General features: G+C 41.2%; 3 protein-coding genes across 6 annotated transcripts; 1 reads left to right on the top strand and 2 right to left on the bottom strand.

Annotated features, from left to right (window-relative positions):
• Positions 1–13555: 13555 nt before the first annotated feature.
• Positions 13556–31068, top strand: bnip2 (BCL2 interacting protein 2). 2 transcript variants are annotated; one of them, XM_015964450.3, is made up of 11 exons: positions 13556–14160; positions 19421–19516; positions 19619–19683; positions 19997–20173; positions 22287–22469; positions 22549–22651; positions 22722–22853; positions 22960–23046; positions 23120–23218; positions 28629–28664; positions 30415–31068. In XM_015964450.3, the coding sequence occupies exons 1-11, from the start codon at positions 13811–13813 to the stop codon at positions 30470–30472; spliced, it is 1386 nt and encodes a 461-aa protein (XP_015819936.1). In that variant the 5' UTR covers positions 13556–13810; the 3' UTR covers positions 30473–31068. The 2 variants fall into 2 exon arrangements, with proteins under 2 accessions (XP_015819936.1, XP_015819937.1); XM_015964451.3 differs by lacking the exon at positions 28629–28664.
• A 6193-nt stretch (positions 31069–37261) lies between these two features.
• gcnt3 (glucosaminyl (N-acetyl) transferase 3, mucin type) lies at positions 37262–38919 on the bottom strand. Its single transcript, XM_070550750.1, is given in 5 exon segments — positions 37262–37376; positions 37378–37750; positions 37753–38062; positions 38322–38830; positions 38886–38919. Coding segments are annotated over 5 exon segments (1341 nt in total).
• Positions 38920–39082: 163 nt separating this feature from the next.
• Positions 39083–64328, bottom strand: LOC107388760 (proprotein convertase subtilisin/kexin type 5). 3 transcript variants are annotated; one of them, XM_054733074.2, is made up of 17 exons: positions 64172–64328; positions 61598–61793; positions 60394–60597; positions 60258–60326; positions 60078–60120; positions 53382–53527; positions 52427–52621; positions 45185–45271; positions 44896–45094; positions 44590–44813; positions 43471–43713; positions 42411–42656; positions 40694–40889; positions 40414–40619; positions 40148–40248; positions 39751–39922; positions 39083–39663 (listed from the first exon to the last, which is right to left on the bottom strand). In XM_054733074.2, the coding sequence occupies exons 1-17, from the start codon at positions 64196–64198 to the stop codon at positions 39287–39289; spliced, it is 2931 nt and encodes a 976-aa protein (XP_054589049.1). In that variant the 5' UTR covers positions 64199–64328; the 3' UTR covers positions 39083–39286. The 3 variants fall into 3 exon arrangements, with proteins under 3 accessions (XP_054589049.1, XP_054589050.1, XP_054589051.1); XM_054733075.2 differs by having other exon boundaries at positions 60078–60117; XM_054733076.2 differs by lacking the exon at positions 45185–45271.
• Between the last annotated feature and the right edge of the window lie 7380 nt (positions 64329–71708).

Here is a 71708-nt window from a genome sequence, read left to right as displayed (position 1 = left end):
AGCCTAGGTCAAAAATTTCCAAGAATACACCACGGTATTTTCAAAAGGATGGCAGATAAGAAGCCGGCAGCTACTTCGGGGGCAAATTTCAAGTTTAAAAGTAAATCAACTAATTTAAAATGTTTTTTTAGTTCCAAATAATTTAACTATGGTTGGTTAGTTGCTTATTAGTTGCAGCTTTGGTGGCTAGCGGGTAACTCGCATATATATTTAATTTAACAAATATATACACAATTTAAAAAGTAAAAGTCTTGTTATATATTTATATTGAAACTTACACATATAAACTATAATGTTATCACCCATGTCACATGATCACAGTGGAAGCAGTGGTCACGTGATGCAAGTATGTTCCATTTAACCGTTTGACCAAGGAAGGACAGTCCTCGTAAGCAAGGTGCCTGGCCTCGCAAGACATCACCTCGCAAGGCCAGGCGACTTGACATTGAGAAACACCCCTCAGTTTGCTAAGCTAACCATTAGCATTAGCAATTCAACCACACAGCAGAAGCTCCTCCAGGCTTGTGTTATTTGTGGAGATAAATCATCCACATAGCAGAGTTAGTGGTAGAGTGGCGTTGCTGTTATCCAATCCAAGGCAAGCTGTACAAATATCAGGAAATAAGACTCCAAATCCTGCCGTGTTGTGCTGCTCTCTGCTGCAGCAGACTTGTCCGTGCTAATCCAGGCGCTTCAGGGGTTTTGTGCCCCGTTTGGCTTGCAAGGCATTCATTCCTACCAGAGACCAATGCAAATGAATTGATTAAACGAGTGTTCTACACCTTTAAAGATCACATTTTAAATGTTTAAAGTCTCAGAGTGGATAATGGATTTCTAAATGATTAAAATGTTTCCTGTGAATTATTCCAGCTTGTACATGTGGATGTCTGGCATTGTGCAAACAGACAAAACATTGATAGCAATAAATTGTTAAGTTTTCGTATACTTTATTTAGATCTAACCTGGATTTTTACTGTAAAGTATGAAGTTTAGGTAATTTTTTTCTTCAAAAATCCCTTTAACCCTCTGGAGGCAGGCGTTACAGAATTGCAACGTTAAAACCTACCTTTCTGGTTACTCCACATATGTATTTCACGAGCATTTTTTAACTCAGAAGTACCCCTGAAGGACTTTGTTGTTCTTCCTTTTATCAAAACTTATTTTGAGCCTGAGAGGGTTAATCGGTCTAACTATAACCTAACAAAGAACTGACGTCTCCACATTGCCCTTGCATGCACCCTTCTAATGTCACATTTAAAATATAAAGTAATGCATTGTTTTGCACTTAGCAGTGCAGCTGGCCTTTTTCCTAATAAGCAGATTCTGAGATGAGAAAGGTCAAGAGTGTATGCTGATCATCATCTGATCCCATTCATTATACCTGTGAATGGTCCCTTGGTCACAGAGCTGGAAACTCTTGTTATGCTGGCAGTAAAAAGGAAATGTAAAGCTGTACAGTTACAAAAAATGCTGAATTGCTTTAATTAATCAGGAAAAAGAAATGGGAATAAGGAGACATATTCTCCTGTGTGCCTTCAGAAATGCTGTTTTAACATCGAACCACTGCTCCTCAGCTAAAGGCCCGGATTTGAATGTTTAACGTGAAGACAAGAAAAAAACAGAATAGACATTTCAAAACAATCAAAGATTTAATTTAGCAACAATCACAACAAAAACACAAACCATGATGGGTCCATCAATCTGAAATGGGTCAGGATCATCACTTCTTCCAGAGACCATACACTAAAACGTGTTTGCTTGGAAAATATCCACACTCCACATCAGTGAGGTCACGCAATTCATTTCTACTGAAAACATTTCAACGAGCCCCTCAAGATGAGATATCAGGTTTTTACAGCTCTCTACATCATTAGCTCGCACATGTACAGCGTCTCGGAGGACCTTTAATTTGAGTAGGAAAAGTCTGTTCCTTCGCTGTGAGGTTAAAGAGTGGGTGACAAGTGAAGAAAATCACAGCGGAATGCATTAATTAGCCAAACCTAAAAGCATATTTATCAAAGGCTAAGCCGTGTGGGAATTATCCAAGGAAGGATCGAATCAAGACAAGACAGGTTAATAGAATAAAAGGCCTTGAACAGAATATGTGCTTATACATAAAATATCAACCTCATCTCACACGTAAATGGATTATTAGGCCGTACGGATTACACCAGCGTGACCTTTATGTGGTTTGACAGTGATAATGTTGTGTTCACTCGGATTACAAATGTCAAAGCCTCTGACTTCATCCGTCTTCCACGTGAACCGGCCCAATATTTGCTCAGATACTGATTGCACGGGACATGAATATGCTGATATCAGGGAAATAAATAAATATTTAATGAACTCCCACAATCAGGAAAACGGCCGTCCGCAGAGGGGGAAACAAACAGCCCATTGATTCTGGCTGAATCATCCTAAATGGTGTCAATCACATGTAGAAAAAGGAGGGCTTTGTTCCCCGGCAGTGATGACTTATGGTCCCTCAGCGGCGATTGAGACAGGCTGGGGGGGCTGATTGAGAGAGCTTATCTTTGAGGTGGAGTCATGGAATTGTTAACAGCATCGGATGGCTTGCGTCCGCCCGAGTTGAGCGGGGAAATAAAGCTGCTGGGCTCCAGCTGCCGTGCCATCATTCTCAGAGGTAATGATCTCTGTCTGGCTCAGGGGTAAGTAATAGTCTGCCCACAGGCTATGACACAGCATCACAGCCTGAGCTAAACCTGGACACGCGAGAGCCGGTCAGATTGTTGCTAATGTTTAATGAAATTACACTTTAATGAAGATCAACAGAATATTTAGACATTTCCGATGATCCAGTAGTGACTTTTAGACATTTATTGCATTTTATTTTTCCAGAAACACACAAAAAAAATGTGTTTATCGCCTCGTATTTAATTATTCTGGTGTTTTTATACCTCAAATAGGACACAGGCATACATTTAGAGGACACAGTCAAAAGACCCAGCTCCACTCCAGTATCTTCACCGCCATAATTAATCAATTCACTATGCACATCCGAGTCTCAGAGGCACCTTTGTGATAATTGTTCTCATTGACTTGAATAATTATTTGTTTGCTGATTTAATTATTTCCACATTTAGAAAACAAATGAATGTGCGCCAGTATACCATGCAGTTATTTAGGCATCAGTGGGTCAAAATGCAAAAGCTGCACATGGATGTAAGCATCAAACAAAAACACAAATGTTATGATAAGCACTTTTGTTGCAGGATGTCTCTGGAGAAATCAGCCGTAATCTGATTCAGATTTGATGTGATTTTGTTTTCCATTCAGGCCCTAACCGCGTGCCAATAAAACATGAATCGTTTCCACCTTGTGGTGTGAGTACAATCTGAAAGAAAGGCTAATATTTCTCCGATAGAAAGCTCTGGGTTACAGACACCGTGTCCTAGTTTTATGACTGACACGATGAAAACACTCGGAGACCTCCTCGGTTCAAATGTAAGACCTCGCAGTTACCGCGCCTACCAAATTATCAGAGCCAATTTAATGGCACTCACTACTATTTATCATGCTGTTTTAAATGTTTTGCTCATTTGTTTCCATTAAATATTTCATCTTCCCTTAAATATTCATTTAACTTCCTCTTTAAATTTTTACCAGTCTCTTTGCAGTTGCTGTCTTCGTGCCTCCCTTTTAGGCTTTGCAATCATAAATAATAATTCGTCTACACAAAAAAAAAAAGGAAAGCGAGAGAGGAAGAGAGAGAAGGACTGCATAAAACATGCACAAAAATTCTTTTTGTCTTTTCTCATTAGTGATATATTTTGGATAGCCTAAATACTTCCCGCTTTATGGAAATTGGTTTGAGAACATTTCAAATGATTGCGCTTCTTAAATACGATGCAGCCTTTTTTCTTTGCACCCAACTTCCACACCTCTTTTTCTTATCTGAGATCACTTCCAAAAGGACAAGTTGTGCTCGATACACCTTGAATCAGACAATTCAAGCGTTCACTGTCTAAATCATCTGCTGAGGTCTGTTGGTAATTTTTTTTATTAGTAAATTAAGAAGGACCAAACCCCCCCAAAAGAACATTCTAATTGTTTTCATCTGCAATACTAAAATAATGCAAACAGGAAAGGTGAAAAACATCAAATTTAAATCAACAAATGTTCCTTTCCTCCCCTTTTGTCTGCAAGATCCGCCTTGTTGCACGTTAATAGTTTAGCCAGACTCAGTCAAATTACATTTGCTAAATTGAGTAAATGTGTCTAGATTTGTTAGATGATTTCAGCATGGATCATTAGCATACAGCGCCAGGAAGGGAAAGGGAGACATAAACTCTCAATTTTCCTGGATAATCCCTTTTGTGGTCAGGCCTAATGATCCAGCAGAGTAAATAGCAATGTGTTAATTAGAAATTAAACTGTACGATCCGCAGCAAACAGTGGGAGCCTTAACCAAACAGCATCAATATAGATCTAAATTAAATAAACTTTTAGCTTCAGAAATTTTTTGGAGGGTTGGGGGGACGACTTGAATTTTATATTAGGTGGATGAGGTTTATTGTTTCACACAAACACACCTTAAGGATGATATCATATCAACATAGGAATTATGATAATTTATTTTAAAAGTGTGTATTGCAATTCTTAGTAAATAGAGACAGCATGTTGTCACAAAAATGTATTAAAACTGTGTGTTGCTCCATATATGCCAGATTACTCCTAATCCACATTATATACACTTGATTTTCTGTGCGTGTGGAACCCAGAGTTCTCGGCTCAGGTTGGTTAAAACGAGCATCTGCCGCCACCTAGTGGCAAATTTTGTAAATTACTTCAATGTTCACTGAGTAAAAAGTGGATTACAATTTGGTTGGTGGAAAAAAGATCAGTAATATATAATTTATATATAAGTACAACACTAAAAAAAAGTATAAAAAAAAGGAGTATGCTGTTATGTTAAATAGTTACTGTAATGATGTGAAAACTGGTTAAATTAAGAAAAAAATATACATTTCTTTGGCGTGCCACACAACGTTTTTTATGTTTTGCACAATACGATGTCTGTAAAACATTAAAATATGTGCTTACTCTATAGTGGAATATTGTAATTAATAAAATATATGATCTGACTTGTAAAATTGAGCAACTTTTCAACAGCTACTTCACAAATATTCAGATGATGTTATACAGTCTTTCTCCATTGGTTTGGCTCATTTCTTGAAACAGAAATTACATTCTCAAACATCTAAGACCATTTGGCAAAACACTCTTACAGTTTAGCACAACACTATAGCTCACCTGCAAAAGCTCATATCTCTTCCAAAACTGTTCACTCAGGCTTCAATCTAAATCCCTTTCTCATTTAAACAGTCAGTGTCTCCAAAATGGCAAAGATCCTTCTCAATAGCTTTGGCTCATTTCTCGACACAGATCGGACATTCTCATCATTCTTGGTGCTTTTGTCAAAATAAACCTGGATTGTTGATCACAACAACATGGTTTACCTGCAAAAGCTCATATCTCTCTGATACCAGGGGCAGGTCCCAACAGACCACTGTGACACCGTAATAAAATTTACCAAAATTTAATTAACAAAAGATAATTTAAAGAAACAGCAAAATAGGTACAAAAAGGGAGTTGGGCCGCCCTTACAAGACTCTACCCAGATCTTTTGGTCTATAGGCCATGCAAGGCTGGGCGGACCACCCCAACTCAAACAAAACTGCATTAAAGGACAACAGGAACAGTTCAGTCCCTGATGCGCTGATCCCCATGCCCCAACAGAAACACACTGCTCACCCTTGTTGTGGCCACACTGCAACATTCACAACACTAGCATTACCAACAGATAAAAAAATGGTCTACATTTCACACCAAGAACACATACCTACATTACCACACTGCTTTTCCTGCACAGAGCCTTACTGAACCCCAGCACTGCTGGCAACTACTGACAAACATTTCACCCCACTGCCATGCCCATAGATATTTATCAGCTCCCATCATCAGTGGAGTATGTCAAACACCTGGTGGCAGTTGTCATGCCAACCCCACCAGGTGCCACTGGCTACACTACTCCCCACCAAAGTGCATCAGCGACCCGCCGATGAACAGAGAAACATAGCACCCTCCCACCTCTTAGAAGTCCTAGATCAGTGCAGACAGACTGCAGATCTAGGCAGTCTGTAGGTGTTGGAATCCTGCCCTGCAGTCGGTCTTGTGGAGCGACGAAGTGTGCCACCTGTCTGAGGTGAAGAGACCTCCCCCACTCCTGACTCAGCCCCTGGATCCTGGATCTTATTACGCCCCTTCACCGAGTGGTTCCTGGTATAAACCAAGTTTCCTGCTTCAAACCCAGTGGCACCACATTGATCATGGCCCCTTAAATTCCATTGTTCCCTTTTTAAATCCAGACGATTCTGTACAGTGTCATATGCCACCACCAGTGAATGTTGATGCTCCCGAACCCAATCCTCTAGCGGCAGATCCTGCACGTCACCCTCATTTCCCACCAGGAAGTCAAATGGCAACAGTGGTTCTCGCCCAAACATCAGAAAATAAGGGGTCATGCCAGTTGACTGGTGGACTGTGGTGTTATAAGCATAGGTCAGCTGAGAAAGGTGCCGAGGCCAACAACGTTTCTGCTCCGGGGGGAGGGCCATAGAGTGTATGATTAAATCGCTCACATTGACCATGCCCTTGAGGATGATAAGGTGTAGTGCGACTCTTCTCTATCATAAATCTTGCAAAACTGCTGGATCAAAGCACTTTCAAAATTTCTCCCCTGATCAGAGTGAATACAACTAGGTGGTCCAAACAGCTGGAACCAGTGCTTCACTAGGGCTTCTGCCACTGTGCTAGCTCGCTGATCCTTGGTTGCAACAGTCTGTGTATATTTAGAAAACACATCAGTCATTACCAAAATGTTTTCCTTACCATCAATTTGCTGGTTCTAAAACTGTAAAATCTATGGCTACGATTTCATGAGGACGGGATGCTCTGGTTTTAACCTTTGGCTGGAGAGCTTTAGAAACATCACACCTGTCACAAGTTTTACACCACTTCTCAATGTCAGCATACATGTTTGGCCAGTTATACCGTGCCCGGACCAGCTGCAATGTACGTTCCACCCCCTGATGACCATGATCATCATGAAGGGAACAAAGAGACTTATGTGGACATTGGGGTAACACAAACTGATACATCTCCTTCCCGCCCTCAGAGGTCTGGACACGGCGGTATAACACTGACTCCCTTTCTTTATTACGCCCACTGACGAATCAGCTCCCTAGTGCCCTTACTCAGACCCTCTCTCTCCACCGCATCAGGCATCCTCTCTTCTCTCTAGTGCCCCAAAAAAGATCCAACAATCGAATCTCAGATTTGTAACTGTTCAAGGTTAGCTGGTGAACGGCCAGGCAAAGAACTTACCTCTGACTGGATCCTAGGCTCAACATACTCCAGACCCAAAGTCTCCAGGGGCTGTCAAGACAATGCATCAGCATTTGCGTTCAGTGAGCCAGGACGGTACTTTATTGTTAGATCAAAAACTGCTAATTCTGAGACCCATCTCTGCTCTGTTGCACCCAACTTAGCTGTGGCAAGTGGGTGAACAAATTGTTATCTGTAAACACGGTACACTGATGACCCAGCAGATATTTGCTAAATTTTTCCATTACAGCCCATTTGAGGGTCAATAACTCCCAACTTCATTGAGCTGTAAATCTTCATATTATGCTCTGCAGGTCTTAAACATCTACTGGCAAAAGCAATGGGCCATAACTTACCCTCACAATCTTGGGCAAGCACTGCTCCCAGGCCAGCATGACTTGCATCCACCTCCAGCACAAATGGTTTTTGAAAATTTGCATAAGCAAACACAGGGGTTGAAACAAGTGCACTCTTAAGCTGATAAAAGCTCTCAGCGTATTCTCTATCCCAACGTTGTGTTAAAGGCTTATGTGGAGTTTTACCCTTTCTACCTGAAAGAAGAGCCTTTGCCACCAGTCGATGCAAAGGAGCAGCCATGTGTGCAAAACCAGCAATAAATTGCAGATAATAACTGGCAAATCCCCAAAATAAGCAGAGTTCTGCCAAATCACTTGGTTCCTTCCAATCCCTTACCGCAGCCACTTGATCCAGGTCAGTCGAGACTCCCTCAGCTGACAATACATGGCCCAAGTACTTTACCCGCTTCTGAAAGAACTGACATTTAGAAAGTTTTGCCTTTAGCCCTTGTTGACCCAGCTGTGACAAAACTTCCTCCAACCATTCCAGATGTTGCTGCACAGATGTGGAAAATACTATCACATTGTCGAGAAGATACAATAGTACCGACTGATGGCAACAGTCCCCAAACAAGTGCTCCATTAGGTGCTGGAAAGTGCTTGGTGCATTGCACAACCCAAAGGGCATGCGGTTAAACTCGGACAAACCAAATGGAGTGCAGAATGCTGTTTTTGCCTTATCCTTTTCTATCATTTCCACTTGGTTGTAACCACTGGCCAAAACTAAGGTTGAAAACCACTTGGCCCCTTTAAGAGCATCCAAAATTTCCTCTATTCTAGGTAGAGGAAAAGCATTTTTCCTTGTCTTTGCATTTAAAAGCCTGTAGTCCACACCCATTCTTATACTACCATCTTTCTTTTGAACCAGAACAATGGGAGAGGAATATGGACTACAACTTTCTCTGATGACCCCACTCTGCAGCAACTGTTTAATATGACTGAGTGCCAGTTCATACTGGGAGCGTGGTATACGCCTATATGGTAGCCATACAGGTGTTTCATCAATCAACAAGATCTCATGCATAACCAACTTAGTGCAGCCCACATCCAACTCATCCTTGGCAAACACCTGATGATACTTGCACAAAAGGGACTTTGCTTGTACATTCTCCTCATTGCTGAGATTCTCAAACTCTGGCACTTCAAGTTCAGTATTACCACAGATGGTCTGTGTAGATACAAAAGCTACACAACTTTGACTATCTACAGACACATTTAACTTAGAGTCTTCTTCCAATACTTTTGCAATCTGCACTGTGGCCATCACCCGGCGAGTTGTTAGCCACACATCCGTTCTGCCCACATTAGTAACTGGAACATAAGCCCCACCCCCTCCTCCTTGCACCAGCGAAGGGGGCACCAAAAAACCTTCTGGAAGACAATTGTCCTCCGGCCCCAGGGGTTCAACCAATAACTCCACTGATTCCTGTACATGCATTGTGGGACAAGTGGCAGGGACATATGTTCCAGCCCTAACACAAACACGCTTTTTACCTTGCACTTTCACACGATGAGGTGCTGGAGAATTTGCCATGACTACCATCATTTGACAGTATCTTAGAGTCTTCTTCCACATGCGGGGTGCACACCACTGCAGCCTCCCACCAGTCCGAACCGTATTGTTTACAAAGTTCATCATACAGGAGGTGAAATACATTCATTCCCAACACCCCAGGCACCTGTATTTTTTTCTGCCTCATTTGACTGTCTGCTGAATCCTCCATGACCAACACCCTGCGACGGAGTAAGCACACACCAAAAATTGTAATGTCCAACTCAGTGTAGCCCAAGAAGGGTATCTTAAGACCGTTAAACCCCAGCCAACCACAATCTTTAAGCTTTTCATCAGAAAAATGGGAAAAACATTTTTTGAAAAAACTTGCAGTAATGGTGGTAACCATTGATCCAGTATCCAATAAACACAGGACCATAACTCCACCCATGTCAACTTTTCCTTCCCAACATTCTCCAATTAAGTGTCCATTATCCACGTAGTCATTACAGTTTGAGTCTAGCAACCCTCCCACCAGTGTATGGCTCTGTACACTGGCAGGTTCTAGTTTTCCGTCAGCCCGAGGGGTTGAGTCACTGCACCCACTTTCTCGCCCTCTTCCTCTGGCTAATTTTTCCTGGAGCGAGACCCCAAGGGGCAGTATCGAGCAATATGCCTGCTCTTTTCACATCTAAAGCCAATGGGTCTCCCATCCTCTGTTCCCCTAGGCTGGGTAACAGGAATATTAGGAGCTGAAAAGCTATGAGGAGTTAATGCCTTAATGACCAACTCTAACTGGATCTGCTGGGCTTTCAGCAGAGACTTCAGCTCTGCACATTCAGATGAATTGAAATCAACCCTCTCACAAGAGGCCATTACTTCACTATCAGTTGAAACAGACTGGCTGTATCTACCTCCCAATGGCTGGCTCTCAGATTGAGCTGTCCACTTAGTGGCTTCAGACCTCACATTGCAAATGGTCCATTGAGGATGAGCAGTAACTAAGTCCCTCAACCTCATCGTCAATGTTTGGTCCCTCACACACCACAAAACTGGTCCCGAAGATCCCTTAGGGCTTTAGCCTCAGCCTGCCTATCCGTTTGAATAATCTGGCCCATCAAATCAATTAAAGCATGGGAATAATCAGAGACTCTCCATCTTGCTGTTTACGATTGAAAAACCGATGCTGCAAAGAAACATGCGTATTAACACAACCAAACACTTCTGTAAGAGCGTCAAAAATTTTCTCTACATTTTCTCTCTGGTCGGTTGGCAGAAACCTTATCTCAGTACGTGCTGCACCTTCTAAATGTTCAAAAACAATCTGAGCACGTTCTTTTTCTGTGTTCCCTCTGGTTTGCACAAAATCTCTCATCAGGCCAATCCATTCATCTAAAGTCATGGAGTTGGTATGATCCAACCGCTCCGAGAAAAGCTGGCAGCTTTCTGTCCTGCTGCATGTAGACCACAGAGCCGCTTCCCATGGGTGGGAGAGCCGGGAGGCTCTGTTCGGTTTCACCTCCAGTAGCTCCAGCTGAAGTGGAGGGGCGGTCCACTGCTCTCAGAGTCATGCCAACCCCACCAGGCGCCACTGGCTAGATCTCCTAAAACCGTTCACTCATGTGTCAAAACTACATTTCTTTCTAATCTGAATAGTCAGTGCCCCCAAAATGCATCGTCCCTTTGACATTGTGTGAGTACTGCCATACAAAATTTTTAGATGTTTTGTCACTATGGCAGAGGACCAACAATATACAACCGAAAAGAGTAGCCTTCAAGGTTTGACATCACAGATTGCACTCACACTACCAAGGAAATTATTAAAAAAAAACGTATTCACACGCAAAGAAAGTTTCATACATATGTAAAAAGAAAATGTACATTACAGTAATACAGTAAATTGTATGAACACAAAATCAAAAAAACAAGGACGTATTCAGTGGTAGCTGTACTCATTCTCCCGCTCTTGTCCACTGTCTTCACCCTCCTGATTATTTACGCGCTGTTGTCCGTCTGGCCACAGATTGTTGTCCACATCACAGCGGGTACTTTCTCTTCTAAGTCCTCCTCTTATTATTATTCTTCCTCCTCTTCCTTGAGGAAGAACTTCCCCTTGTCTGTTTGCTTGGCCTTGTCCATCCATGTTCAGAGATCAGACTGGCGCTGGTCAAGCTGTATATATATGTTTGGCAGCTCACAATCATGGAAAACACCTGTGTGACACTTCCCGTTTGTTAGTCTAGTTTCACCTGACTGTCAATGACTGTCATCAATGTATCAAATATTCAAAGAAATTCATATATGGTATTCATGTTCTTGACTAATTCTGACAAATGAACAGACAGTTGTGCATGCAAGTACTTCTACAATGAAATCATGCTGACATATTTAGGAGAGAATGATCATTAGACTGAGAATCAACTAATCAGTTTAGATCTACAAGATCTATTCATTTGGAAAATGTGCTAAATGTGGACTAACTGTATAACTGTAGGCTACATGTACTTAAACATTTGCAAAGATGCACTGAGACAATTGAGACATGTACTAAGGCATTTGCCATTTGATAAAATGAATGAGAAATGCCATTCTGTTGTGAACATTTGCCAAGAGGTTTGGAAGATTGTCCATGTTATTTTGAGACTGTAATTTTTGTCAAGAAATGAGCCAAACCAATGGAGAAAAACTGTAATATCAGACCGCATTCTGCTTGAATTACAAAAAATATTGTAAGTGCTAAAGGGGTTTTACAGTAGTCCAGACCTATTAACCAGCAAAACATTTGAACTGAGCTCATTGGACATTTTAAATCATTACAGAAGAAGTCATCTGTTGGTGAGAGCTTCAATGAATTTGTTCAGACAGCAGCAATGCTGAAAAAGGCACATGACAGAATGCAGGTGCACACTAGCCTAGTGAACTAGACCAAATTCTTGCTTTGCAAAGTTTGCAAATAATACATTTATTTAGTCTGGCTTGCCAGGCTAGGTGCGCACCTGAAAGATATTTAGATCACGAGAATTAAAGAAAAATGCATTTATGTGGAGAAAACTGTTGTCAATATATACATTGGGATTAATCAAAAATTAACTACAGATAATAAATGTAGCATAACATAATAATTTCATGTTTGTGATGCTCTTATAAGCTATTTGAGCAGACGAATATACTACCAGGATACTTGTTGCTGCCGCCTAAAAATGACATATTGTAACAGAAAAAAGTCCCTGTAGTTTCCATCTTCCCCCTCCCCCAAGAGCCCTGCTGGTGGTAATTTGAATCAATGATCCAGCAAGGCGTAAATTGACAGGCTATGTGTTTTGTTTGTTTGATCAATTTTAAACATATATTCATATCTTTATTATTCCTCATTTGAGTGTTTCATATATTTTTTCATTGTTCATTAGTAAAATATAGGGCGCAAAATGAAAAGAGAGGCAAAGAAAGTAAAAACAAATAAAGCTTAAAAGTTTTCGGATGTTCTCCTCTTCAGTGACTATATAAATGTAATCGGATACAAGATCTGGACCTGATAAAGCTTGATATTTTTGAATGAAGCCATTTGTATTTATTTCTAACTGTGTCAGGCTTGGTTCTGTGTCGTTTTCTCTGACATCTTTGATTTTGTCGGCAGTCAGTCTTGCACAAACTTTTTCACTTACTCGCAAAGCAGAAGTGCAAGGAGTTTATTTAGAAGCGAGCAAGCGAAGAAAAAAAAACAGCAATTTAAACTGCACACATAACAATTGTGTTTCTAATACCATAAAAGAAATGTAGGCTAAAATGAACAGAAATACACAACCAAAACTGAAACGTTATACAAGCACAAAAGTTTTGTAAAAAAAATATATAAGTAGAAAGAAAACATACTGTGGGACTTAAAAATAAATATTTGAGTAAAAAGGAAAAAGAAATAAAAAATACTGTAGGGAAAAGTGAGGGCGCCCTTGTTGGTGGCAGGGGGCTATTTGTGCCCAAGACCCGGATGTTTTATGAACGCCCATGGTCAAAACAAAACTTGTACATACGTCCAAAAATTTGAACTCATACTGAAAATGTAATTTTAATCCCACTAAAAACGGTTCTATGTCATGTTTTAGTTGACAGGTGGAGCGAAATATCCTTACAGTTTACATCAGGTGGATAAAACAGCTGTCCTTTGACGTGGGTAGGTGCTAAGTTAGCAACCGAGAGGCTAACGAAACGTCAGGAGGAGAGCGTTGTGACTTGGAGGAAGGAAACTTGATCAGTGGGATCACTGCGTCCCGGTGCTTATGCAAAGCCAGCAAACGTGTGGATTCCTTACCTCGTTTAGAAATGGCGACTAAATCTGACTATCCTGTTTGACGTGTTTGCTTCAATCGGTTTATCAGAAATGTTAGTGAGCTAGGTTTTAGCAGCACGTCCTGCGGCTAGTTGTGGTTGGGAGCTAGCCCATTAGCAACAAACTTCTGAAGTTGTGTTCCTATTTATGTTTGCCAGACCAGATTGATTTTCTTTCCGAACGAACCCACTCTGACCCGTTTTAGCACCGGGGTGACTGCTGAATGAGCTCATGGCATCGGATGTAATCGAGAATGAAGCGAACTTTAAGGGTGTAAGTGATACAAGTTTGAACAATAGGAGCATAGACACTGTCACACCCAGCAGGACTCATGGGGAGTCTGGAATCAGATCCAGTCCCTCATCTTCCGGAGTGCCGGGGGAAGGTGATGAAGAGGATTTAAACGCATTTCAGATTAGCGCAGCTTCTGCTGTTGAAAATGGCGAAGAGGCATTTCAGGGAAGTCTGACTAAAACAAGAGGCTCGCCCCGGGGACAGACGACTCCAGACAAAGTCCCGAAGCCGCCAGGAGGAAAAGACTCTACCCCTGTTGGCCTTTCTCCGCCTGGACTCACTGGAAGGTTGGTATTATGGCAACAACTAAACAATGTGACAGGCGTGTGGTTTCATATTACCCCTGCAATTATTCTGCTTTCAAACACATTTGATGGCTACAGGTGTCCGTTCTCTTGGCAGCACCAAGGTTTCTGCTCCCATATTGTTCACATTTCTATTTTTTGCATGAAGTGTAATTAAATAAGGAAAACTGCTTTTTGCCAACAAAACAACAATGAATAACTTGTTGAAAGTCAGAAGGTATATCGACCTCTTAATGAAAACAGCTGTTTTGTCATAATTTTATGTGAGGAGTTTGTATGCAAGTAAATACAAAATACAGCTTAAGTGGTAATAAGAGTAATTGGAATAATCAGCTTTTTTTTCTTAACACTGTTACAAATTATTTAGTGTAATTTAGATTGATTAAAGAAGAGATTATATTTTTATTTTGCATTGCACACATGTAAAAAAAAAATCTACAGCAATCTGATATTTTCTTTGTGAAATGCTAAAGCAGTCAGAGGTGGCAGCAGACTTTAAACAGGACTCTTTGTGTCTCTATCACACGTGCGTTTTCAGGATCCCATGGTAAATAGTGTCAGCTGAATGATTTTTAAGGTAAACACGTTCAATCGAGAATGCCTTGTGTTCATTACTGCATCAAAACTATCTGATAAGGTATTTGGTGTGTTCTTACCATGTTTAGTTTCTAATTTCATTTTTGGTTCATTTTAAAACACAGGAAAGGTTTTTCTTTACCTTGCTAACGTTTCGTTTGCCGACTGCAAAACGAGCTGATGGTGGCGTCACTTCCTACTCCATTTATCCGCGGGCAGCAGAGGACGTCGCCCTCAACGTCCTCTGCTGCCCGCTCTCCCCTCTCCGATGATGCAGTCCCATGCACGATCCAATGTGTAGACCCCATCGTCTCTGTTCATGGTCCCACATCTACGTCTCCTTATCTCTATAGCTTCCTTTATCCATCTTTTGTATTTCTGTTGTTCGGTGTTTACGATCCTTGTGCTGTCCCAGTCCATTATATGGTTTTCTCTTGTGCAGTGATCTGTTACGGCTGACTTCATTATTGTGCTTTCTGCTTCATGTTTTGCTGCTCTTGTGTGTTTTCAACTTGTTTCTTTCTCGCACTCCTTTCTATGTTCTATTGTCCGTGTGTTGAGTTGGCGTCCGGTTTCTCCTATGTATGTTTTATTGCAGAGTTTGCATGGGATTTCGTAAACGACTCCACATTTGCTGGTATCTTGTCTTTTGGGTGTACTAGTCTGTTTCTAACTGTTGTGTATGGTTTTGTTGGTGTGTTTATGTTGTGTTTTTTCATTGCCGCTCTTATTTTTTCTGTTATGCCTCTGATGTATGGTAGGGGTATCACTGGTTTTGGTTCTTGTCTTTCTGGGTTTCTGGTTCTTTGCTTAGCTTGTTCTTTTCTTTCTGTTGTTGTTTGTTGTTTTCCTTTGTTTATTGCCCATGTCGGGTATCCGCAGGTCTTTAAAGCGTGTTGTGTTTGTCCTCTTGTTTGCGGTTCTTCTGTTACCATGTTTGCTCGCCTCGGTGATATAATGTTCTGATTACTGACATTTTGTGTATGGTAGGGTGTTCTGATGTCCATAATAAGTATTGGTCTGTGCGTGTTGGTTTTCTATATGTGTTTATGTTTAGGGTCCCGTCGGTCTGCCTGGTTATTTTCATGTCCATAAATGCTATACTACCTTCTGTTTCTAACTCATAAGTGAACTTAATGTTCATAGTCATAGAAAGTTAAACTTAAATGTAGCTGCTGTCAGTAACAATCTAACAGATTTTAAACATTAACACACAACAGAAATAGTTCAAAAATGAAATTAAAATTTTCATAACTATGTGTGTGATTTATTATTATTATTATTATTATTATTATTATTTATTGTGGCAGAAGCTGGTGTGGTCTACCACAGAGAAAACTGCTCTAGCATGATGACTTTAATTATTCTACAGGTTGTTGTTCAGCCTTCTGACGCTCACACAGGCGAGTGTTGGTGAGCGGCTGCGTCTGACTGCTGACGCTCCATGAGTGTTTTTATTTCCGCAGTGAGACAAACTCACCTCACACCGTCCAGAGTTTGTTCTTTAAAGCTTCTATTAAACCCACTATGTTGACGTACTTTAGCAAGTTTCCTCTACGTCGCATTTTTCGCCGCAGGAATTAAAGTTTACATTACGGAATAAAAGTTCAGCAGACACGTTTATTTTTTCTATTTGGTCGCTGCGCGCCGGGTGGATGCAGGGGGGACTCTGTGCTGCACACAGACCCCTGATGTGATCAGCTCTGAAAAGCGTTGATCACAATTTACAGATCACGTTTATGTTTCAAGCAGATCGGCCACGGATTGCTTTTCCGGTCAGCACACTAGGAATCGAAACTAGGAATCAAAATAAAAAAACTTTGAACGATTCCGGGAAAAACTAACAGTTGGTCCCGGTTCCAGTCGATGCTCGGTTCTTGATGCTCGATGCCCAACCCTAGTAAAAAGCTCCAAAAAGTGGATTTTCAATTCTATAGCCCCTTTAAAAGACAGTTCTATGTTCAGGAACAGGGATAAGGTTATTTAATTTGGTTCTCTGTTAAATGTGTTGATGAAACTACAAACAAGTTGGCTGATATTCTTTGTAATCTCACACAGATGGCACCTTTATAAAGTTCACCTTTGTAAAGTACCATTTAATGGAACAGAGCTGCATGGATTAAGACATTTTTGTTTATTTTGACTTCATTATCTGACTTCCATTCCAACATTCAACAATCCAAGTGTTGCAACTTGCACTTGGATTGTTTCTTTTCCTGGGAACGGCATTCCTTTCCCATCTGGTTTCCGGTGTTGTATAGAGATCAGCAGAAAGCTTAACAACCATTTCTCTGAAATGTTAAATGTGTAGGATACCAATATGTGCATGACTGCATCAAAGGGGGCTTTGTGCAGCAGGGGTACTGTGGTTGGCATTAGTTAGTCTTGTTTTTGTGATTTAAGCTTCTAAGCTGTTTAGGAAGCCACTTACATGAGTGTATACTGTGTTGTATGTTAATTAGAAAAATGAGCTAGCACACTTCCTCAGTGGAGAACCCTGAGAACAATATCTGGTTAATAAGGTGGCTTTTGTGGGGAAAAGATTCATGTGTAAAGCCTCAAAACACAATTTCTAACTCCGAGAAGCTTTAATATAGAAAATTATGTCAGTCAAAAAGTAAAAACGCACAACTTGAGATGCAGCATGGATATTAATTGTTCTATTAATGTGTGATTGATTTTAATCAGCAGTAGCTCAGGAGGTACAGCGGGTTGTCCAGTAATCGGAAGGTTGCAGGTTTGATCCCGGCTCTGACCAGAGAATGCTGCTGTTGTGTCCTTGGGCAAGACACTTAACCCACCTTGCCTGCTGCTGGTGGTCAGAGGGACCGGTGGCGCCTGTGGTCAGCAGCCTCGCCTCTGTCAGTGCGCCCCAGGGCAGCTGTAGCTACACCGTAGCTCATCCCCACCAGTGTGTGAATGTGTGTGTGTGTGAATGACTGAGTGTTGTAAAGCGCCTTGGGGCGGGGGGGTAAAACTTTAAGAAAGTGCAATACAAATACAGGCAATTTACCATGTAATAATGGTGTGCTGCAGAAAAATGAATAAGGACTTGATTAAAAAATACACAATTTAAATCTAAATAAATATATTTGCTCCTAAAGGAGGGTCGGGCAATTAATCGAAAATTTATCTTTATCAAAATTTCTGACTCTTATCGAGGTAATTTCTCCCATGTCAATAAATTTGATAATAAGAAAGTGAAAAGATGTGGCGACATTCATGTCCCTTTAAGACGCTGTACCACCTTGAGTCACGTAAAAATGTGACTCAACGTAATACACGTGACAGCACCATCTAGTGGACAACTTTTGGTTTTTGTACATACCTGTATTTATCGTCCATTTATCGTTATCGAGGTGAAATCCTCAATATGTCGTGATATTAGTCCATATCACCCAGCCCTACCCTAAAGGCTTTTCTTTATTAGGTAAACATATGTAACGTACCAAAAGGGTCAATTTGCTCTTATATATTGACCAACATACCTTTCGTCTACAGCAATAAATCCACTTTCTGTTTGGCCTTCCAAACCCAGAAGGTTCTGTTCAGTGCGTGTTTACATACTGAAGACAAAACATTCTCTCCCAAGGTCCTACACACTCTGCATGAATGTCAGAAGTCAACAGTCTTCGCTCTGAATAAGTGAACACTTCATGACTTTTACAATTCATAAGCTTACAATAATCATGTGTGGTGTCAAATTCTGATTGGCAAAACTTGGCCAGAAATCATAACAAAGTAGTTTAATAAAACAAGACTTACTTCCCGATTAATTCAGTTTCCAGCTGACCCCCGATTCGGCCAAATCGGGAAAGAAGCCACTTACACACTAGCATCGGCTCCGCTCCGCCCGCCCCAGCCTGGCCGCGTTCCACACTGCCTTAGGAATGCGGAAGTGATTGAGCACATGAGCGGTCTCCAAAATTGGCATGAAAAATGGATATCAGTGATGTCATGAGTGCATCTCCAAGCGTGTTGGCAGGGCAAAAGAGCGTGCAGAGAAGTGTGCGGTTTCACCTTTATTAAACAAGCAGCCTGAGCAGTCTTGCTTTTGGAGACTCTCTGACTCTGATATTGCATCCTGCTTTGTTGTGTCTGGCAGCACTCTGTGTGCGTGTGTGTGTGTGTGTGTGTGTGTGTGTGTGTGTGTGTGCGTGCGTGTGTGTGCTTCCTCACAGCAGTGGCACAAAGAAAAACTCCAGTCAGAGGCTCGTTAATTCCACAGCATCCAGAATGATTATGAATCGTGGGCTGATTCTATCCACCAATCGGAGGCGCCCCCGAGTGGTAGGCATCAATTTGAGCTGGCCACTCAGTCAGTAGTGGGCGTATTGGACCAGTTTGGCTCCAGGCAGACCGCTTTGGGAAGAGGGCAGAAAAGACGTCCGGTTGCGTGCGGGAAATGAGAACACTCCAAACTCGGTCTAGGCCGAGTGGAGAAGATGCTAGTGTGAAAGTGCTAAAAATGAGTGGACTTTGTCTTTAAGGTTTCATTTAAAATTCCACAAAAGTTTTGCAAGTCATCATTGCAAGAAAACCAATTATTCATGTTGCTCTGCTCCAGAATTTGAAATATTTAATTTTTCTAAATCCAAAAAGTCTTTTTTGAATCATCACTGTGAAGTATGGAATATCAAATCCATCTTGTGATTCCTGTCTTTAGCCTGGAGCGCCAGGAGTTGGTCAGGACCACGGAAGCTCGTTTACGAATGGAAGGAGTCGAGCTGAAGGAAGAGTGGCAGGACGAAGATTTTCCACGGTAATTTCAGTCACGTGTATCGGTGCATTGTCATAATCTAGCAATGTGTTGTTTCTTTTTAAATGTTTTAAACAGTCATGATTACTTCTGATTAAACGTTAGGCCCCTCCCAGAGGAGGAAGAGCTTGAAGAGGAGCTGTTTGGAACTTCTGAGGAAGTCGACCCTGGTAATCAAGTCACTTTGTACATTTCTGCAGAAAACCTATCTGTGGTCCCTCACCCCTGTCAGATCCCACATGGTAATAGGTTAAGAGAAATGTTGCTGCTCCTACGCTTTTCCCTTGCTTTTGCATTTTAAAGTTCAACTGTAACTACGATGAGGGCTCAGCAGCCTGACTTGTGTAAGTTATGACTTATTCTAAGTATTGCATTTATTTCTGCAGAAACCCCCGTGAGTATCAAATCAGAAAAAAAAAACACCATTTATCTGCTTTTGGGAACTAAATCAACCACCACTAAGCATATTTTTGTCTGTTTTAGGCTTTGCAACAAACCACAGCAAGAAGGCAAAGAAAAAACTCAGTGCTCCAGACATCAGCCTGACTCTTGACCGCAGCGATGGCTCCATCCTCTCTGATGAGCTGGAGGAAAGCACAGAGTTGGATCTGGATGCCATCGACACGCCGTCAGACAACAGCAATGAGTTTGAATGGGAAGGTAAGAAGTATATCACGGAAAACACAAATACCACATCTGCTTTGGCCCTGGAACTGTGGTTTTATCTAGCTTTGTTTTAGTTTCTGCTGTTAAAGCAAAATATGTAAAGACATCACTCCTTAGGTGAGCTAAATACTTGAAGGTTCCCCACTCTGAGTCCAGTTAGAAGAGAAGGCCAGGTATCTTTATCCATATAGCACATTTCATACATTGAGGCACTTTCCAGGAGCATGAACAGCTAAATCAACACAACAGCATAATTAAAATATCAGATGCACAAATTTAATTCAGATTTAAGAATCCGATAAAAGTTAAAGGGTGAGCAGTTACGGTGCAGCATAATAAACAGTCATTCATAGGCTGATGAATACATGAAAGTTTGAATTTAGATTTAAAAGTTGGGGCTCTTTTGTGGTCCTGAGGAAGCGCCCTGCTTCACATTTTTATTTGTTGAACTTGGTTCTTGCACCTCTAGATGATTTACAGGTTTACTTTGGCAGTTTGCTGCCTCATGTATGGTTAAATATGCTTTGTTGTGTTTGTGTTTCCACTCTGCCGCCTTCTTCTTTTTCACTTGGAAGAACCGCTTCCTTTGTCTGCCTGGAAACAGGCTGCAAGCCAGCAGCAGGTTTCTCTCCCCCGTGGGGTAAGGACTCTTGGACAGACTTTCTTCTTGTTTGATCTTTTGGAAAACACAAGTCAATCAGCGTCTGTCGTCCGATCATGTTTTCAGACAAATGCCTTTTTTCCCATCATTCCTTACTTCCTCTTAATTCAACTTTGCTTTCATATATATATATATATATGTTATTATTATTATTATTTTTAATTATTATTTGTTTGGAGTTTTTCTGTTCATGGGGAAATGGTATCACCTTGTCACCAGTTTAATAAATCAGCTGTTTTGATGTTTGTGAAAAATTAAAATTAATTTAATATTGCAAACATGAAATGAAAGGAAAAAAAACTGGAATCTACTTTTTTGCTGTTGCTGTGGCATAAAAAACAGCGCAGCATTGCTTGGAAAATGATGTTTTTACTTTAACCATCTGTTGTGTGGTCTTGGCATTTTTACTTTAGTAATAAAATGAGTGCGTATTTTCAAAATGAAAAGGAAATCTTAGCTTAAAGAACATGTTGTGTGATTTGCTTTCACAATTTTGGTTTTGATTCCTCTCGTTGCATGCTTGAAGTACCTGATCACTTAAGTACTTTGTTGATGTTGGGGCTGCATGACTTAATTTTTTTTAAAGTCGACAGTCAAGTAATGAAAATCGAGTCTAATTTGACTAGTCGTTGATGACGTCATACACCTGAAGCGGCGCAAGGGGTGGGGGGTTGGGGTTCGGTTGGTTCGCATCAGGCACAAATAAAAGACAGAAAACATAAAAGGAAATGAGCCGACATAAACGATTGCGTGTTAAATTTGTTTTTCAGGTGGCGACACCTGATGTTACTGTGGCTGTGCTCAGGACGCAGATGTCTGGAGCGCGTCAACGATCAGAGCTTTGCATGCACAAGCTGGTTAAGATTAGGATGGTGGTGAGGGGAAGGTTAAATTGTAAGATGGTAAAGGTCACAATTTAGTTAAATGTCCGTTTTACGGCGGGTGTCTGATACCAGTGCGTCGCCTCCCGACGCGCATGGGCTCGTCACCTGCTGTCTTTTCCAAGGACTGCATCTTGTCGGTCATTATCATGTGACAGCGACTAGTCGATGACAGGCATAAAAAGTCACTACAGAGCCGTGAAGTCGACTAGTCGACTAGTTCATACAACCCCAGTTGATGTTATGACATCAGTTTTATGAAACTATGCAGCTCTACGTTTACAAACAAAAGCGGTTTGTTGTGAAAGAACATCTTTGATTTTCATTGTGAATCGACAGGATTTTTGCCTTTTCTCTCTAAAAATCGCAAAGAAAGAACGCCGTATTGTGAATTTTGGTTTTTAATCTGGGGAAAAGCATGCTGCAGAGATGCAAAAGATCAAAACCAATCATTTGTTCAGTGCGCCCGATTGAACTGCGAATATTTGATTAAAAAACGATCGGATCTGGATTACAAGAGCTATGGGTGTTTAGCTTTTTGCTTAAAATGTATTTTCTTCCTCAGATGATCTTCCCAAGCCCAAAAGCACAGAAGTGCTACAGAAAGGTGTGGAGACGGTCCAGGAGTTATCCGCATCAGAGGAGCGGGAAGAAGGTCGACGGTGGAGGATTTTCCATTTTGGAGATCAGGACCACAGAGTGGATATGAAGGCTATTGAGCCCTACAAGAGAGTAATCAGTCACGGGGGTCAGCACCTTTTCATGTAGTTCACACACTAAACAAAAAAACTCTAAACATGTCATAATGTTAGCGTTTTTCTCTACAGGTTACTATGGCGATGGTTTGAATGCTATAATTGTGTTTGCCGTGTGCTTCATGCCTGAGAGCAACCAACCTAATTACAGATACATCATGGACAATTTATTCAAGTGAGCCCATTAGCCTCGTTTTAGTGCTTTAGCGATGACGCGTGAAGCTAACGACGGTTTCCTGTTTCAGATACGTCATTGGCACTCTGGAGCTGCTGGTGGCTGAGAATTATATGATTGTTTATTTAAACGGGGCGACTTCTCGTAAGAAGATGCCGACGGTCGGCTGGCTCCGAAAGTGTTATCAGCAGATCGATAGGAGGTGAGTCGACATCGTCTCATCCTTCTAATCAAGTAAAGCTTCGACTAAAGTAGAAAACCTGAGACTTTGAGCCATTATTTACTCATTATTTTTCTTTCAAACACAGGTTACGGAAGAACTTGAAGTCGTTGATAATCGTGCACCCTTCTTGGTTTATTCGGACCCTGCTGGCTCTCACAAAACCTTTCATAAGGTATCAGAAATGTTCAGGGTGGTAAACACAATTATTTATATTTGTTTAATCATTTTCTGCTTTTCTTTTACAGCTCCAAGTTTAGCCAGAAAATCCAGTTTGTGTTTAGCCTGACGGACCTCGCTGAGCTCGTTCCAATGGAGTATGTGTCCATACCAGATTGTATCAAACAGTAAGTACGTTGGAGCGCTGCTAACGTGTCTGAAGGTCTGCAAGCTAAAGTCACAGCTGTAACGGGTATTTAGTTACATTATTTATAGTAGATTGGAATCTACTCAAGCAAAGACGTTAATCATTTTTGTATTTTACACTCTTCCATCTTTATTTTACTCTTGGAAGCTGTGCTGTGTTTGCATTTTCAAATGAAACACGAGCAGAATTCACATCATGTTTAAAGTAACAACCTGAACTCATCTGTTGTCTTGATTGTTGAGGATGATTCACCTCTGAGAGAATTTCAAACCAAAGTGCAGAGCATTTACATTCAAGTAAAGTTCTCCCCTGTTCTCCATCCTGACTGTCATTGGGACCTCTGCTGACCTGGCTTGTATCTGAGATGCTTCGACCACTTGTCTGAAGGAGAAGATTGCTGTCAAAGTGTCCGAGGATTAAAATCGGATCAAAATGGGAAAGCTGAAACCTTATGTTTGGTTTTTTTGTGTGCTTTAGCAAAGCCTCTCAAACCAGCAACCTTCTTTTTCTAAAATCTAAACATTCTTTTTCTGAAAAGAGTGACCCTTAACCCTAAGATCTGAGTGGACCACCTGTCCTGTCCTATTGACCCTTTGCACGTGACGTCACGCCACTCATGTCACCGCCCCCTTCACCATGATGGACAGCAAAAAGATCGTTTACACCCATTGAAACTCCAGTGAAGCTAGTCAAAACAAGCCAGTTTGTAGCCTTTTATCGCTTTTATTTAGTTGATTTGACAGTAAAATGGTTTTAGCTTGCTGCGTGGTTGGCTGCACTAACAGACAAGGATGTAAACTCAACTTGTTTTGCTTTTTAATAACTTTGATGGAGACTGAGGACGGAGATTAACTGCAGCGACCAATCAAGCGGACTAGCAGCCCTCAGATTTGCAGCGAACATGTTTTTACCGGGTAAGATTAACGTTCATTTATTTCACGAGGAAGACAGAGACAGGGATAAATGTGATGTGTTATACTAGTTATTATAATCCTGATGGATGGGTATTTCACCACGGAGGATGCACGCCGTCCACTGTAGTGTAAAGCGAGATGATTATTAACAATATTAAAGCTCCGATGTATGATTACGTGTGTTAAAATTACATTATTTATTTATATGAGCGTCGGCGTTCAGAGATCTTCTCATTCCGGTGTGAGAGCAGCAGCTGAACCCGGTAACACCACCAGCAACAGAAGCTGGTAGGGATCCGGACTTTTTAACAATCAGCTTTGGTGTAAAGTGAAACGCTGTTTATAAAATAATGTTATAAATCCAGAGGGGTGAATTTAGGCAGTCAGCAACATGTTTACATCGGTGAACAGCTGCAGAAAGAACATAAGCTAATGTTGGTAAGCTAGTTAACATACCGCTCTCTATGAGCCCCGGCTAGATGCGCTACTTCTTCTGATAACTGAACCGGGCATGAACTAGTTGAAGGAATGCTGGAGGAGTTTTGTTTTTGTTTTGATCGCAAAAACAATTTCAGGCTCTACTTTTCCCTTTGTTTAGCACTCGTGTCGCTCACTTTTACACGCTTTTGCCGTCCAGCATGGTGGACCCACGTGATTAGGTGACGTCAGTGCAAAGGGTCAATTGTGTGTTTTGCCCCCCCCCCCCCCCCCCGGAGGTCTGAACACCCTTCGGCACACTTAACAGAAAATACGACTCACAGCTTTTGAGAAAGCTCTTCGAATGAGAAGCGAATCATCTTCAGAAAACAACAAGTCTACATACCCTTGCTCACTGATTCTGTCTGTTTTCCTCAGTTCAACCAGATCCATGTATCTGCCCCACATTCCTTTAGGATGGTGACTAAAGCCTAGTTTATGCTTCAGCGTCAGAGAGAGACGCTCACGCGTTGACGGAGATGTTTTGTCTTTGGACTTCTCTGTCACCTGGGGAGTGTTGCAAATCAGTTCCCCACCAGGACAACAGAGGGCGTAGTACTTTTCTGGGGTATCCTGTCACGTATCCAGTCCAAGATATTTACTATTGTTTTTATATTGTGTTTTTTGTATTTCAGGGACTTTTTAACACAGACAAAATTGTCAGGTCAGGGACGAGGTCCTGCCTCAAGTGGAGGAGTTTAAGTGTCTCAGGGTCTTGTTTATGAGTGAGGGAAAAATGGAGCGTGAGATCAATAGGCGGATTGGTGCTGCGATTGCAGTGATGCGGGCACTGTACCGATCTGTCGTGGTGAAGAGAGAGAGGAGTCAGAAGGCAAAACTCTCCATTTACCGGTCGATCTACATTCCTACCCTCACCTATTGTCACGAGCTTTGGGTAGTGAACGAAAGAACAAGATTGCGGGTACAAGCAGCCAAAATGAGTTTTTTCCGCAGAGTGGCTGAGCTCTTCCTTAGAGATAGGGTGAGAAGCTCGGTCACCCAGGAGGGGCTCAGAGTAGATCCGCTGATCTTCCACATCGAGAGGAGCAAGTTGAGGTGGCTTCGGCATCTAGCTTGCCTCCTGGACGCCTCCCTGGTGAGGTTTTCTGGGCACGTCCAACTGGAAGGAGACCCAAGGGAAGACCCAGGACACGCTGGGAACTAATTTCCCTCTGGGATTAATCTCTAATTTCCCTCTGGGATTAACTCATTCACTGCCAGCCGTTTCCTGATCACTAACAGCCTTCGCTGCCAGCGCTTCTCACCTTTTTTACTGTTTTTTTAAGAGTCACAGAACGTTGCGCGCTAGGATGATGTCGATGCCAAAACAACCAAAACAAAGAGGAGACTCACCTCTTACATCAGGAAGAATCCGCATGTTTCGAGCGTTATCCGTTCTTTCATAATCCGTTGCCGCTTTTCCGGTTCGCGCCTCACTTTTTTTTACAGGAACGTCCCAAAACGATCTCTTAACACATGGATGTTTTGCTTCCTGATCATGTGAAGTGTGACGTATGCGGATGAAGATCGGCTTCAGGGCTGAGATGTTTGTTCTCTCAGCGCGGGGGCTCGTCCCGATGCTCAAACAGTAAAAAAATGCAAATGACGACTTTAGTCGTCAATGGCAGTGAATAAGTTAATAAAGTATCTTTGAATTGAATCGAATTGAATGTGTCTCGGCTGGCCAGGGAACACCTTGGGATCCCCATGGAGGAGCTGGCCCAAGTAGCTGGGGAAAGGTCAGTCTGGGCCTCTCGACTTAGGCTGCTGCCTCTGCAACACGACTCTGGTTAAGCGGCTGAAAATGGATGGAAGGATGAATGTTATAAAACATGGTTCATATATTTAGAGTTTTTCTGCAAGGTATTCTTCAAGCTGCTGTGGTCTGCCGATAGATATCGTTGGCTCTCTTTATTTTTATGAAGCAGCAATGGCGGTGCTGTTGATGAATTTAAGGGAAGCGACGTCCTGACTAGGGCTGTACAATATATCGAAAAATTATCGCCATCGCAATAACAAGACGTGTGATAGGCTCATCGCAAACAACATCAAAAAAAGCAATAAATGTTTGGTTCAAACATTTCCATCCGTGTCATACATCACCTTTTTGTAAACCAGCTCTGTTTTTACGCGGAAGTATTTGACCAATCAAATGTAGCCCGTCTGATATGCGGCCAATCAGATGGGTCCGTTCACGTAATACGCCCGCCTCCTACGTAGACCCTTACCCCAAAATTCCACTATCTCCGCTCTGCCCCCGCTTTCCGCTGCCGCTCGCTTCCCTTGTTCGTCATGCTGGCTTAGATTAACGAACACACTTTGTGCTGAGGTTTCTGGAATCAGCGCTGCTTTCAAACGTGAACGTGAGTCCGCTCGGTGTCGTTAAGCAGCTGATAATAACTGGGCTGACTCCGACACGTGCCGGTGAACCAACCCACCTACCTTCAAGTCGCTAGTGCTCCACCGGGTGGTGATGTTAGCCCCAGGCTCCGGTTAGCTTCCAGCTAAAAGGCTACAGCACTCTCCTCCCAGTCCCTCCCTGCTAAAGAGGGCCTGGAAAAGTTCCGCCACACATCAAAGTGATTTTTCATTTATCAGCTTTTATAACCTTGTTAATCAGGATAGTTGATTTGCTGCTGCACATAAACTGTCAGTCAGAAGCTCTGCTAGCCGGTTATCTTAAGAGGAGCTAGTTCAATTTGTTAGCTTGTTATCAGAAACATAGTTGCAGTTTCATCATCTGAGCTGCTTTTTAACATCTAGGTAAACTTGTTCAATTTGGGGTTAAAAACAAACGTTTTCACATATTTTCCATGTATTTTTTTTTGCCAGTTCCTCTTCTGAAAGGTAGACAATTGTTCTTCTCTTTCCCTCAGAAAATCTTAATGTTCTCCTAGTTTGGCTGAGCACAGATCACTTCCCAATTACAGCAACAGCCTTATATCATAACCACATAAGTGGAGAAAATGTTCAGTAGCAATGAGATAATTTGCTGTTGCATTTAAGTGATGTTAACTATTATTTAACACTTAAACTTATTTTCAGTTTTTTTTTTTTTTTTTATTCAGAAAACCCTGGTAAGGGATGTTTTTCTGTATTTGGAGCATCAGAAAAAGTTTTACAGTGGTGTTGATGTTTTAAAGTCACTGAGAAACTGCATGCATGCCGTCTGTTGTTTTGCTGCTAATACAGTAGCAGGTGCAGCTTTATATTTTTGCAATAAAAATGTTATGTTGTACTTGGAATTCATGCATTCGTTTTTGTTTGCTTTGAACCCAGAGCAGACGTCACACGCCAGACGACATCAACACTGCATACTTTAGTATTTGTTCATTTATCGTGAGTAATATCGATATCGCAATATTAAGCACTGTTATCGAATATCGCAGGTTTTCCTAATATCGTGCAGCCCTAGTCCTGACCATTTGCAAGATTGCGTTCTCCGTCTCGTATGACAGATGTTTTGAGAAGTGGGCTCGACTTCGTCTGTCCTTGTTGAGCCTGTTGAAGAGCTCTCGCAAGGACGAAAATTGGCGTGTCTCCAGACCGACGCAGAAGCATAAACTAGTCATACTGTTTTAGCTAAAGTGTCTCCGAGCTCTGATTTACCAAAGTTCACAATTAATCTTGTTTAAAAGCCATAATGATCCTATTTTTTCTTCAGTATCATGAATGCGGCCTTTGCTGTGACCTTGAAGCAGGTTGGAATTTTCTCATAAACAGATGTACTCATTTCTAAGTACCTGTTCTGGTTTATAGTGTTTCTTATGGGTCAACAATGAAGAAAATAGTTTATTGTTGGTGATTTTTCTTGTAAAACATGTTTTTTTTTCATTTACCATGATAGCATACTCATCTTTCCTCTTGTTACGGTCAGCATGGCGTTGCTGTATTTTGGTTGTACTAAAACTCGTAAACATCTGGAAAAATCTCCTGATTTGTTGTTGGCTGTGTACGTTTTCCTCTGCATAAACCAGTTTTCCCTGCCCCCTCTTTAAGGTTTGATGCTGAAAAACATAGGAAAAGCCATGAAAGGTACACACAAAGCTCTGCTTTCTCTGCATTTCATTAACCTAACAATAAAATGAGTTGGCAGTTTATAACAAAGCACCAAGACATCTTGTTGTCTTAATGAGTAAAAGTGACAAAATCATCTAGTAAATTTTCACATTTAGAATTTAAATTGAAAAAAAAAAATCTGTTTGCTGACAGAAATAGTTGGCTTGGTGATTGTTTAACCCACTAAATTTTAGGGATGCACCGATGGATCGGCATTTGATCCCAATCGGCCGATAGCGCCCCTATCGGTTTTGATCGGAGTTTTCAAAATAGATCAAAGCAGACCGATCAGCAGACCATTTTAGATTAGGTTACATTTCCTTTATTCCCAGATTATGTAGTTTGTAGCACTCATTATAATGTAGAAAATTTCTGGCCAATCCACGTGATCGGTATCGGTGATTGGTATCAGTGATCAGCATTCTTTGATATCGGTATCGGTGATCGGCAACAAAAAACCTGATCGGTGCATCCCTACTAAATTTCTTTAGTGAGCTAATTACATTGATACCTTTGAATGCCCAGCATCCGTACGCTCTGTGTCTGTTATTCTGCTGGATTTCAGCTGTAGAGCAGGAGTCGTTATTGCTGGAGGTGTTAAGCCATCGTCCTGCCTTTTATCAGCGAGCTGTCAAAGGTTAGAGGAAGCTGAAGGTGTCAGGAGTTGATGGCAAAACACACAAAAACATTTTAATGTGTTATTAGCCTTCACTGCTCATTTGCATGACTTGCCCCCCCACCCCCTCCACTTACACACACACTGAAATTCACTAACTACCAGAGACCCTTTTTGATGTTGGAGCATGTCAGAGCGCTGCTTATCACTGATGTGTCATTAATCTCTATAGGCTGTAGATGGATAATGAGGATTCTCAGCTAAACTCTTACAATCCAAACTGATGAATCCCAGAGCTGCTTAAAGTCTGACATTCATAAATGATCTTTAGGAAAATCAGTGATTTAGTATTTACAATCCAAGAAATTAAATGTTGAATTACATTAAAGTGACGGTGTGTATTTTCCTAGGCGATAAGGGACTGTACATACCTAAGTCATTGCAAGCGAGCAATATTTTTGTGTTCAAGTAAGACCTAACCAACGGATGGCCATTAGGGTCAAAAATCCCTGCTGGGAGCACAACCTCCAGCAAAACGACAAGCACATCAGACTCCCTTTCATCACTGACAGCGAGCGAGTAGATAATGTTTAAAACAATATTTATGAATGGTGAAAGTTTTGTACCTGCTTGTTACAAATCAGTAAATGTGTTTTGTCCTCATAGGCTCCCATAGAAGGAAACATCGTCTAGTGTCTAATATAGTGTTCCCCAGAGATATATACCCGCTCCCATGTGTTTTACACCCGGTTTTTATGGTTATATGTTACGAAGCCGCCTAAATTTTCAATATCTGGGCTTCATTTAATTAATTTTCAACAACATTTTGATGGATATTTTGAGAGATTCAAGGTAAAAATTACACATTGTCTTTTAACCAAATTATGTCAACCGGTTCCACTAAACCTAGTTGCTTAAATGTAAAGGGTAATATATATTTACCTTTAACATGATACGTTTAAGCAACAAGGTTTAGGGGAACCGGTTAACATCACCTAGTTAAGTAAACATTTTATTTTTACAGTGTAGAATGACTCCATCATTGATGGTGAATGTGTGAGGATTCAGGATCATGGATGTCATCCTTTTGACTTCTGTCTGTGTCTTTAGAATCGACCGGGATGTGCACAGGAAGGTGGAAGTCGCTGCTGTTGCTGTTCCAGAGTGACGCCCCTCAACGCCTGCAGGATGAGGATGCTGAACGTTTTAAAACTCCTGTCGCCCGTTTGCTCTGGAAAGTGCCTTTTTGAATCAATGCTGGCTGTTTCATCATCAACCTTTTAAATGTATATGTTTTGCAAGTCGTTTAACCTTTAGCGTTGTGTCCTCATGCTGTCTACAATGTATTTAGTCTGTTATTTTATTCAGTTCTGTATTATGGCTGACTCGACCTTTAGGTGTTCCTTTTTCACGGTGGTATCTACACTTATTTAACACACCCTGTTACAAGTGGGTGGTGCATGTTCAGCTTTATTACATTTAAATATATATTTATATTCATAAGGGGACAAAGGAGAAAAATTAATATATTTTTATGCTCTGATTTTTAAACTGCATTTTAAGTGTTTGTCTCACTAAGTAGCATTTAGTCTTGACAGCACTTTTTTCACTCATGATGTTGTCTGTTAACATCTGGAGGAGACAAGAGTAGTTTTTGCCCCAGTTTTGGATTTGCTCTTGTGAATGTTGATGAGGTAGCAGTCTGAAACAAAAATGTACTTCTTGTCATTATTTCTTACAAGTAAAGCCATGGATTCACACGTCTATTTTGTGTTTTGACTCCTTTTTAGCAATAGTTCTAGAATGTGAGAAGAAAACATCGGTACATGATTCAAAATGCAGATATTTAAAGAAAAATGTGCAAAAATACCAGAAGCAGTTCATGGACCAAATGTTTTTCGTGTTGACTGAAAACCAAATTTTTATGTAATAGTTTTAAAAGGAAAACTAGGGAGTTTTGGCTTGTTTTTAGCACCCCCTAGTGTCTGTTTGTAGAAACGAAAGCAAAACCTCCAATCTCCTCACTGTGTGTTTGTCATTTTATTACCTTAATCTAACAGCTGAAATGTCTCCCTAGTCTTCATTAGTTTCTACAGGAGCGGTTCATCACTAAATTAAACAAATCAGCTTTTAATGATCTAAAGTATGCAGGAAATGTGCTGGAACCAGACTGCAGCGCCAGGTAGTCCCCGCCCTACCCGCCAGTCTGAAGTTGCAAGTGGAATATTCTGGCCACTGGGTGAGACGGGCTGGGTGGCCTTTCATTAACACTGTAAAGCAAGGGTAGGGAACCCTGGTCCTGGAGAGCTGCTATACAGTATGTTTTAGAGGCTTCCCTGCTTCAGCACAGTTGATTCACCTTTTCAGCAGCTCATCTAGCGCTGCAAAAGCCTGTTAATCACTTGCTGATTAAAATTAGGTGTGCTGAAGCTCACTCTCTGGGACCAGGGTTTCCTACCCTGGTGTAAAGGGTCATTTTCACACATAGGCTACTGGCTCAAAAAATGGTTTAAAATTATGAAAAAGTTGCAAAATATCCAAGAACAGGGCACTTGACCAAAACAGGCCCAAATGTAGCTTTTCCTGGTTTGAAAGGTCACACAACAGGTCGGACAGCAAAATATGAACGATTTCTTTTTAGCTGAGATGGTGCAAAATTTAACTTCACTGGTAGTGTGCTTTAAATTGTAGTTAATTGTATTTTAAGTCAGCATATTATAGGAACCTGTTGCCGTTGGAAAAAGGAAACAAAAGCTCTTAAAATGGTCTTTTTACGTGTCTGGCTGGAACAGTTAGGGTTGCAGGTTTAATTGCTTCTGTGTGTGAAATGTACAATACAAATAAAGCTGCCTTGCCTTGTTTTGCAATCAGCAGATTCAGTTTCATCCTGACTCTGTTTTTATAGTTTTTTAGTGTTATTGATGAATACAAGGTTTTAACCAAGTCAAAATAGTTCACCAAAATTAGTATTATCCTCTAAAACTTAGATTATTAATGACTGCAAGTCAGCACCGAGTTTTAGTTCATGTAAAATAATGTGTCTCAAATAATTACACGATTTCATTGAGCTCATAAATGGCTGTAATATAATAATGGTAATAATAATCCATCTAAGCTAGTCAAAGTAACGTGACACACTCCAAACTCATTTTTCTCATTAGTGAACTTTAAAAAAATTGTTTAGAAAATGTTGCCCTTTTTTTGAGTAATATAAAAAAAATGGTTTTATTGTGGAAAACAATGTAAAGGTCCTATATCATGCGACAGCCACTTTTTGGAGCTTTTGACCATGTTATATTATTTCCTCATGAAAAACAGTTAGGGTTTTTAAAACCCAAAGCGGTTTTTAGATTCACTCATGCATTTTCCTGCCCCAGCTGCAGATCTTCTGCTGTCTGCCCAGCAGCTGCAAAAGCTAAGATGCTAAAATGCTAGAAGCTAGCAGAAAGGTTGTAAAATTTGGTAGCAACAGGATGGGGCGATAATTCAGGCCATGAATCTGCTATAATCTCAGCCGCCTTTTCTACATTGTGTGTGTGTGTGTGTGTGTGTGTGTGTGTGTGTGTGTGTGTGTGTGTGTGTGTGTACGCGCGCGTGCATGTGCATGCACGTGTGTCAGCGACATGACTCCAAGCCCCCACAATGCGGGACAGAAATTGAATCCAATGCGGAAGTGAAATAAATTACAGTTCCACGTCTGTGAAGGTTCTCATCCAGGTCATTGTAGTCTAATGAGCTTTGAAAGAAAAGCGTCTGGACTTCTTTGAGTTGCTTGAAGACGTTTCACCTCTCATCCGAGAGGCTTCTTCAGTTCTAAGGTCAAATGGTGGAGAGTCCCAGATTTAAACCCAGTGGGAGTTTCCCCCCGAAGAGGGAACAAAAGACCCCCTGATGATCTTCTACATAAACACATGAGCCAAGGTGTGAGGGTGGGTGTGGATCCTATAGAGCTCCGGACCCCACGTGACTCTCAGTTAGTAGACGCCATATTGGCAGGAAAAAAAAGCTAAACAAACACGGATCTTAACCATGAACGTGAACGGGATCAGCTTGGATTTTACTTCGTCGGAGTTTACTTCACACTTTAAAACCGAAGAAATCATTTTATATAGTCAGAAATTAAATAGACTAAACATCTCCGACCCTTACCGTGCCCCTGGGATACTTTTTAAAAACGCCAGAAGCTGTCGGAGCGGACTTCTTACCGGACCTAGCCGGGGAACCCCTTGGGATTCCCCCGGAGGAGGAGGCGGCTGGGGAGAGGGAAGTCTGGGACTCTCGACGCTACTGCCCCCATAACCTGACTCCGGATAAGCGGATGAAAGTGGATGGATGGACAAATTACAGATTTACACGTAAGTAGTTTAAATAGAGTGCTGTGCTGTTTGAATGTATGAACTGAACGCCAAGAGAAATCACTAGTTTGATTTTTTTTTCCGTGAATAAAATAAATATGTCAGGCAGGAGCGTCTCAGGATCTGTCTGAGATCTGTCTCGGTGAGACAGATAATAGCAATCCAAAGTGCTTTTTATGTGTGATCTGACAATTGATCAACCATTGCTTAAAAATTAAATACAGCTTAGCCGGTTAATTGCTGTGATCATAAAACACGTAAAAGGCAGCACGCAGAACTCACGAGGCACCGTTTTACGTGATGTTTACTTGTTGCTATGAGTAATAAGACAGAAAAAGCCACGCCAAAAAAAGTTTAGGAAGCCCACTAAGAATCGTAATAAAAGCATTTAAAATAAATACCATACACAGTTGAGGAAACGTTGGTTTAAGTACCTGATATGAAGCGGTCGCTGCATAAGCGAAAACCTTTACTCTCGGTATCCCACAGCTTCATTTCAGCCCGGTCACTAGCGCGTTTTACAATGATCCAACGTTTGCGGCGCTCCGGATCTTGGGGAATCCTGTAGATGGCTCATGCCTTATGTCGTCTGTGTCTGTTCTGCATCCTGGGGCACAACAGGAATCTACCATATTTCCCGTTTGACTGAGTTTTCTGACAATAACAAATAGTCCAGCTGCCGGCTTCTACCTGCCAATATGGCGCCGTTTCGATTTGAACTGTTGCATTCCGGGAGAAGTGACGTCAACTCCCGGAGCTCTATTCAGCCAAAGTTTCGGGTGAGCTCATTGTGAAGCCTGGCCCCACCCTATCATGTGAATTCCTGAGGTCAGGTGGCCCAGGATATGCGTGGTCGTTGAGGCATCTGGGAAGGGATCTCAAAACTGGATTATAGATGGCAGACAGTTCCACCCTCATCCGCTGGGGGCTGGTGTCAGAAGCGAGCAAATCCTCAATGACTCCCATGTTAAAAATACAAATTTCACAGCAGAAATAAACATGTTTACAGCCTGGTACCAAAACATGTTTTTGGTTTAATTGATCTAGTGTATACTCATGACAACTCTGAGGGGGTGAGTTTTTTTCTCACTCTTCTGTTTAAGTGTTTTAAAGGTCTAAAATTCTGTATAATAAATGAGCATCCGACCCACGTGACCACAGAGCTAGCTCCGGGGAAAGACCTCAGTCTGAGCCTCGGTCTGTCATTTTCAGTCTCTCAACTTAGACCATTAGTTGTAGCATTTGTGCGTTCTTTTTTGGATATTTTTTGTGCAATTGTTGGACAAAATGACTTGCTGTGGCATTAATTGCACTAATAGAGCGTCCAAGGAGTCTCCACTTCATTTTTCTCGGTAAGTAAAATTATATTTATGTATTTTAGGTCACTGCCGAGCTGAGCTTAGATTTTAACATGGACTGTTTAACCATGAAATTTAAATGTAATAGGGTAAAACCCAGTGCATTTTACATAATGCTGCATTTTAGAAAATGGGTTGAAATATAACATGTTGGTGGAGCTGGGTCCTGACTATCGGCTTGTGGAGCTCTCGGGAGACCGATGTTTTCCACCCTTATCCCCTCCCCACAGCTCGGCGCATCTCTGTCTGATTGTAGCTTCTGTTTGCTGCGCGGGCTGCCGGCTTGTGGAGCTCTGGGATGGAAACCTTTCGACCCGGTTCTCCCCAGCGGCAGCTCTGTGCATCTCGGATCGCAGCGGCGCTTGTCTGCTGTGTGGCTGCCAGCTTGTGGAGCTCTCGGGAGACCTCTGTGTTCCACCCGGTTTTACCCAGCGGTCAGCCCGGCGTATCTCTGACTCAGAAGCTCTGGTGTTGTGCACAGTTAACTCCGGTTGTAGCTAGGTTGCTACCTCCGTTAGCTGAGCTCCCACCTCCGCATTAGCTTTGGGTTAGCTTCAGGTTAGCTTGTAGCTAGTTTGACCAGGTGTCGTCAGTTGATCCCAGCCTTACAGCCCCACCCTCAGCTGCACCTCTCTTCCGTTTTGTTGAATTGTCTGGGCTTGACGGAACCTGTAGCACGGTCAAAATGGCGGTGGTGGCCAACTCCCAATTTTCTTCAAAAACTTGTTATTGGAGCCTATGGAAACCCATTGTCCATATATGTATATGTCGATGTTTGACCCTCTGACTGAGAATTCTCTATAAGGGGGCTGAGTGGATATATGTTGAATCTTCGGTCTCCGGGTCTGCAGCTGTGTGCTGTTGTGGAATTCACACAGAGGAGGTGAGGTTTCATCCAAGCGTCTCATTTTCAGGTTGAAGGAAAAAGTCACTAAAATAACGTATATTTTATAGAAAAGGACGTCTCAATAGTTCCAATGGTAACATTTGATCAAATCTTGTGCCTACCTTTGCTCTGGGATGTAATGCTGGCCGTTTACACCATTATGATTTCCCACCTCACAATTCTAGTTAAAAGAATTTTTGGGGAAAGTTGTGCCTTAAATTGTCTTTCCGGAGTTTTCCCCTTTCAGAAATCATGTATGATTTTTCAGAAATTCGTAAAAGTGATTATCTTATCTGTGATGTAATGTAAGCAATACTTTTTTCTTTTTTTTCCTTTTTTTTTTTTTTTTTTTGCTAAGCACGCCCCCTGCCCCACAGAGCTTCGTGCAATAGGAAACTGAGCGCAGACCAGAACTAACCAATAGCGTTAGGCTACCGCTTACGCTCTTCAAATTTAAGGAATACCTCGGCTGATGATTAACTTTTTGACAGACAAGTAATTCTCTAAAATGTAAATATATGAAAACACAACATGACATGAGAATTATATTTTTAAAACAACGTGTTTTAGCTCTGTAGGCAACAGAAAGACATAAATAAGTAAGAAATGTGAAATTGCCATCTTAAAAAAATTGGAGAAATTATTTGTGTGATATGCTTGTCAGCCACCAGATGGGGCCGTTGGATAAGAGAAATACTCCGGAAAGATACTATTTTCTTCTGTGCAATGTCAAAGAGTTTAACAGTGTACACTAATGAGCATCACAAGTCAATAGAAGCAGGAACCTGAAACAGTTACCACCACATAATAAACATTAGTGAAACATTTCTGAGGATCACACATAAACAGTAAAATCTTTAAAATTTTATAATACATTTTTGGGATTTAGAGATATTATGGTAACACTTCATTTTACAGTCCCCTAATTACTAAGTACTTGCATGGTAATTACATAGTAAGTTAAAGTATATTATTGTGTTAATAAAGTGTATAATCGTAATAAAGTGTAATTATTATGTAAAGCAGTATATACTGGGATGATTCAGAAAAATAAACTAGAATTGAACCTAAGTTACATGGTAATAGCTGTTTAAGAACTCAGAAATAATATTACACTTTAACTTACTATGTAATTACCATGCAAGTACATAATAATTAGGGGACTGTAAAAGGAAGCGTTACCAATATGATTTATATTATCTTTTGACAACAGTATAAATAAGATGCACACTAACATTAGCACATTTATTTATTGTATGAAATTACCTACATCCTCCATGGGTTCATGGAAAAGCAGTCTTGTGTAAAATCAGCTTGTGATGCGTAACAATGTTGGGTACCACAGCTCAAATTCACGTTTAAAAAAGGTTTGAATTTTCCTGTCTTGTTTGGGGGCAATGACGACCCAAAGCTTTGAAACGTAGAACCGACTCCAAACATCGAATGGCGATGTCATCGACTGCAGGGTGAAACGAAGAGGTGCACTTGTGTCAGGAGCCAGGAGATGTCACCAGCTCCGTACACACAGACTGCTCCTCTGCACTCCCCTGTGCACGAGTAGTAGGGGGCTCCTTTATTTACATCTCCTGCTGAGTAGGCCCACTTCACAACACGTGCGAGGGCATTCATGTCTGACATGTCGTACCTGATGTTGGCAGGCACTGATCCAGGAACAGAGGGCATCCTCTGTAGAGTGGCCCACAAGTGCTCATCGGGTCTGTGTGTGTCTTTCTCCTACTCTAAAAAGGTCTGCACAACTTTGTCCTCCATCACATGTTTGACAAAGGCTCTTGTAACCACAATGTAGGCATTTCCTGAGAACATGGGGCTGTTGATGGGTGGAGAGTCTTCCTCACAGATGTCCTGATGACATCGTCTGTGACATTGTGATGGTACTGCCAGCAAACTTTTTTGTACTCACCGGTGGCCTCAGTTTCCAGACTGTTTCTCCCATTTAAGGCTTTCAGAGCCTTCACCATTTCTCTGTTTGTTTTAATGGAAAAGTCTGTACCACAGGTGTTGAGCAGGTAAGTCCACTGGATGTGAGAGTACAGCAGATCCTTCATGCAGTTCAGATCTGCCTGTACCCTGGACCAGGATGCGTATATGACGCTTTCTAGCTTACTGGCGATGAATACGTTGGGGAAGCAGGCATCGACGTAATTTTCACTTAAGAAGTGTGTGTGTGTGTGTGTGTGTGTGGGGGGGGGGGGGGGTCTTTACAGTGTGCTCTAATGGGAAACAGGCTTCAACACAAACGGTTGTTTTCCGCTTGGTCCATATAGCTCAACCAGTGTCAATTTAATATAGCGTAATATTGTTTTTGGATGGTGAAAAGTGCAGGGGTCAAAACTTGACTTTGGAAAAAGTGGGGACCCCCCCCCCCCCCAAATTACGTCTATGGAAGCAGGACATGATCGCCTTCACAGCCCTTTGAAAATCCCGAGGGGATTTCTGGTCCACATGGACGCAGTAGATGTTCTGAGGAGCGTAAATGGCACGGAGGAGTCGTTCAAATATCTCGATCTTCTCATGGATCACCACGGAGAATGCAATAGGAAAACTCTTTTCCTCTTCACTAAGAGGCACAGAGATGAATCCTTGTTTCTTGATGTAGGATGAACAATCCTTAGTGGCGTTCATGTAGAAGTCCTCCGTAACAACACTCCGCCTTCTCCTAGATGACAAAAGGGCTTCCAACTCTATTTTTTTGTCCTCAGTATTTCCACTGAAGACAGCTAAACAGCCAGGCAGGTCTACGGAAAGCTGCTTTGGGATCTGCAGATCAGAGGGATGCTGCTTGGGAAAATTTCCCCAAAAATCAAAACCCAGGATTGTACTCATGAAGACGAGAGGCCAAAGCACCAACATCAGCTTCCCCAGGAAATGTGTGCGAGTAAATTTCATGCCGCAGCAGGTAAGGCCAGCTGCAATTTGAGAAGGAGGCAGCAGCTCATAACCGTTTAGAGGAAAATGATTCACTTGTCTGTGGAGGTGTGTCAGTCTGATCAAACATGGTGGTGAAAGAAAAATGGGAGGGGCGTGTTTTAATTCTAACATCAGTGGCAAAATCTTTTATTTCCTTTACATTCATATTTACAACAAATCATGCAACCCTGACTCGCTGACCTAATACAAAGATTCACAGATGAGTTTTCATGATGGGTTTGAAATAAAATTACATACATTTACACAGACATGAGTAATTTTTCAGTTTGTCCATCATTGTCTAACTGGGTGCTTCCTACAGTCACAGGCACTTTGTGGAATAAAAATATACAACTCATTCATATATTGCTACCCACACCTCTATGGTCTACCTACTTTTTCTGACGGAGCATCAAAAATATGTTTTATTACAGCACAATCTGGCATGAATCCATCTAAGACTGACTGAGACAAGTGTTTTCATCCCTGCTTGGGTCTGCTTCCTTCTCATGGATGAAGCTGTAGCGTCTGTATACTGATCCACCCTTGGTGGTGTACACCACGTCCACCTCGTCGCCGCTGTCTGGCTCGGGCACGCCGTGGGGCATGTTGATGCTCCCGCTGCCGCTCAGTCTCTCGTAGCTCTGGTTCCAGCATAGCCTCCTCTTGGCGTGAGCCTTCGCCAAGGCAAACACAGCCAGCCCCAACCCGGCCGCCAGCAGCAGGCCGACTGGTAAGGCAGCTGAGGTGTGCTTCAGAGCTTTAGAGGACACGATAACGTCTCGCTCCGTTGCTTCTTCAAACCTGGGCTGTGGTGCCTCAACACACAGAGCTGAATAAAAAAAAATAAAAGGGGGATTTTGTAGTTTGCTCTTGTCAACAAATCAGCTGATTTATTTTTTTAATACAGTATCTATACCTGAGCCACTGTCACAAACACAGCAGTTGGTGTGATTTGCTGCAGCCTGACAGCAGCGGGTGCATCTGTTCTCAACGGCATGAAGAGCAAAGTCGTTGTGACAGAGCAGACACTGGTCAGGTCTGGGGCCAGTGCAGTGCCTGCAGGAGCTGTCACAGGACTCGCAGATTTCCTGTAAATAAACTTTATTACACTGTGCATGAATGAAGTTCCTGTGTGAACAAAGGCTTGCACCCAACAGCAGATCAAGATCACGTCAGTGATCATTAAGAAAAACGTGACTTTTATCTGTAAGTTAGGAAATAATGTGCTAAATATTCAATATGAATCATATTGTCATGTTTTAGGGAGCAAAAACAAAAAGTTTTATTTTTTTGACACTGAGCTTATTTCACACCTCTTCAGAAAAGTATCGTCCCTCCTCACAACGTGGATAACAGACTTTGTCTTTGAGAGTGCTGCCGCGATCGCACGTCTCACAGCTTTGGGGAGAAGAGTCTACAAACACAAATGCATTCACTGTCTGACTATTTCTTCAGAACTACCAAGTAACTGTCAAACAATGACACTTCTGAAAGACAAACACAAAATTACTGCCAACACAGACCGTTTCCTAATAGGAAAGAAAACAGATGCGATGAGAAGTAAGTCCTACATCCATACCTGTGCAGGTCTGACAGCTGACGTGACACTGTTTGCAGATTTCATTGAACTGATAAAAGCGATGCGGACAACGCTCCACACACAGCTTGGTGCCGTCAAGCTCTAGAAGAGGAAGTGGACACCTTCTGCAGGACTCGGGGCCCGGTCCAGTACACAGCTCACAGGACTCGTCGCATTTCTCACAATGAGAACCCTTTTTGTAATACCTTAAAGAACAAAACACGTTAAATCTCAGTAAAAAGTGTATATTTTGTAAAACTACAGATGTTGAGTGTTTTACCCTGTGGGGCAGTGGATGACACAGAGCTGAAAAAGTTGCAGAAATCCTGAAGAACACGTGAGGCAGTCCCGAGGCGATGGCCCGGTGCAAGAGGAGCAGATGTGATCACAGGGCAAACAGAATCCCAGCTGCTGTCCATCAGCTTCCTGCCTTGTGGCGTATGAACCAGCAGGACATTCCGTCTCGCAGGTGCTGTCTGTGAGATATAATAAAAACATATGAGAACACATGAGCACAAAACACCAACTACAAAGCACGGTGGTGGAGGGTTGCTGATTTCAGCTCTTTCAGCAGCCTTAGGGTCACCTTTAAGTCACTAAGTCTACTCCTTTCTGTAGTGAAGGAAGAATCATCAGTTTGGGTATCTAAAAGGGAAATGACCAAAAACACAAATATATCTGCAGCAGAAGGACTGAAACAAACAGTAACCCTTTCAGACTGATTTAGGAAAGAAAGGATGCGGATGTTCAATTTCTGAGATAATTTCCTTTGTCGGCCCACTAAACATCTAAAGAATAGTCACAATCAACATTAACAATAAGAAATCATTTTTAATATTTAAGATAACACCATCCAGTTTCCTCTGCTTATTTGGAGTCAGCAGCCTAAGCAGAGAGGCCTAGACTTCCCTCTCCCCAGCTGCTTGGGCCAGCCCCTCCAGAGGAATCCCAGCGTGTTCCCAGGCCAACCGAGAAACATATTCTCTTCATTGTGTCCTGGGTCTTCTATTAGGCTTCCTCCCATTTGGACATGCTAGGAAAACCTGGGAGGCATCCGAACCAGTTGCCTTAGCCATTTTAACTGCCTCCTCTCAATGTGGAGAAGCAGCGGATCTACTCCAAGCCCCTCCTGGATTGAGCTTCTTACCCTATTTCTCAGATACCCTGTGGAAAAAACTCATTTTGGCCGCTTGTATCCATGATCTCATTCTTTCGGTCACTAGCCAAAGCTCGCTGTGACCATAGTTGAGAGTAGGAATGTAGATCAACCCGTAAATCAAAAAATTCACCTTCCAGCTCAGCTCTTTCTTCACCACCACAGACTGGTAAAACACCTGCATCAATCTGCCTATTGTTCTCGCGCTCCATCTGTTCTTCACTCGTGGACAAGACCCAGAAATCCAAGTCCACAAAACACATGTAGATTGGTTGAGCGAATTCCCACGCACATTGCACGAGGGTAAAGAGCTGGTCCAGTGTTGCAGGACGAAAACCAAATTGCTCCTCCTGAATCTGAGGTTTAACTATCCAGTTTCATCCGCTCTCAATGTCCACACAATATTGCAGAGTCGTGTCAACCACCACAGTCCTACAACATCCAGAGCCTTAAGGAACTCTGGGCTGATCTCATTTACCCCTGGGGCATTGCGATCAAGGAGCCAACCCAAAGTTCCCAGACTCTGCTTACTCGCTAGAAGATGTGCCGGTGGGATTTAGAAGGTCTGTAAAGTACTCCGCCCACCGATCCACAACGTTCCGAACCGAGGTCAGCAGCATACCATCCCCACTTTAAACAGTGCTGGTAGTGCACCACATGAGCCACATTCAGCTTGGACCGCCAGTACCCATCAGCTCGCTGAAAATCCATTAGTCAGTACAGAGAAAGGCTATTATGAAGCATCTGAATAGATAATCAACATCTATTTTGTGCATAGAAATACACTTTTATATGATATGAGTAATCCCACATTTGTGTCTGGACTTTGAAATGTACTCACTGTTTAAGAATCTGGGGACGGCGCAGGTCAGGCATTCATTAATGCCTGGGCCTCTACAGGAGTGACAGGACTGGTGGCAGCTCATGCAGGTGAACTGGTCATCGTGTAGGTAGGTTCTCAGTGGGCAGCCTGAGTCACCAGTCACTCCACACAGTAACGTGTTTGGATCCAGAACAAGGCCCTTCTCACACTGGCTGCACTGGTTTGGATCTGGGCCAATGCAACTCTTACAGGTCTGGTGGCACTCTGCAGAAAATGAAATGCCTCACTTACCTCGGAAGTTTTGAAAACGTCTGCTTCAGAATTACATCTTGAATGTAAATACTTCAAAACCTCTGCACAAGGGATGTAATTTTCTTTATCTTAAAAAAATCTGACATCTCTCTCATTTTTCCTTTTTACATTTGGAAGCTGAACATATCTGATTCCTTTTTATGAATGAAAGTACATTCAGTTGATTTTATGAAGAAAAAAATGTTGAAAGGTGCAAGTTTTGCCTTTATTCTAGAGTTCAAGAGTCATGAGCATGCTACACGATACATCTGAAGGATGCAGGTGCTACATGAACGGGTTCACTTTAGGGATGCTCCATGTTATCGGCCGATATAGGCAATAAAATACAATCTGGATTGAGTTGTACCTCTTTTAACAACTTTTTGTAAAGCGTGCACATTAAACTCTTCAGCTACTCTACATATACATACACTTTATCAGTATATCGGGTATTAATAAAGAAGCTGATACAGAACATCCCTAAATCCGTTCACTTTTCTCCATCCAGTTGTCTGACTTTATCAGCGTTGTAAGGAGAGAGACAGTTTGTCTGCATATATAGCCTCAACTGTGGCAAATTAATTATTAATAAGAGCATAAATCCTGGTTTAAATGTTCTCATGTAAAAAAAAGTCCATCCCTTAGAGCTCCTGTGTTTCTATTTGCCTTTTGTTGGATAAAAGAAAGCATAATCAGAAAATATTAAAAAAAAAAATTCATCATAAAATATTTTAAATATACAAGTAATGTCACTTAAAAAGTCTAATTCTAAAGTTTGGTGGCTCACCTTGACACTCCATAGCTGGTATCTCATAGTAAGTACCAGTGGGGCAGTCTTTGAGGCATGAACCTTTGTAGAGTTTTGGGCTGAAGGATGAACAGGTCTCACAGTCATCTTCCAGCGGTCCTGAACAGCTGCCACAGGTGGGGTGGCACTGACCGCAACGACCCTCCTCCATGTCCTCATAATATTCCATAGGACAACTGGCTCTGCACGCACCATTCAGCATCAAGTAGAGGAATGTGCACTCTGCATAAAATGTTAATGTGTTAGAAGAGGGCAATAAGAGTAATTACAAACTCTGATTACCGTGCACCAACACTCGCCCTGTTTATAAAACTAAAAATACTAAAATTTATAGATCTGGTCAAACTCCTAACAGCACAAGTAATCTATAAAGTACAAAATAAAGTATTTCCAGACTGTATTCAAAAGCTATTCCAGGTCAAAGAAATTCAGTATGATCTGGGGGGGGGGGGGGGGGAACAATTGATGAGAGAGAAAGTAAGAACAAATGTTAGGAGTCAGAGTTATACTGCAGTAGGAGTCGAACTATGGAATAACTTGGACACTGGAATCAGGGCATGTAACACTGTTAAATCATTCAAAAAATGTACGTCAATGAGATGATGTCATACTACCATAATGACCATATGTGGTCTAGTGTGTCTGATAGATGTCAATGAAAATGTAATATTCTTGCACAAGTGATAGTATTCAAATTTCTGTTTTGATCTATATCAAACATCGATTTATTACTGATTACTGGTAGTTTTGTATAGTTCTGTCTTAAGTTCTGTGTATTTTTCCTCTTGCTGAATTATGTTTGTTGTTGTTCACTATATTCCGATTATGACTAACATTTTTATAACTTTTATCTTATTTCCATTTTTATTACTATATTACTTTTATCTTTCTTTGTCATTTTTTCATGATAAGTAATGTGATTGAGTAAATAGGGTAGGCATAAAAAGCTAGGCTTCAGTCTACACCTTTTTGGTTACTATAATTGAGATTCTGTTTTATTGTATTCTTTCTTTTTCCTTTGAAATGACCAAAATAAAATTAATTGAAACTGAAATTAAAGTCATGCATGTTTGGAGCATTTTTCTTTCCTTAACTCACTGAAACATGTCCTGTCATCGGAGCAGATGTCACAGTGTGGAGGACAGCGTCTGCAGGTACCATCGTCTGCTGGGTACATCCTAAGCGAACAGTTGAGTCTACATACACCACCCTCTAAGTAGAAGCTGTCAGCGCAGGACAGACACTGTGACTCGGTCTCATCACAAGTCTGACAGGAACTATCGCAGGCCTCACATGAGCCATCCTGAGTTTCAAAGAAACCCCTGAAGGTAAGACAGGGCATAGCTGAGGACACACATAAAGGACATGTTTAATTTATTCTACTGAGTTTATCCAACTTCTCACTCTGGACAGTTGGTCCAGCATCGTCCCTCATGAAGGAAGAGTTGACTGCTGCCTCTGGAGCAGCTGATGCAGTTGTCGCTGGTGTCCACACAGGCCTCACAGTTGGGTGAGCAGTCTTCACACAGCTGGGTAGCTGGGTTTGCATAGGAGCCAGATGGGCAGTGTTCTACGCAAGAACTGTCCTGATCCAGGTAATATCCTGGAACACACACAAGCAAACAAGCATATTCTTTTATAAGGAGCGCTATCACTGTACTTCACTGGAATCAAAAAGGGCAAATATTTGTACCCTGAAAACAAGAAGAGCAATCCAGCGCTTGAGGCCCGAAGCAGGTCTTACAGGAAGCGTCACATGGATGGCATTCACTGTATTTGCCTATGAAACAATTGAAGAAATTTTGTTTGACCTTTTCAGACCACTAGGTGGAAGCAGAAGCAATGAATGATTGTTTGTTCTGATTGTATATCAATGAAACAATCAAAGTGAAATATTTACATTGTTGTAGTGTTAGTGTACAGATGTATTTTGGGATTTTAATTATGATCAATAAGATTTGGTGATTCCATATAACTATAAAATATCAACCTGATTGATCCTTGAATATTTAACCAGAAGAATTAAGATTCTTTGTTTATTCAGGGTACGAAGTACACTTCGTATTAATTCAGACAAAGTCAAGTTTATAAAAAGTAAGAAATTTATTTTCTAAACAAATTATAGGACATGACAACTAGGGAACACTGATACGTGGTGAGTGTATGATGTAGTGTAATGTGATATGTGAATGTGATGTTATCAGAACCCTCGTTTCTGGAATAAACTGAGTTCTGAGTGTGATTGAATTTGGTCTGCATTAAACTATAAGTGATGGTTTATAAAACAGCATCAGCCGCAATCTTGCTGTGTGCTACAGTGTTTTCTCTGTTATTACACAAAGCTACTCGATAATAAGATAATAAAAAGTATTGCTACAATGCTAAATGAAATCAAACAATTTCAGTGTAGTCTAAAACAAAATAACAGCATAGTGGAAGAGGTTAATAAACAAAAACAGCTGTTCTCATTAGTCAACAGAAAATGCTAAACAAGGAAGAGAGTTTGGTAAACACACGTTTTGATCTTCTGATGGACAGGGTGCATTTTATTTATATTAAAGCTAACAGAAATCACGAAATTGTTTGAAAAGTTTGGAACTAAATCAGAAAGGGAAACATTGGTTCATAACAGGCATGTGCGGGTGGGGTGTGTGTGTGTGGGGGGGGGGGGGGGGGGGGTGCTTGAGCACCTTCCCCTTTTGTCTGAAGTGCCCAAAGTGCCCTTTTTCCGGTCTTTTGTCAGATTTTACCATTCAAAACTGTTATACTGTGATACAGGTCAGCACTGGGACCATGCGGAGGCAGCTGTCTCAAGCTGAAGCCTATTTTCCCTTAGACCCGCCTACAAGCTCACTGATTGGCTCCGCCACATCATACTAACATGTGATTGGTTGTCTCCGCTGTCGCTCTACCTTGCAGCCATGGAGACGACAGACCGGTGTTTTACCTGCAGGCAGGAGTCTGCTTTCATCTACCTGTGTTTTTTTCTGCCTGCTTCACGTCAGCTGGATGGATTTTAATATCAGAGCTTTTGTTTAAGTGCGTTTGAGTCCGTGGTTAGTGTGTGTGGAGCAGAGACAGGTAGCTGCATGTCTGGGACAGAAAATGGGACATGAGAGACTTCTCCTGAAGTGTCGAAGAAACTCACAACAAAGAATCACAGATGTTGATTTTTCTCACTCAAGATTCTCCGGGTCATAACTTCTGAATTACAAATCGAATAAAAATGCTTCAAATGGTTTCTAACAGTACATAAAACGAGCTTTTCAATGAGGTATTACATGATGTAATTCATGTTACTCAAAAAAATTGCTATTAGCCTAGAGGGAAACCAGCTTTGCAGCGAGCGTCACAGAAAAAAAACGGAGCGAACAGCGATGGGAGAGCGGAGAACCAAAGGGAGGCGATAACCTGATCATCTTCATCAGCAGCTTTTATAAAGTTATGGAAACGTCACAAATAAAATCTACCTGGTTGGTCAGGTGCCCCAGAAGGCTGTTTCTGTAGATGGTGACATGAGGAGGGACAGATTACGGTCACACTGGTTTTTATTTGACCACTCAACTGTTTACTAAATGGAAGATTCAGCTTCATTTCAGCATTATTTATACTTACAATAAATATTTATTTAGCTGAAAATATAATTTTATCAAGACAACCACCCCCCACCCCCACCCCACCCCGCGACCCTAGCGGGTTCAGAAAATGGATGTATGGATAATTGCAGTGCAGGATTTTATTAGTTGATTTTTTTGGAATGAAATGTTTAGCATTCACCTTTTATTTGGCTGACTGATCTTTATAATGCTGGTAGAAATGTAGCTACAGTTGTGATGTATGAGTGTTATCAAATCAAATCAACATTATTTATATAGCACTTTTCATACAAAAAAATGCAACTCAAAGTGCTTTACAGATTAAAATGGCCCCATAGATCCCACATTCCCATCCCAGCCCCCCTCCCCAAGTATAAAACAATTAAAAATTACAGTTTCCCTCCCGCACCCAACTTCCAAAAGTGGACATACAATCACCCGCACACTCGTCCATGCACACACACACACGCACACACACACACTCGTGAACACCAGAGGAAACAATAGGCTGAGTTCAGATGGGTCAGGTAATGAACGACACATCATCAGCGGAGCCATCTGCCCTGGCAGCAACAGATCCACGGCAGCAGCCAAGACACCGGCCCATGACACCCAGTGGCGTAGGGCAGAAACCCCCACCAGTGCCCGGGCACTACCCGGGGAGCGCCCCGGCCGCCGCCGCCCCTGACCACCGGCCCCAAGGCAGAGGGCTCCGCAGAGGAAACACTGGAGGATTTAAGATATATAACATATAAAATAATAAAAGCTAATAATGATAAAAAGTAACTGATAAAAAGTGATTATGAAGATAGTAAAAGAAAACATAATCATATAAAAACACTAAGATGTAGATAAAATGATAAAAAAAAATAAAAGAGATAAATATGTACTTATAGATAAATAGTGATCAGTTAAAAGCTAAGCTAAAAAGGTGGGTCTTGAGCCTATTCTTAAAAGCCTGGATGTTCCCTTCGGACCTGAGGTCCTCCGGCAGCCCGTTCCAAAGGCGAGGGCCGTAATACTTGAAGGACGCCTCGCCGTGGGTGTGAGTCTTAACTTTAGGGATAACTAGGAGACGGCTGCCAGAGGAGCGCAGAGACCGCAAGGGTTTATACAGTAAAAGCAGTTCTGAAAGATAAGAAGGCCCAAGACCATTAAGACACTTATGTTACCTAGTATTAATTTTACTGTATCCCGTTCTCTGGACCAGAGCATAGACCTGTGGTCACAAACAGTCATTAAACTGGTAAACATGAGACCAGGGTTCACACTGTTTTCTGAGTGTTTGCAGTTCTGAGTTTAAATAGTTATTTTGAAATAGTTTGCTCAAGTCATTTTGAAGTTCCTGTTTAGTAATAAATGTAAAGAAAATTCAAATATTTTTTTTCATTTAATTTAATTTTCAGTTTTACAGACTTTGATAAACATAAGCACTAAATACAAGCCAGACGGTGAAAGCTGAGGCTGTTCTGAAAAAAGGAGAAGAGTTACAAACATTTTACACTTTTATTACAATTTTAAAGCCATAAAACAAAACAACAACAAAAAACTGTTACATTTATGGTCATAAGAGGGTTAACCGTGATAAATTTTCTGCCTCCCACAAAGAGATGGTAAAAGTGAATGTGAGCATAATTAAATATGTTTTATGACTTTATTATGTATGTTTTATTATTGACTATTACTCCAAAGGGTTCAGATGATGGCAGCTGGACTTCTTTGGTTTCTTTAAAACGTTTCACTTCTCTAAGGAGCTTTGTCAATTCTAAATTGAATATGGGAGAGTCAAGCTTATAAGCTGTTGCTGTCTGTTGTTATTTAAAGAGCAGAAACTATTCTGAGTACCCCTCCTCTTTATCCACTGATGAGTCGTTAGCCTCTATTGATGGTGAGTCATCATGTTGATTAGATGCAGGAAGGTGTGATCTAGACTGAAACTGCTTAGGAATGAGATTCAAAGCTACATTATTGGTAGCCCCTCCCCTATTTAAAGTGGGTTTTTCACATTTTGACATAGATAGCTTCTTTTACTCCTCTCCCCATCTATCTTCTCTGTTCAGAATGTGGACTTTGTCATCTTCAAAAGTGTAAGTAAATTGTATTTATACACTTATCACAAACATACAATCACAAAGTGCTTCACATAGATCAAAACAAAATAAAACAAAGTAATAAAATCATAAATAAATTAACATCCTCAAAACAGAATCAGATTAATGTCAGAAAAAATAAAGTCATGAAATTATGAATTTTCATAAACAGATGAAAGATTAAAAATTTAGTTAAAAATAAGAAAATAAAAGGTTTAGGTAAAAGCACCTTCAAACAAAAGGGTCTTTAGCTGTTTTTTAAAAGTGTCCAGACTGTCAGTGCTGCGTAAGGATAAAGGAAGATCATTCCAGAGTCGGGGTGCAACAGTCGGGAAGGAGCGATCACCTCAACTTTTATATCTGGTCTTTGAAACTTCTAGAAGGTTCTGGTGTGTGGATCTGAGGGCTGGGTTGGAGTATCAGGCTTTAACAGTTCAGTAATATAGGGAGCAGCTTGACCATGTAGAGCCCTGAAAGTTCTAGTCAGGATTCTAAAATGAACTCTAAAGTTAATGGGTAACCAGTGCAGAGGCATCAGAATAGGAGTGATGTGTGCTCTTCTGTTTGCTCCAGTTAGGAGCCTCACTGCAGAGTTCTGGACCAACTGAAGGCGGTCAAGGGCTTTTTTGTTAAAACATGTGAAGAGTGTGTTACAGTAATGTAGACGGGAGGAGATAGAGGCGTGGAGAACCAATTCAAGTTCATGTTTTGACACCAACCTTCGCAGTTTGGTGATGTTAAATTATAAAAACAGTTTCAGACCAACGTTTTTGAGTGACCTTCAAGAGACATTGATTGGTCAGAAATAACACCCAAATTCCTTAAGTTTGTCTTGACGGCAGAGGATAAATGACCACGTTTTAGACTAATCAGGGGAACCATGCTCTCAAGGGCAATGATCAGACATTCAGTCCTTTCAGAGTTTAACTGAAGGAAGTTATCGTCTAGCCAGCTGGTGATAGCTGATAGACACTCTAGTAATTCAGACAGTTTATAGAACTCAGAATCCTTAAAGGAGCAGTACAGCTGAATGTCATCTGCATATAGGCGATAAAAGACATAATGAAAAGAATCAAGTATCTGTCCAAGAGGGTGTATGTACAGCAGAAACAGCAGTGGACCCAAAGCAGAACCTTGGGGTACCCCACAGAACAGATCGGTAGAATCTGACATGATTTGGTTTCTACAGACACTGTAACTTCTGTTAGAAAGGTACGATCTAAACCAGTCTAGAACAGTTCCAGAGATCCCCACCGAGTCACCAAGTCTGTTAATTAAGGTGCTGTGATCAACAGTGTCAAAAGCTGCAGAAAGATCTATCAATACCAACACTGTGAATTCCCTGTTGTCTGCAGCCATCATGATGTCACTTGAAACTTTAAACAAAACTGTTTCTGTTGAATGCCTTTAATCATCTATCTTCTCTGTCCAGAATGTGGACTTTGTCATCTTCAAAAATGTGTCCCTTGTCCTTCAGGTGAAGGTGGACTGCAGAGCTTTGACCTGAAGAGGTGGCTCTCCTGTGTTGTGTTATGTTCTTGTGTAATTGTTGTTTATTTTCTCTAATGTAAAGATCTGGACAGTGCTCCTACAATGGACTGCATAAGCCACACCACTGAGCTTCTGTTTTGGTGTTTTGTCTTCTGGATGGACCAGGTTCTGTCTGAGGGTGTTGTTGGGTTTAAAGTTTACTGCAATTTTGTGTTTGGAGAAGATTCTTCTAAGTTTCTCTGAGACTCCTGCCATGTATGGGATGATGGTGCCTTTGTGTAAAGGGTTTTGTTTTTAGGTTGGTAGCAGAGCTCTCATGCTTGGTGGGAAGTTCAGTGAGATCATGGAATGGGATCAAGAATTTTCTACTGACAGGAAAAAGATCTCAGCTAACATAGCTGTAGATCACACTGGATAACTCTCTGTGGTGCATTTATTTTACATTTATTTACTACCTCTTACTAACGCTGTCTTTAGTAGGCGCAAAATATATTTGATTGCACACTTGTGCAATAGCAATAAATTATCTTGAATCTTGATTCTTGTTAAATGTACTTCCTGAATGAGGGACCTTTTAAGGCTAAAATAACAAAATGACAAATGCAGCCAGAAGGACAACTTCTTTCTTCTTTTGTAACTCATTGCATCACCACCTGGTATCAGAACAGGACTCAGTATTGGAAGATAATCAAAAATCAAGCAACTTGGACTTGGATCAGGGGCAAAAATGTGGTTGTAACATCTCTAGATATAAGGCAGCTTTAAAAACTAAAACTATTATTTATGAACTAATATTAACATTAATGACACTAATTGATATATTTTTATTATGCTGTTTGAACCCAAAGGTCTCATTATCTGAATTTTCTAACTTGTTGGATTGTGAATCTGTTTAAAAGTTTTGCACTATAAGTGCCCCTTGTTTTACTTTGAGCACCTGCCCCGTCAAAGGTCTCTGCCCGGCCCTGGTTCAGAATCCTAATTCCTCACGAAAACACTGATTTCAGGTTGCTGAAATACCGCAAGAACCAAACCACAAAAGGAGAATACACAATCTTTATATAATCTAACTAAGAACTCTGAAAGCTAAGGAGGTCAATCGATTTGGCATGACTCGCTCCAAAAACAGGAAGTAGTACGCTTTCTAAAGTGTTTTTGTGCCAGAAAACTTAACTCCTTTAAACTAATTTCATTTTAAATGGCTTGTTGACTGTGAGCTACAAACACAACAAACTTTAACTCCAATTTTTTATCAAACTGACAAAGTTCCAGGCAGCCATGTTTATGTCTGACTGCATAGACACGAGTTTGTGAAAACAAAGATCTGCTCTAATAAGTTTCTTGTGTTTTTGACACTGAGTACTCCTTCTACTGATCAAAAATACATTTATGGAATTTGTGTCATTGGTAACACTTAGAGGGTCCCTTTATTAACGTTACTTAGTGCATTATTAACCATTAATAAACAAAGGATCACTTTATTACTGTTCCCAATATTGTTAAGTGTCCTTAATGTTAGGGGAGTGTTTGCTTATATGCATTCCATATTGTTGAGCAGTTTTTACTTCACTATATACTTTATTTATGCTTAATAGTTCACTAAGTAACATTAATAAAGGGACCCTTACTGTATAGTGTTACTGTCATTTTTCCCAAAAATTCTGATTGACATTTCCATAAGGTGAGGATTTTTCAGCTCCATAAAGCTCCTAAGTAAAAATGCGCATAAAGACCTTAAATTGTGAAAATCAGACTCACCATCAACGAACTGTCCAAGTGGACAGTTGACCTGAGGACACTGTCCATGCAGAGGAGGATTCCCGCTGACACAAAGGTCACAATCTGTTGAATGAGGTCCATGACAGGTCTGACATGACCTGTGGCAAAGCTGGCAGCGCCACCCGCTGGAATCGCTGAAGGTTTGCATGGGACACTGCTTCACACACTCCTCACCTGGTGTAACAGGGAAGAAGTGATGTCACTGCAGGGATTGGATTCCCAACAAGAAGTCTCCGTCTGGGCTAGACAGACAGGATTATTTCATTTTTCACTCCCACACACGCAGGTCATCTCACTAGGACTGCTTCTCATTTTCAAGAGAAAACTGTCTCCAAAATAAAATGCATTGTAAAGGAAAGAAGCAGAAAATGGTAAAAACTGCTGCTTAATGTTTTAAAAGTGCCATACATAAGGGCATTTAAAAAAGTAATATATCTATGTTATTTTAATGCATCTAGTTTAACACTGGTTCTAAAAAGTACCCGGAAATCTGCTGGTCCTTTTTAAACTAGTAGACTTAAAATAAAGTCAAGTGAAAATTTAAATCTGCCCTTTCAGGATTTATAAATCTGCAACAAGTCATAACTCAAATCTTTGTGTGCAGGAAACAACTTGATCATAAATTTTAGTATCTAAAAGCAATTTCCATTTGTTTTACAGTGTTAAAGTTTCCTTAACAAAAAGCAACACAAACATAATTCATTCTTTGCATAGGCCATGCATTTGCATATCGTCTACAGATTTGCAGACATATTCTTTATTTGCAATCCAAATGAAGACTTGGATGACCTTTGTTTTTAGCTAGAATAAATGGTCACAAGCTCAAAGATATACTGCAGAAGAGCCTTTTATGAGTTACAAAGAAGCCCTTTAAAGGACAAAAAAGTCACAGCCCATGGAAAACCTACAAGGATTGTGTTTGTGGTACTTGTACCATTGAGGAAGTAACCGGGTTGGCAGGCGATGCAGCGGGTGTTGCTCCTGCAGTCCTCACATGGAGCCAGGCAGGACAGACAGAGACCACTGCTACGGTCCTCATAGGTGCTCTGAGGGCAATGTCTGCGACACTTCTGTCTGAAACTAGAGGAATTTATAAAAAAAAACCATTAATGAATAGATTTAAAACTATTAACTTGTCTTTGTTTATGTACTTATAAGAAAGGAGACATTGCATTTACTTAACAAAGTTACGTCAACTGGTTCCAGTAAACCTAAGATAACTGGTGTGATAAAGCTGCTATAGCAAGTCTACAGAATAAGCTAGGTTTTGAACGTCAGCACGGTCACATTGTAGCTTTAATTATGTTTAAAGTAAATGTTCGTTACTCCAGTTGAAATAACTAGTGATTTCAACGTTTCGTTTTTAGAGTTTAGGTTGGTGGAATGAGAAAGAGTTTGTAAAATAACGGAACCTTCAATTGATCAAGCTGATGTTACGCCCCTCTATTCAATTGGCCTGGCTGTCTGCAGTCCTTGATTGCACTGAGTGGTTGCACCTGTGGGTGCAGGATAAAAGGCTGCTTGGTGCAGCTTCAGGGAGATCACCTCAGGAGTTCCTGCCTGTTGGTGAGGCCTTTTGGAGGCTGATTTTAATTTGAAAAAAAAAATTAAAAAAATACTCAAAACTTCTAATTTTGTTCAGTCTCCATTTTATGTTGCGGTCCTATGAGCCAGGTCGAAACATAAATGGGGGCCCGTCCGGGATCATGTAGTGGATCATTTGATGGAGACTATGTAAAAGCCATAAAAGACACTGAAATGCCAGCTTAGTCATGTGGAGTCTAACTTACTCCGACTCATTTAAACTGTGACCAGCATTATAGAGGTCCATTAGACTTGATTTCTCACCCTTTGGATCAAAATCTCATTGATGCTAATTTTGGTGACACCCAACAATGACACTATTCCTGATTGATCTTCACATTTTCATGTATAATTTACACGTTTATCTTTTATTTTCTTTCAACGCTGCAAGGTGTAAAAGCTGAATATTTGTAATGGAATCACAAACTGAACACTTATAAGGGTGCTTCAGTGTTTATTGTGTCTTATCAAACAGAAAGAACCTGTGAGAACAAGGTAGTGAAATATCAAACTGTTGTTGAAAGCAGCTGCCATTTCAGGCACTTTGAAGGCCATCAGGACCAATTGCTGCCCGAGGCGGCTCTGGTTTACATGAGACAGGTCGGCCAGGGATCGCCCCGCGTCCGTCCTCGACACACCTGCAGCTCTATTGTTGACCTCAATGCACTCCTCAAACAACAGCATGGGAACAATAAAGTAGGCTGTTTTTATTTCATTTCAATGTTTTTCCATCATCATCTAAAAGCAAATTTATTTTCTGTGTTTTATAATTTTATTTAAATATCCACTAATTTAACGTATCACTCATCCTTTCCATCTGAATTAATATAATAAGGAACACGACTTGTTTAACAAAGTTTTGAGCAACTATAATTTTGTGTTTCAGCCAGTAAACATGGCCATCATGGTCAGAAACATTGGTTGCGCCCTGTTGCTGTTTTGCCACCTCCGCTATGAAAGCGTATGACCGCTGACAGTCTAAGCTGCTTTTCTGACTGTGTTGCCATGGATTTGGTGCAAAGACGTGGCGATTGTTTGATGAAGAACAGCTGGAGGCGTCACACTGCATCCATCAGCTCGCTCACAATAGCAGCTGATGGAGACCAGGATCTTTCTCAAGCTGGGAAACCGTCCTCTACTTAAGAATCTGTGGGATGTTTAAGAAAACCCTCTGTGCAAATATTAGACTATCCAATCCAGAGGCAATGGGGTGCATTTGCATTCCCTCTGCAAGTTTCATTTTGGTCTTTTACTGCACGAATTGATCAGAAATGTGTGAAACAATGCCGTAGATGGTGCCAAAAGTTGAATAAACCCAAGAAAATGAAAGGTTTAAACCATTTGGAGACTGAAACATGATAATTTCTGTTTAGCTGCACTTACGTAGCACCTTGGGGAGAAAGATAAATGCCAACAAATACCAAGCATCCATCATGCTCTGCTTCTTTCTGTTTTGTGAGAGGAACATTGTTCCCAGGGATACAAAGTTATGCCAAAACTGTCAATCTTACGTATCTTTAACATTTTCATCACTGAATCCAGAACCTCAGACAATGAAATTTGCCAGAAAATTAGAGGAACTGTCACAACGGATGTAAGAAAATTGACTCTTCTAGTCTACGATTGCCTCCAGGCAGCAATAATAACTTTTATTTTATTGGTGTGTGTTACACAGGGTAGATGTAATAATAACTGTGACTACAGGAACTATCAAGATGGTCTGCCATTTGAAATCTTTAAAACCATTACTCCTGCTCACCTAAACACACCGAGGAAGGTTGAGTACTACATTATGTGCAGTTAATTGGTGGATTCTCCTTCAATCCTCATCTGCTGTGTGGATTCAGAATCAGCTACCTTCTCCGTGTTCCACTCCTCTTCCTCCTCTCATGCTCTGTTGGGCTCAAACCAAGGCTCAGGTAACAGCTTGTGACTGAAAATGGTGCGTAACCTGATTCGCACAATACCAGGAGGCCTGAACTCCTGGGAGAAGCTCACAAATGGTGGATCTGTTCTCGCTCTATAACCAATCTCTGGGTCTAAGTAATAAACTAAAGTAAGCAAAAGTCAGTGAGAAGGAATTTTTTTCTTTTGGTAGCACAAGCTTCATTTAAACAGTGCTTTTGTCATCATCATCATCATCATCATCATCATCATCATCATCATCATCATCATCATATTTCTACAGCACCTTCCACTATCTTTCCAGTAGCCCAAGGTGCTGTACACTATCACAATAAAATGAGGCAAAAACATAGTAAAAAGGATATGAAACATCAGTATAAACAAGCTATAAACACCCAAACAGCAAAAAAGATAAGTAACGATAAAAGAAAATCTGAGTAAAACTGAGTTGGATGGTTAACTTAAGGAATTGCAAAACAATAAAAAAATAAAATCACAATAAAACCAGGTTTGACTTGGGACTCAAGGGGAAAAAGGCCAATTGGTAAAAATGAGACTGGAGAGAAGGTGCCTGCCTCAAGCAAAGGCAACACATTCCATAGGTTTGGGTCCACCATAGAAAATGCACGATCCCCTCCAGATTTGTTTCTAGAGCATGGCACTTCCCCTTCTAGGGAACTCTTGGAAGTTCATTCATTAACAAGACATTACTAAAACAATCTAAATGATAAAGATGTATTTTGTTGCAACTGTTTATTTTCTGCAATTTAATATTAGCCGTGATCTGTCAGAAGCAGAGTCACTTTTTAGAAGTTTTTCAATTCAAGATGGCGACCCTGCTACTACAATGGTCAACACATACATCTTACACGTACTACAGTAAAATGGCGTGTGGTGGTAGTTGAGAGTCATTCACAGCCAAGGGGGAAACTCCACCTGCCGAAATTGAAGCTGACGCGGATATGACAAAAATTGTAGTTCCCCTCTCATCCACTGGGGGCTGGCTCCGGAGAGGAGCATGTTATTATTAGCTGGTTTTAGAAGCAGGGCCAGATTAACACTTTGTTGTACCCTGGGCAACAATATTCAAGGGCCCCATCATCACGACCCAAGAATCACCATTATATGGTCACATACTGAATATTTTACTGTAATATGCAGTAAATATACTCAATACTTGAAAGCCTGACATCGCATAACCCGCACATGGTAACCTTTGACCCACCTCGTGTGGACTGACCAATGAGGAGAGGGTCTTAACTTGAGGCCCTCTCTTCATTGGTCAGTCTGCACGAGACTGACTCTCAACTGACGTTCAAAGTCATAGGCAGCGAAGCGTCTCTGTGCAGCGCAAAAGCCCTGGTGGACAGTTTGTTGAATATAGAGTGACCATATTTCCATTTCCATAAAAGAGGACAGGGGATCTGTGCCTATGACGTCACACTATGGCAACGCCACACAAACCACATTGGGACCCATTTTTTTGTAAGAATTAAATTAATATCAGATTCTGCCAATAAAAGGTCTCTAAAACAATTCGTATGTAAATATTTAGCATATTTATTGCAAAATCTAATTTTTCTGCTTTAGTGCTGCAACAAGGTTTTATTCATAAGAAATGATTATACCTTTTGTTTTACTACAGCATCGGTACGCTTCCTGTGCACAGATTATTAAGGATGCTTGTTTCCGCTGTGAGATTAGACGATAGGATCAATGAAAAAATAAGTTGTCACACACTCCATGAAAACTTTCAGAGAATCCACAAATAGTGGCTTTCAAATGGTTTTGTTACTTTTTGCAAGTTTTTAAAAGCAGCAGATGAGACAGCATGTCTGATCATTTAGCTTTTCATCTGATAATATTAGAACATGTCAGTAATGTCTGAGGGTCTTTTACAAACACTGTATAACTGGACAGGGTATGGATTACACAGAGGCTTCTGGGGAGCCCAGTTATGGGGGGTGGGGGTGGGTGGGGTCATTTTGCCTTGGCCCCCAAAATGTCTTGAAACGGCCCTGGGTGTGTGACTGAGTTTTGAAGGTGATCTGAATTGTATCAGATGTATAAATATTACATGTGCATAACTTATTGTTTTATACAGGTAAAAACGTGTAGTGGAGATAAATCTACCTACATTTTACTTTTCAACACCTTGTTTTGTTTTCTTGTTTTTATTTAACTATTTCCTGCCCTGTCTGTCTCTCATCTTCCTGCATCTGCTCTAAACTCTCCAAAAAAACTGCTGCCTGGATTCTTACCGTTTCACCTCATCAGTTACTTTTGAGCAGATCAAAGGGATCTCCTGACCGTAAAGCGGAGAGCGCGTTTCGATGCTGCGTCAATGAGGTGAAATCACCGCAGCACAGGTGATGTGCTCCGCAGTGGCAGAGCGCTTCAGGCGCAAATAAGACAGAAAATAGAGAACATGTGCGGACATGAACGATCGTGTGCTAATTATAGTTTTTTGGTTGCGCCACTTTGAGAATGGACCGTGCGCTGGAAGCAGCTGCCTGGAGCGCTGCGTAACAACGATCAGCGCTGTGCCGCTCTCTGTGCTCTCTGCTCAAAAGAGTCCATAAATGATGTAATATCGGTAGAAAACTTTTTTCCGGCTCCCCTGGATGTGTAGGATATACAGCTCCCCCATAATTTGATCCCTGCTCCTGGATGAAAAGCCGGACATTTTCATCAATACAAGAACCTCCAGTCCGGACGCCCGGACAGAGAGTGAAAAGTGGACATGGCCGGAGAAAACCGGACGTACGGTCACCCTAGTTTAATATAAAGCGGGAGATTACAGATAGGCCTACAGTATTTTGCTCGTGCCCTTGCTGCCCTGGGCCCTTTAGAGTTCGTGGGCCCTGGGCAATTGCCCAGTTGCCCATATGGTTAATCCGGCCTTGTTTAGAAGACACGCCATGGCGGCAAATCAGCGTAATACTGCTGCTACGGTGTGTCTTATGGAAGTGCCATGGCAGCATGGCGATGTCGGAATTTTGCTGCATTTGTGCCACCACGTTTAGTGGTAAGTAATATTGCCGCAATGCCAGACTTGTGAATGAATATTACGCCTTGGCACAATAAAGGGTGGTGTCATGATCACGGGTGGAATTACTGCCAAGCTCCAGTCGGCAACTATATGTGACAGGGTGAGCGTCCTGTCACTGTATCCTGATTGATCATGCACCCTGGCTACTTGGCCGCAGGGATATCCCTTTGGCTGACTGGTTAGCAAGCATGACTCTCACCTGGGAGTCAGGGGATCAAATCCCACCCAGGCCCTTGTTTCTCCACCTCGCCACATATGTGAAAATAAACACAGGCTGTAAGTTTCATTCTTTTGAACAGAATCAACTGGGATGCAGAGCTCCGGAAACATCTCTTCGTTGGAGCTGAAGCTCAGTTCACCAGACAGTTCACGAGGAATGTGGGGAACAGACACCTGTAGGAACGACTTGTCAAAACACTGAAGGAGCACAGCTTCAGTTGAAATAAAAAGCAACTTATGTCAAGCTAAAAGGGAGTCTGTGACAGGGCGGAGAACGCCCCCACACCCTCACCTCCACCATCGCATAATCTTTTGTAAAAAGAACATGATTGCGCCACATTACCGCCATGGTCTGACCACCCATAAACTACCTAAGGCTCCAAGATGCTCCAAGTGCCTGCTAAAGTCCGTTAGCTTCAGTTAGCTCCTTAGTTACATTGGCTCATAGTGTGATGGGTGTCATCTGCCCCTACCCTCGCAGTCCTGCTTTCAGCCCTACTTTTGTATTTTCCTGGAGTGACGGTTACACAAGCAATATGGTGGTGGTGGTGGGCAACGCCCACTAGGCTTCAACACAGCTCTTCAGAAACCTACGGGTGACCACATGGACGGTCCATCAATTATATAAAGAGTCAGCGATTACAACACATGACTATCTAAACAGTTTTTTCTAATACTAGTTTTACTCATCAGTTAAACACAAAAACAATGAGTGAAACAACAAATAAAACATCATTGAAGTGGAAATAATGACTAAAAACAGCACTTGTTTAGTGCCTGCAGAGCTTAAGCTGTAATATTTGAATTTTCTAGTGCAGATAAAAATACCATAAACAGTCAATTGATTTAGGACAGAAAATAAAGACTCACAGGAAGTAATCTTGAATGCAGGCGCTGCAAAACTCGGGGTCTTCTGGGAACAAGAGGAAAAAAAAAAGGTGATTAATTAAAAGTCCAGGAGAAAGGCAAACTGTGATGTCCACTACCATCATCAGGTATTAAATATCCATCCCTGATCCCCTTCACATCACAGACAGGAAGCATGTTTACCTGCAGAACATGTCCTGCAACCCATTTCACAGTTGGTGCACTCCCCGGTCTCTGGGTCCTGCACCTGCCCTGAAACACAGAACAATGAGCGCCTTCTCTCTTAAGTTACAGCCTTGGACTCAGGACTCAGCTTTACCTATGTCACAGAGTGCCTGTTGGCAGATCCCATTCTGGAGTTTGTAGTGTTCCCGGCATTTGGCACATAAATTACCATCTGTGCATAGTTCACAATTGGCTATGCAGGGCAAGCACGTGTAGTGACCCCTGTCGGGGAAGAGTCCCCTGGGGCAATGCGCCCGACAGCGACCTTGATGGAGGAAACGCTCCTGTCCATCTTCACCTGAGGACGAGGAGGTGGATACACAAGATGAGATACGAAGCCAAAGAATTTTCTTGATGGTCTAAATGTAACAACATCCTTAAGCATGAAGGATTGAGGGAAGCCATTCTAGCACTTGCTGTAAAAAACTTCTTTGCCTCCATAAAAACCGATGGAGAAGCTCAGCAAGTGGATCAGAGCGGATTATTGCGGGGATTCGGGGAATAAATCACACGTGTAATAAAAGAGAGCATCGTCTAAACATATCGACTGCAACTAACAGATGACAGCAGGGAATCACTTCCTGACTAGTGATGCTTCAAATGAGAGTAATCAGACACAGACGAGAGATCGGAGCCTTAGACAGAGACGGATATCTGCTATGGCCTTAATGATCATTACTCTGCCACCTGCTACTATCACTGAGCACCTGAGGCATCTCTGGAAGCAGAGCAGTTGCAGATTTATCTTTGGCACCTAGCAGGCTGCTGTGGTGAGTTTTCAAAGAGAATTTTGTGTCACACTTGCAGTTTAAACCCAAAAAAACTGCCACAGAAATACTTCTTTAGCCCTAAAGGGTTATTCCCTCTCCTTCTGATTAACAAAGGCCCCATTATGAGATGATCAGGTTACACCGAGCACAAGAAAATGGTCACAGCTTCATTTTTTTAAACCCACTTCAAAGGTGCTCTTGTGGCGGAAAAATCAACATGCAAATGTTTAACAGAGAAAGCTGAATGTTTCTGCAGCACTAAAGCTAATCATTAAAAAGAACTCTAAAGAAAAAAATAATTTTTGGGCTGAAGAATTATGAGGCTGAATGGCTTTGTTGCAGTTTGACATCTTCAGGGTTGAAAACAGTAGTTGGAACAAAGAGGGGAATAAATTGTCCATCTCTACATTTCAGAGCATAACAGATCAAAAAGGATGTTTATAAGGAAAAAACTCAGATTTCGTTACTATGCCAGGTTAATTGTTAATTGTAAGAGAAGGTATTTAAAGAGAACGATCCTGCACTCACCAACTCCACAGGTAGTGCAGTCGAACAGCTCGTGTCCGTCGCACTCGAAGCAGGTGGGATGGCACAAGACGCACTGGTTCTTCAGCAAAAACTGTCCCCCGGGACAGGACGAAGAGGGTCTACAGCTGATCGATCTGAGCCACAAGGCGAGGGAGATGAGGAGCAGGATGAACGACCTCATGGCTGATCTCCAGTCCTGTGAGTCAAACAGAGTGAGGGAGAAAGGCAGCAGAGGTGGAGGAGGAGGGGGATGAGAGAGAGAGAGAGAGAGAGAGAGAGAGAGAGAGAGAGAGAGAGAGAGAGAGAGAGAGAGAGAGAGAGATATTTGAGTTGCAGGTGTGCTGTCTCGCTGATGTGTGGGGCTCTGGAACACCAGGCTGGGAGAACTGGATCAACCAGTTTGTGACTGGAGTTGGACAATGACATCAGGAGGGGAAAAAATCAGTTTCCATTATATTTAATATGATGTCACTTCAAAGGGTCATTTAAAGATTTTTATCCTGATTTTTATCATGACCTTTTCAAAGAAGCAGTCATTTTCAAAAGACTCAGATTATAATTAAATGTAAATTAAATGTCAGATCCTTCTGTGTCCAGATTTAGGACTGTACCTCTCCTTGTATCCTGCTACTTTGGGGAGTACCTCAGGGCTCTGTTCTTGAGCCTCTCTTCTTTTCCTTTTTTTAATTTTGCCTTTGGGTCAAATTTTGGAAGTTTCTATTACCACAACTATGCTGAAGATTGTCAGATCTATTTTGGCCATGAACAGATTGAATGTGGACTCACTAAATGCTGATTGCTGATCAGAGGTGACTGGCTGGTTAGCTGCAAATTTCCTCAAAGTGAACAAGTCCAGAAGCAATTCTTTTTGACCCTCGTAATCTCTCTCTCTTCCCATTCCCAACATTCCCAATCTTAGCCTTAAACAGTGTGTGACCAGCCTTTTTCTGTGCACTGCCCTCATGCTTTGGAATGCACTTTCCCACTCTGTTACACAGGCATCAGCCGTCGCTAGCTTTAAATCACGACTTATGATCTATTTCTGAGACTTGGTGTTTGGCCAGTGACTCTTCGGCTTTGCTTTGTGGTCTTACTGTAGATTGTTTTAACTGTTTTTGTAATGTTTGTTTTACTGCAATTATGACTTGTTTTGTACAGCACTTTGGTCAGCTCTCATGTGGTGTTTTTAAACCTACAATAGAAATAAACCGTAAAATAAATACGAACTTTTTATTTAAAAATATTGGTTATCAATAGATTTGTTTCTGTGTCGGCCTATGCACCATTTTAATTCAATACATGTTCAGTTTTATCTTATTTTTTTATTATTGTAAATTGACAATAAAGACTTTCTGATTTTGATTTGGATCATTCAGGAAGTCTCTGTTGGAGATTTTCTACTACAGCTCCAATTCACAGCCAAAATACTCTTGCAGTGCTTTAGAAAATAACTGATATTAGAACAGGTCTAGACTCAAGTTCACTGTAACCCCCTTTGTTTTTCTCCATTTTTGTTTTTACTTTTTCATTTTAATTTTTAAACTTTTATCGTTAGTTTTTATTATCATTTTTGTAAAATGCCTTGCAAATTATACCTTGAAAGTTGCAATACAAAAAAATCTTTCTTCCTCAGTCAGATTTTAATTAGTATGATCAGATTCTTTATTTGAAAAGTCAATTCGGAAAAATTGGCCCTACTTCTAAGAGTGGGAATAGTCTAAGTAGTGCATTTGAAAAGTGATACAGTTATCTCCGAGACACAAACACAGAAGGCTAGGTGCACAGTCCTCAAGATCTAACAGACATTTTAGGGAGAGATTCCGTTGGTCCTCCATTCATCCAATTTTCTTCTTGGTATGGTCAGACATTGCACAAAAAACTGGCTTGGTCAGTGCAAGAACTGCAGAAAATAAATTATGTAATGCATAATAGAAAAGCATGACTGATTCAGTGGGATTGAAAGATTTGTGCATCAAACTTTTTGTTGTCCATTTTCAATGGAATTGAAATCTATTTTGTTGTTGAACAAACTAAGAAGCACAACTCTGAGAAGTTGTGTGAATGTTTTGTTGATTTTAAATGTGTTTTCAGTCCTTGTGCAATAGAATAGCCAACACTAAAACTTTAGGATTCGTTCTCCACATAAGAAAAACTTTCATTTTGCACTTTTAAATAAATTCATCATGTGAGAATGATGATGTAATTATATAGGAATAATAAAAAAAATAGGCTTTAACAATGTAACGTTAAGCTTTTTATTCAAACACGTTTTCTATCTATTCAAAATTTAACCCTCTGATGCATGAATTATGAGATCTTCAACCATGATTTTTTTAACAATTTTTTTCATTCATCTTTAGGTGTGAATGAAACAAATTTCAACAAATATTTTTTGTAACATTTTGTTAATTTACAAATAATTTATTACATGTCCATCTCAGTGGACAGCGTGCATTCTGAACATGAAATATGGTGGCTTGCCTTTCTGAAGTCCAAATGGAGGGGCTCACATACAATAAAGTCTTCAACAGCTGTGCTTATTAGCAAAAATAAATAAATAACAATTTTGAGTACCTGTCCACTGTAGTGACCATTATGCATCAAAGGGTTAATGTGCCGGCTTGTTCACATACACGAGAGACACGAGCGTTCCTTTTACTGATGTTTAATGCGGTCTTGCGTCTTCTTACTCTTTACACCACATGAACACCGTAGAACTAATGAAAAAGCATAAATCATGTACAAATTAACAAGTTAGTTGCCTTAAGTTGGCTAACATACAGAATTTGTAAATAAAGAATAAACATACCACTTTGGCCTGCTAGTAGACAAACCGGTAGACTTGAAAACACTTTACCTTCTTCTCAAATGTTCTTAACTGGCACACATTTGTCCGTGCGCAGCAATAAAATCTCCGAAGCTTCGAGATACAGGAAGTGACGTCACAGCGCTCTTAAACACGCCTTATCAAAATAAACCAATTCAAAATTACTCAAATATCAAAAGTATTAATTCTGTGCACCTGTAAATGCTACAAAATGTATTGAAAAACATGAAAAATAATACTTTCAATAAACATGTTAAATAAACTTACTAGGGCAATCACAAAATCACAGTGCCATCTTGTGGTGAAACTTTGAACAAAAAAGTTACTTAAACTGCATTTACACTCCCACCATCACACTGCAACTAGCATGGGTGATTCTAAATATGAATAAACAAGATAATGAACTTAGCAATATTACAAAATAGACATTACTTATGAGCCCTTACTCTGCTTCAAGCAAAAGTACAGTCTTGTGTATAGGTCTTTCTAAAACGGTCTTAGCTGAATGTTTTCCTTTGTTGTTCCGAGTAGTGTCACCGATGAGAAGTTTCACCTTTCTGACTCTGCCGTCAGCTCCTGGGGTGACTTCTACTACTCTGGCAAGTTTCCATTGGTTCCTTGGAACACAATCCTCTTGTAGCAGAACAATGTCATTTATCTGTGTGTTTCTGCGGTTCTTATTCCACTTTCTTCTCTGCTGCAGGTTTAACAGGTACTCCTTTCTCCATCTGGTCCAAAATACATTAGCCAAATACTGCACTCTTTTCCACCTTTTCTGCAGATAAAGATCTTCTTTGACAAATTCGCCAGATGGTGGTGAGATCACTTCTGACTTCATGGTCAAAATATGGTTTGGCGTCAGCGGCTCTGGCCCTACAGGGTCGTTGATACACTCCACAGTTAATGGTCGACTATTTACAATTGCCATGGCTTCATACATGAAAGTTCTTAATGATGAAGTATCTAATCTTGAGGCAGACTGGTCGAGAATGGATCTTAGAACATTCCTTATAGTACGGATCTGTCTCTCCCAGACTCCGCCCATATGACTAGCAGCAGGTGGGTTGAAAACAAAAGTAATGCCCAGCTCTTTAACCTTCTCTTGAGTTGCTTGCGGGAACAGTTCGTTTCTTGCACCAACGAAATTAGTGCCTTGATCGCAATGTAATTGACTGATCTTGCCACGTATTGCGATGAAACAACGAAGTGCATTGAGAAAACAGTCTGTACTGAGGTCATCCAGGACTTCTATATGGATAGCTCTTGAGCACATGCATGTAAACAACAGTCCATATCTCTTTACTTCTTTCCTCCCTTCCTTTACACAGAATGGGCCGAAGCAGTCCATACCGCTGTATGTAAATGGAGGGGTGGCTTCCAGTCTTTCAGATGGCAAATCGTTCATCCGTTGATCTTGATTGCATTTCCTGTATTTCCTGCATTTAACACATTTGTATATGAATGATGACACTTCTGTACTGCAGCCAATAATCCATATGCCATTAGCACGTATTTCATTGACTGTCATCCCTCGACCTTGATGATGTATCTTCTCATGGAAGTGTTTGATGAGAAGCTGTGAAACATGATGCTCTTTTGGCAGGATAGCTGGATGTTTGATGTTAGGATGGAGTGACGCTTGTGTTAGTCTTCCTCCCACCCTCAGGATATTGTGTTTGTCAAGGAATGGACTTAACTGGTGTAACTTGGAGCTTGATGCCTTGACTTCTTCCTTTTCTTTGAGCGACTTGATTTCTGTGCCAAATGATTCACTTTGGATGGTGCGTAAAATGAACTCCTCTGCATCCTTTCTTTCATCTAGCGTTGTGCTTTCCTTGGGCATTTCATTTAAGTTTTTTGCATACTTTACACGTCGCCGTAGTCTTGCTATTGCTTTGACAGCTCTTGTCCAATCTGAAAACTTGTGCAGTCGCTCTGAGAAAGGTTTATCTTCTTTTGTCTTCACTGTGAAAACTTGTGCAACCTTGAGTTCTGGGTCTTCCGTACTGATCTCGTTCACTTCGATTTCTTGTTTTGGTAGTTCCTTATCCCATAAGAAGCTCGGTCCTGTGAACCAATTGGAGTCTACAAGTTCCTTTGTCATGACTCCACGTGATGCGTGATCAGCAGGATTTTGTTGAGAGGCAACGTATTGCCATTGACTTGGTTCTGTACTTGACTTGATTCTCTGTACTCTGTTGGCAACAAATACATGGAATCGTTTTGCATCATTTTTTATATAGCCAAGAACGACCTTGGAATCAGTCCAGTAGTACTGCTGAAGATCTTGGATTTCTAACTCGTTCTTTAGAAAGTTAGCAGTTTTTGCAGCTACTGCAGCCGCTGAAAGCTCCAATCTTGGGATGGTAACCACTTTAGTAGGAGCTACTCTGGCTTTCCCCATCACAAGGGTGCATTGCACGTTTCCAGATTTGGTCACAGTTCTTAAGTATGAGCACACCCCATAACCGTGTTCACTGGCATCAGCAAAACTGTGCAACTCATACTTCAGATCTTGGTTGAATGTTGGTGGTACATAACAACGTGGTATCTTTATGGAAGACAAGTTCTGAAGGTCCCTGAGCCAAGCTTCCCATTGAGGTTTGAGATCTTCTGGAAGTGGCTCATCCCAACCCAGTTTTTTCTGACACATTCTTTGAAGGATTCTTTTGCCAACTAGAATGAATGGAGCAACAAATCCAAGTGGGTCAAATATTGAAGCCACTGTGGAGAGCACTCCTCTTCTAGTGAAGGGGTTGTCCTTTACAACAACTCTAAAGCAAAATGTGTCTGAGGTTACACACCAATGGACCCCTAAAGCCCTTTCCATCTTTGGCTCACCAAGAGCTAGGTCCAAATCAGTTGCTCCAGCTGCACATTCTTTCTTTGGGATAGTGGCAATCACTGTTTTGCTGTTGCTGACGAACTTATGTAGGTGGAGCTTTCCTGTGTTACAGAGTTCTCTGGCTTCTTTCACAAGCAGAATTGCTTCTTGCTCTGAGTCCACGCTGGCCAACCCATCATCCACGTAGAAGTTGCGTTGTACAAACTTCACAGCAGCTTCACTAAACTTGCCTTCACCTTGAGCAGCTAGGTGCTTAAATCCAAAGTTCGCGCATCCAGGCGAGGATGCTGCACCGAATAAGTGCACTCTCATACGAAAAACTGATGGTGGCTTATCCAGATTGCCATCCTCCCACCATAAGAATCGAAGATAATCTTGATCTTCTGGGGCGACTTGAAACTGATGAAACATACGCTCAACGTCGCAGATAATAGCCACATGCCCTTTCCGGAAACGACACAAAACTCCAACAAGGGTATTTGTGAGATCTGGGCCTGATAGAAGGTGTTCGTTTAGAGAGGTATTCTGAAACTTAGCTGAGCAATCAAAGACAACACGTATCTTATTTGGCTTTTGTGGATGATAGATGCCATGGTGAGGTATATACCATGCTGGTTGGTTTTTTAATTCAGCCTCTGGTACTTTCTCAGCATCACCTCTTATTATGATGTCATGCATGAATGCCACATAATCTTTGAAGTAGTGCTCGTCTTTCCTCAGGCGCCTTTCCAGGCACTTTAGTCTCAGTTCTGCACAAAGTTTGTTGTTGGGCAGTTTGGGTTTTTCTTGCTTGAAGGGTAGCGGCATTTCAAAATGACCATTTTGCTTTAGTTTTATACCGTCTTTCATTTTAGTCAGAAACAATAAATCTTCTTGTGACACTGGCTCTTTCTCAACACTTCTTTCAACAAAGTCCATCTCCAGCACTTTAATTATGTCAGCTGGATTGATCACTTCTTTGACTTTGTTTCTGCTTACAAAGTGGACTTCAGTTTTGAGCTTATGAGTGAGTTCTACTGCTGGCAGGACTTGTTTAACAATAACATGATGACTTACTCCTATTTCATCTTCATAATCATTCTCAGAGTTACTATAACCAATGATGCTCCAACCAAGCAGGGATTTCTGTGCAAATGGCTGGTCTCTTTTGCCACTAATCACCTCCAGAGGGAGTAAAGCTTGAGGACAGTTATATCCAATCAGTAATCCGACTTACAGTCGAGCTTAGGAGCCATTTCTTCTGATAGATGTGAAAGATGGGGCCAACTCTCTGCGGTAGTGTTTGTGGGAATGTGTGACCTATTGGCAGGAATATAGCTTCTGGTGTAAGTTGTTGGCAGCTTGATTCTGACTTCAGAGTTCATTCCTCTTACTTGTAAGTCCTTTAACTTGTGACTTGACACAATCCTTGTTTTGGAGGTCATAGTGGAAATCTTGAGTTGGACAGGTTCAAATTTTGTATTCAGTGATTCAGCTGTGTTCTTCAGGATGAAAGTTGTATCACTTTGAGTGTCGAGCAAAGCATACACAAGCCTTTCTTTCTCTGGTTCATCCACGGTCGATACATAAACTGGGATAACTGAGGAAGTACAACCCTTTGATTTTTGTTGTAATACTCTGTTGGATGTGACTTGCTGAGATTCTTGCTCTTGTGCTTCAGACACCTTTTCTGTCTCCTGATTGTGGTTTGTTGGTTGTTGATTATTCTTTGCTCTTTTCTCTTTATCCCCCTTTTCCCTGTCTTGATGTAGACAACTTGGGTGAGGTTTCTGACATCTGTCGCACACACTTCTAGACTTACAGTTCTTAGAGTTATGACCATACTTGAGGCAACCAAAGCACAGGTTTTCAGCCTTCACAAACTTAACTCTTTCTTCAACTGATATTTCCATCATCTTTCGACATTTATGTAGTGTGTGACCAGGTTTCTTACAAAAGAGACATGTAACAAATGTCTTTTCATTTGAGCTTGTGTTAAGAGTTTTAGCACTCAGGGTACCACTTCTTCTTGATTTGTCTTTGTATGGATGCTTGTTATCTAATTCAGTTGGCTTTATTGCCTGTAGTGAGGTAATCGGGTTGCATGCAATTCTTGCTTCTTTATTTAAAAATTTAACAAAATGACTGAAGTCAGGAAACATTTTGTGTTCATCTTGGAACTCTGTAACTTTCCTGTTCCAACGTGCACTTAACCAATCAGGTAACTTTGCTGCTATTCTCTGATTTTCCACACAGTCATTTAAAACTTGTAAACCTTGGACATATGGAATGGCTGATTCAACACTTGTTAAGAAATCAGCAAACTCACGTAAATCTTTACAGTCCTTGGCTGTGATTTTAGGCCATGATTGAATCTTGTCACGATAAGACTTGCCAATCACAAAAGGATCTCCAAATCTGTCTTCGAGCATTTCCCAAGCAGCACAATATGCTGTATCTGTTCCAGCTAGAAAGTGACCTTCGATAGCCTTCTTAGCTGAACCTCCAACGTACTTTCTCAAGAAGAAAAGCTTTTCTTGTGTTGGCAGATTTTTGCGATCAACCAATGTTTGAAAAGACAGCTTCCAGTCATTATACTGCAGCGGGTCACCTGTGAAGACTGCAGGTTCAGGCACTGGAAGTCTATTGGCTGTGATTGCTTCAGCAAGTGTCTTTACAAGATCAATGGAGGCTGCTTCACATGCAATTGGAATTTCTGTTTTCTGGACAAATCGTTGATTTGCAGGATCTTTAACTTGAGAAGGAATGAATGGCTTTGAGTGAACATTCAGAAAGCGTGATGGTAGAAGGGAGCTATCTTGTTTGACTTGTAAATGTACACTAGTAGGCGGTTCTTCACCCTCATTTCTTATGCTTTCAGCGTACACTTTTAATCTTGCTTGTGCTGCATTGTGCTTTTGCAGCTCTTTCAATAGTTCCACTTCTTTTCTTTTCTCTTCCAATTTTGTCTTTATTGTAGTGCTCTCTGTTAGAAATTGGGCTCTTTTCTTTGCATCCTCAACTTCAAGTTCTCTGATTTCTTCCTCACATTGATGTTGTGTTTTCATTATTTTAATTACCTCTTCTGTTGCTGCCACTTCAGCTGCAGCTTCCTGTCTTTGTTGCAGTGAAACTAGAGATGACTGCCTGGACATTTCAGAGATGGACTTTGACTTAAATGTGATCCTTGAGCTGATGCTGGATGTACTGCTTTCAAACACAGATTCAGAATCTGGCCAAGGAATACTATCTGGATCCCCATTTTCCTCCAAGAGGCACTTTGCCTTTGCTCTGGCAGCTTCACTGACAGCACAACAAACATCACATCTTCTCCGTATTTCTACATCAGGACTTTCAATCCTTCTAATATCATCATATGTGTTGCAGATATCAGTCATAATGGCGTCTATGGCACTCACAGCTTCAGGTATTAAATCAATATCTTCATTTTTCACCATTCTCTTAAAAGAGTTTATGTGATATTTCCATTTCTTGTAGAATCGCTGAAAATCCTTGGTCAAACCATGTAACTTTGCATCTTCCAAAGATTTTCCCTTTTCAGTGAGTGTGCGTGTGCGCTGGCTTCTGCGTGGGTTTTCTGATTGTGAATTAATAGATATTGAGGACTGTTGAGCTTCCTCTCCATTTGGCTGTTCTTCTGTATCCACTTGCCTTTCATCATCTTGTGTTTTAAGCTCAGCACAACTTACAGTGGGCTTACTTTCATCTGCCATTTTGTTTTGATATCACTTTTATGAACTTATTTCAATTTTGGCCATGTACCTTTAATCTTAATTGATGCAAACTGCTATTTCTTTTGATGGAGAAGCCACATTCAGTGCAACAATCCACAAGCGCTTGCGCTACTTTCAAGACACAAACTTGAGTGCTTGCTTATTTAGCTTCTGCTTGTTAGCTTGTTTCATGTGTTTGTCCAAACACGTGATACTTCCCTTAGCACGTTGGTAGCATCCCTTGCTAATAGCTTGCTTCCAACCGTCTCCTCCGAGGCAGTGTAGTGTTCTACTGTGCCGGCTTGTTCACATACACGAGAGACACGAGCGTTCCTTTTACTGATGTTTAATGCGGTCTTGCGTCTTCTTACTCTTTACACCACATGAACACCGTAGAACTAATGAAAAAGCATAAATCATGTACAAATTAACAAGTTAGTTGCCTTAAGTTGGCTAACATACAGAATTTGTAAATAAAGAATAAACATACCACTTTGGCCTGCTAGTAGACAAACCGGTAGACTTGAAAACACTTTACCTTCTTCTCAAATGTTCTTAACTGGCACACATTTGTCCGTGCGCAGCAATAAAATCTCCGAAGCTTCGAGATACAGGAAGTGACGTCACAGCGCTCTTAAACACGCCTTATCAAAATAAACCAATTCAAAATTACTCAAATATCAAAAGTATTAATTCTGTGCACCTGTAAATGCTACAAAATGTATT

Source organism: Nothobranchius furzeri, chromosome 4 (genome assembly GCF_043380555.1).
Source record: "Nothobranchius furzeri strain GRZ-AD chromosome 4, NfurGRZ-RIMD1, whole genome shotgun sequence".
NCBI lineage: Eukaryota > Metazoa > Chordata > Actinopteri > Cyprinodontiformes > Nothobranchiidae > Nothobranchius > Nothobranchius furzeri.
Note: the sequence above shows the minus strand (reverse complement) of the source record. Positions and strands in the feature narration are given on the sequence as shown.

What these genes read in the sequence shown, in the direction of transcription:
- bnip2 (XM_015964450.3), top strand. Translation starts at nt 13,811, where the DNA reads ATGGCATCGGATGTAATCGAGAATGAAGCGAACTTTAAGGGTGTAAGT. An exon ending in ATACCAGATTGTATCAAACA is followed by an intron (nt 23,219 to 28,628) that starts GTAAGTACGTTG and finishes CCCCTCTTTAAG; the next exon opens with GTTTGATGCTGAAAAACATA. An exon ending in CATAGGAAAAGCCATGAAAG is followed by an intron (nt 28,665 to 30,414) that starts GTACACACAAAG and finishes CTGTGTCTTTAG; the next exon opens with AATCGACCGGGATGTGCACA.
- LOC107388760 (XM_054733074.2), bottom strand. Translation starts at nt 64,198, where the DNA reads ATGCATAATGGTCACTACAGTGGACAG. An exon ending in TGCATTCAAGATTACTTCCT is followed by an intron (nt 53,528 to 60,077) that starts GTGAGTCTTTAT and finishes AAATTCCTCTAG; the next exon opens with TTTCAGACAGAAGTGTCGCA. An exon ending in CGATGACAGGACATGTTTCA is followed by an intron (nt 43,714 to 44,589) that starts GTGAGTTAAGGA and finishes CATTTTATGCAG; the next exon opens with AGTGCACATTCCTCTACTTG.